The sequence below is a fragment of the Ranitomeya variabilis genome, chromosome 3 (genome assembly GCF_051348905.1).
Source record: "Ranitomeya variabilis isolate aRanVar5 chromosome 3, aRanVar5.hap1, whole genome shotgun sequence".
NCBI classification, from domain to species: domain Eukaryota; kingdom Metazoa; phylum Chordata; class Amphibia; order Anura; family Dendrobatidae; genus Ranitomeya; species Ranitomeya variabilis.
The window spans coordinates 663,910,098-663,982,186 of NC_135234.1; the positions used below are offsets into that span (position 1 = coordinate 663,910,098).

Consider the following 72,089-nt stretch of genomic DNA (forward strand, 5'->3'; position numbering starts at 1 on the left):
CAATTCTTTACACTTTGTACAGTAGAAAGTCTATGTTTTGCATATGTATTTCCTAGAAAATGACTAAATAATAATATTCGTTTGCTGTTTTTTTAACCAACAAAATACCCCGTAGGTATTATTTTGGGTATGCCTGAGTGAAAATAAAAAAAAAAAAAAAAAAACATCCAACAACCATCTTCCCTAAACATTTTTTTGTTTTTATCTTTGAAGACTAAATTGTGTCCACTCATCTGAACAGGACAGAGGATCCCTATAAGTCAACACAAGACATCAGCAGGGAATTTCTCCAGTCACGATATCCAATTCAAATTCGGCAAATCGTGCCAATTTTACAGGCAGATTCAATTCTCAACATTATTCTCTGCAAACTGAATGTCCCTTATTATGCTCTAGGGTCTCTAGGATAGGACACAAAGGAAAATAAACACTCATCTGATCACTAGTGCCACCGTCACTGGAGCTTGTCATCTGGTCCTCCGAATCTCTTGTCAGCATTTCCCGTCACACGGATTTTCGTTGATCTCTTCCCTCCAGGCCAAGACTTCAAAGACTAAGCTTCAGACGTGAGTGTGTGCTGTACCATTACTAGGGCGACTGCATGGACAGCAGAGAACTATTCACATCACAGGTGTTGGCTTGGAGTGAAGAGGACAAAGAGAATCCGAACGACAAAGTAAAGGGAAAAGAAGAGGTGTCGAAAACTGAACGATGGACTGCAGGGACGGCGGTTCAGGTGAGCAGTAATGTGAGCATTAGTCTTCTTTTTAAACAGTTTGCCTGGCCTTCTACGGATCAGCATAATGGCAGCCACCTGCCATGTCACTGAATTAGTATGGCGCTAGAGAGAAGATCACTTTGTGCAGTCTAGGTCAGTGCTCTCTGGCCATGGAGAAGATATCTAAGAATTTCCTCAGGTTCCTCAACAGTTTGATTCATCGGCCTGGCCTGATATCTTCTATGTGGGACACAGGTGACGTCTCGCCATCTTGGCTACTCATAAGCTGAGCCTGGAATCCCAATGGGGTAAAGTAACTTCACACATCTCCTGCCACAGCCAAAATGCACTGACCTGGACCATAGATCGGGCTTGCACAAAGCAATCCGCTCCTCTCTTTGTGGAGCGAATGAAAAAAAATAAAATAACATATGTGTGTATATATATATATATATATATATATATATATATATATATATATATATATATATATATATATATATATATATATATATATATATATATATATATATATATATATATATATATATTTTTAGAGGGAGAATTTTTTTCTGTTAAATTTAAGAATTCCCCTCAAATAAATTTGCTCATCGATCGTATATTTAGATTAGAAACACATTTTAAAAATACATTTTCTTTAGCTGGACAAGCCCTCTAAGGATAAGCAAAACATTCAGCACAAAGGTCAATAATACCATGTATAAAGGGAAGGTTACATTTTATACTGAAGCAAAACATGATGAAAATATCTACTTAAAATTTCCCAATGGCTCCGATACTTGTACCGGGCAATAATTACCTGTAGCTTTCGACAGTACAAGTATTTTCGCCATTTCTCCAGTTTTGCTATTTTACTTGGGACACACTGTGCGGCTCGTTGTGCTATACACTGCAGCACAACATGGACAACTTAACAAAATAAAGTTTAAAACTTTGAAAACTCTGTCTTTAATCACTAGAAAACAGTTTACAACCGACTAAAATATAGTACAGAAAAAAGGGGCACCAGTGCAATAAAAATAATGCCACTCAGAAAACAGTGATCGATCCTCTTCACCAGTATCCAGTGATCATGCAAACTCTGCATGCTCAAGAAAAAAAGCGCCAGTGCAGATTCCAGTACTTTACATTGTAAACATGTGTGCCAAGCTGGTGCCATTGTAGCTTCATCGCTTCTGTGGATGACGCCCAGGAGAAGATCGCATTTTGCTAAGGATGCTTCAGCTAGTTTATAAAGCATGGTGGTCAACCAGTATTGTAGAATTTGCACCACAATCGATATATTGGTAAGTCTCCAGGGAGCTCTGCGAGGTGTGCCCGACGTAAGAAAACTTCACCGATGTTCTGCAAGACGGAAAGAAAAAACATCAGTAATGCAATGCCTTACCGGTTCAAGGGAACCTGTCAAATCCATGCTGCCTGAATCATGCTGCGGTGTTTCAGAGTAAGTAAATTTGGAGAGGCCGGACTGTGTGTGGCGGCTGACTAGTCCGATGTCGCCTCTGAACAGCTTCTCATTGCCCCGCTCAAAGTGATTGACAGGTCTCTCACTGTGGTCAAACATAAGGAGAGATCTGTCCGTCAAAGGGATTGGGGCAGGAAGAAGCCATCTAGAGGCCGCAACGGACAAGTCAGCAGAGACACAGTCCCTGGCCAGCTTTTCAATATAGTATTTTCGGGCAGCATGAATCTGTAAGTGTATTTCATACTGGACTTGGAAGACCACGGTACTGATTATGTGCTAGATTTATAAAACAGGCATAAAAATATTCCTTATAAATGGAGAAAAAAAAAGGATTTGCTAGATAAGTTGTGGCACACACAAGCAGAAGGGCCTTACTGACCGGACAGTTTTTTTACATTTTTGCCTTTCAGCAGCCAGAATAATTTTTTTCAGTGATGTGGCCATTTGAGGGTTTGGTTAAAGTGAGATAAAACTGTATTATGTTAGTGCTGTTTTGGGCTACATATAAAATTAGTTTAATATATATATATATATATATATATATATACACATATACACACACAGACACACACACACACATATATACCTATATACACACACATGCACATATATATTGCAAAGCAAATATGGAAAAAAAGGCAACTTTTTGTTTTCCTTCACTTTTTAGATTTTTTTTTTTGTCTTTTTTTATTGCTGCGAGGATGTTTTTCATAGCAGGCACAGGGAAAATGGTACGAGCTGAAAGGAAGATGGATGGTGCGAAGTGATTTGAGACTGGGATGGAGGTTCACACTCTTTCCACGAGACAATGACTCAAAGCATACTGCTAAAGCAACACTCAAGTGGTTCAAGGGTAAACATGTAAATGTTTTGGAGTGGCCCAGTCAAATCCCAGACCTGTAGTCAGGCTTGAAGATTGGTGATCACCAGAGGGAACCAACTAACTTGAAAGAGCTGAAGCAGTTTTGCCTTGAGGAATGGGCAAAAATCCCAGTGGAAAGCTCATAGACACTTATCCAAAGAGACTTGCAGATGTAATTGCTGCAAAAAGGAGGCTCTACAAAGTACTGACATTGGGGGGGGTGTGAATAGTTATGCACACTGACGTTTTCAGTTCCTTTGTCCAATTTGTTGCAGTGCCCTTATCTGGGGCTCATGAGGGCTGCTGGTGTCAGGGAGCTAGCTTTCATTGATGGTATCATGAACTCACAGATGTACTGTTCTATATTAAAAGATGCCACCATCACTCCATGCCCTTGGCAGACGTGCACTTTTCCAACATGATAGTGATCCAAAACACACGTTGCATTTCTGAAAGAACAGGATGAAAGTGATTCAGTGGCCAAGTGTCTCCTGATCTGAACCCAACCGAACACCTATGGGGGATTCTGAAGAGACAAGTTGCCATCACGCTCCATCCAGCATCTAGGCTCTAAAAGAGCTTGTTCTTGAAGAATGGAAAAAGATAGATGTTGCAATTTGTCGTTAACCTGTTCATTCCATGCCTACAAGATTTGGTGCAGTCTTTAAAATTCATGGAGGTTATACAAAATACTAGATGCAGTAGTTCTTATGTGGGGTGCTCATAGCAATCCAACAATGACAACCATAGAGGTCTGCTGAAGACCTCTGGCTGTCATGCCAACCCATCGGTGACCCACGATCATGTGACGGTGTCACAGATGAGCGGGTTTTCCGGCGCGCTTCCGGAAAGCGCGAGTTAAATGCTGCTGGCAGACATTGACAGCGGCATTTAACTAGCTAACAGCCGTGGGTGGATCGCGATTCAAAATAGCTGACATGTGCTGGGAAAGATGTGGACTAAGCGCTGGAGCCCACATCAAAGGGAGGGATTCTGACGTGGGCATACTATTATGCCCAATGTCGGAAAGGGGTTAAGAACTATCTTCAGCTTAAGAAAGAACAAGGAGCCCTGGAAGTGATGATATAGCCCCTACTGAGCCCTGATCTCAACATTATCGAGTCTGTCTTGAGATGTCATGGAGACAGAAGGATTTGCACAAGCAACGTCCAGAGAAGATCTGTGGTTAGACCTCCAAGATGTTGGAACAACCTCTCTGCTGAGCTCCTTCAAAAACTGTGTACCTAGAAAAATTAATGCTGTTTTGAAGGCAAGGACTGGTCACACCAAATATTGATTTGATTTAGATTTCTCTTTTCTTCATTCACTTTGCGTTTTGTTAATTTATAAAAATTAACAAATATTTTTTACCGCATTCTTACTTTCTAGCATTTTCCCACGCTTGCCTAAAACTTTTGACAGTGCTGTATATATTATTCTTTGGTAGCTAATCTGATAAATACACATACATATAATTATTTTTCAATTTGTTTTCATATCATATGTTCCCCAAGAAATCATATTTACATGGCTTGGTCATTCTCAGGTGAAGATACTGTGTTTTTTATCACTCTGGTGTGACATCAGTGTATTAAGCTTGTTTATGAGGCTGAGTTTATTACCACGGTTCTGTGACAACACTGAGATAATCGCTTGTACGGTAATTATTCTTTCCTGTGACATCACATACCAGTGAGCTACGATATTATCACGTTTATTTAATCACTTTGTGCACTATCCATGACATCACTGTCACCTTGTTACTTTAATTTAATCATTACTTTCTTCCAGCTTTTGCGACATCATTGTCGTTATTATTCATTCGAGGAGAGAGGACTCTTTGTATTGTGACAATTCTTTATATTTTACACCCATATTATAATTTTACTGAGTTTATTATCTTTACATGGCTCCACAATAATTATTCTGATGCAGTGACATCACTGCGTGCAATTTCAAAGGTGTGGGGGTATATGAGGTGCAGAGGTTGAAGTTGAACCTATGATCGATGTCTGAAGTGGCCCAATGATTCCTCATAATATGTAACTAAATTCCCCAAATAAACTAGAAAGTCAAAAAAAGGAGCAAGACAAATAACTACTAAAATAGCCCCAAATATAGAAAACTAATTATACAACATATGTAGTCATAGACTCTTTGATAATTTACAAGAAACCTTCAATATTAAGAAATATAAAAGCATTACATAAATGATAAAGTACACATTAAGCAAAAAAGTAGCTCTACATACCGGACAAAGACGACAATGTTGTGCACTTTAACTGTGGTCAGGGTGCAGAAGTTACTGAAACAAGAAAAAGCCAATGAAGATTAACCTGGTAATATACATTTCCTACAAGCTTCACTGCTTCAAATATTTCCGTTAGCGTAAGAAATACTCACAGTGGTCACCAAAATAATTTCAAACGGAGGAAAGTAATTTTCTGTTTAAACTATACTGAATATTAACTATTGAGAATAAAACACTATTTTTCTGTTAAACCAGAATTTAAGAACAAACAAACAAAAAAAACCCCAATCAAATAACAATGACCTGGTCTAATAACCTTTACTTTCAGCTTTTTTTGGTCTATGATCAGTATGGTACACAAAAGTAAGGTAATAACAAAAGTCTTCCAGGACTTGAAGATAAAACTTCCAATGTAAAAAATGTTTAAAAATATCTCAAAATGCAATAAAATGTGATTGAAAGTGGAGTTTTTGAATAATTTCTGTAACACAGCATTGGGAGTTTTATCTTCGACAGCTGGAAAACTTTTGTTATTCCCTTATCGATGCTTCCTTCCCAACACATCTGCTGTCCAGCACAGTTGGAAGTTTATTTATATTAGATTATAGCCGATGTAATAGAAAAAGGTGAATGCAGACAACATTTGTTTTTAAAATGTGTATCTTGTTTGGATCTTTAAGTTTTTTTTAAAAGAAGTCATATACTTACTATAAATAAGACAGGATTCCCCCCAATTCCAACTTCACTGTAAAATTCACCTGAAATATAAGTTATTATTATTTACTCCATGAATTACATATAGACTATACACAGGAATACACAATGAAAATTACACCGCTACATAGTTTTTCAATATAAAATCATTAATTTTACACATATAAAAGTGGAAAGCTCCCTATAAAGAGTTAAGTAGTGTAAAGATTCTGGCTACAACCCTTAGAGTTACCCCACTGAATATATAGGCGGTGTGTTATAAGAGGTAAGCGTGGGTGCGAGTGAGCAGGGTCTCGGCGCCAATCACAGCACGCTGCAATTGTTCTCGCATGCCAATTCGGCATGAGGAAATAATCGCAGATGTGAGCTGCCCCATAGAGTAACACTGGGCCGAGTGCTATGCAATGTCTTATCGCATAGAACTTGGTCGTATTGTACGGTTGTGTGCCTACGGCCTAAGATGTTAAATTACAGCTGGCGGCGGGGTTGGACCAGGAGGTAAGCAAGCACCAAATCAGGCAGTGATAATCTCCTGCTGATATAACACTCATTGTATTTAAACAACAGCACAAAGCCTAATCAATGACACCCCTGAAATTAGTGTCTCAGCCCCTAACTTAGGGTACCGTTACACTAAACGATTTACCAACGATCACGACCAGCGATACGACCTGGCCGTGATCGTTGGTAAGTCGTTGTGTGGTCGCTGGAGAGCTGTCACACAGACAGCTCTCCAGCGTCCAACGATGCCGAAGTCCCCGGGTAACCAGGGTAAACATCGGGTTACTAAGCGCAGGGCCGCGCTTAGTAACCCGATGTTTACCCTGGTTACCATTGTAAATGTAAAAAAAAACAAAAAAAAACCACACTACATACTCACATTCCGGTGTCTGTCACGTCCCTCGCCGTCAGCTTCCCGCACTGACTATGTCAGTGCCGGCCGTAAAGCACAGCACAGCGGTGACGTCACCACTGTGCTCTGCTTTTACTTTACGGCCGGCACTCACAGTCAGTGCGGGAAGCTGACGGCGAGGGACGTGACAGACATCAGAAGGTGAGTATGTACTGTTTGGTTTTTTTTACATTTACAATGGTAACCAGGGTAAATATCGGGTTACTAAGCGCGGCCCTGCGCTTAGTAACCCGATGTTTACCCTGGTTACAAGCGAACACATCGCTGGATCGTCGTCACACACGCCGATCCAGCGATGACAGCCGGAGATCCAGCGACGAAAGAAAGTTTCAAACGATCTGCTACGATGTACGATTCTCAGCAGGGTCCCTGATAGCAGTAGCGTGTCAGACACAGTGATATCGTATGGATATCGCTGGAACGTCACGGATCGTACCGTCGTAGCGACCAAAGTGCCACTGTGAGACGGTACCCTTAGTTTCCCTTTAATTAATATCATGAAATGGAATATCTCAGCAGAACAAACCTGTTGACAGATTCCATTTAATGATCACTGTCATAGAAGTCACAGCTGGCTCATGCAGAATACCAAAATCAGGAGCCAAGAGGTAAAAATATCTTTACCAAAAGCATAAAATATAAATATTACACCCTATGGTGCAAAGTTGACATCTACGTCAAAAGTGGCTGTAATACTCTGCCATACAAAATAGCTAAACATCCAGTTGTAGGTCTCGGTACTTTTGGGCTATGTTCACATGTTGTGTTTTTGCTGCGGTTTTTTTAGCTGCATTTTTTATGCGAATTAAAAGCTGAGCTTTACAGTACCAGCAAAAGCAATGAGATTTCAGAAATCTCATGCACACACAATGGTTTTTTTCTGTCTGAACTGTAAAACTGCAGCATGCCACTTCTTCAGCATTTTTGCAGCTTTTTTTAACTCATAAAACGCAATGGATAAGTGTAAAAAAAAAGCAGGAAAAACTGTTGTCAGTTTTTTCTGTGATTTTAATTAAAAAAAATAAAAAAAAATATACAGGTACAGCAGGGTGTGAAACTGTTTGTTTGTTTTTGCAATTTTTTCAAGTTTAAAACAAAACGTCTTGGTCTCCTCACCAGAGAATGGAAATTAGATTTAGTACAGTTTAATTAAATTGTCAAAAATTTGCCCCAGCAATTCACTGACCAACCAATGTGTGAGACTAAATATCGCCTGACCAATGTGTGAAATTGAACAATACCTGACCAACGCAATAGCCCTGACCTGCGTGTAAAAGTAAACAATGTCCGCCCTACAAAATGCACTGTCAGTGTCTTAAGTAAACTATTCCAGACCAATTCACCGCCCTCCGCTGTTTTTTCAGACATAAACCTCTTTTTTCCACAAAATAATTTGATCAATTTGCCCTTTTTTAAAAAAACAAACAAACAAACAAAAACCCACGATTTATGATTTCACATAGGTCTTGCATTGTTGGCCTAACATTGTGAAATGCTCATGCTTGTCTGGCAGCAGGAAAAACTGAACTCTGGGATCCTGAAAAATGTGGCAAAATATGCAGCAAGAAAAACAGCAAAGTATGAACATAGCCTTCCATGGTAAAATGAACATTGTGAGGGGAGAATAGAAGAAAGCAGTGATGTACCAGTTTCTCGCTGAGCGGCTGGATGACAGACACGTTGGTCTGCTGCTGAGTGCCGATCACCGTGTTCATGTACTGCACTTGGCTTATGAGGCTGTCCACATTGATGGAATAGAAGTTGGAGTTGGTTATGTGCAGGGTGCTCTGTAACAGAGAGGGCACAAGAAGAGGTCAGTCAATAAAATGCCGCTGTGCAATCGTACAGACATCACCTACCCGCAGACTACAGCGCAGCTGTGCAATGGATGCCGCGACATAAACTAGCCTCTTCTTTAACCCCTAAGTGATTAAGCCAATTTTTTTTTTTTTACATCTGACATGTGTCACTTTATGTAGTGATAACTCTGGAATACTTCAACATATCCCATTGATTTTGAGACTGTTTTTTCATGACACATCCTACTTTATGATAATGGTAAATTTAGGTTGAAATGTTTTGCATTTACCGAACTGTAAGACACACTGGACCATAAGATGCACCAAGGAATTAGAGGGGGAAATTAGAAAAAAAAAAAAAAATTTGAAGCAAAAAATTTGGTCAATTTTGTACTAATATCCTCTATCCTGGCATGCACGGCCCCCTTATCCCCATCCTGGCATGCACGTCCCGCTCATCCCCATCCTGGCATGCACGGCCCGCACATCCCCATCCTGGCATGCACGGCCCCCTCATCCCCATCCTGGCATGCACGGCCCCCTCATCCCCATCCTGGCATGCACGGCCCCCTCATCCCCATCCTGGCATGCACGGCCCCCTCATCCCCATCCTGGCATGCACGGCCCCCTCATCCCCATCCTGGCATGCACGGCCCCCTCATCCCCATCCTGGCATGCACGGCCCCCTCATCCCCATCCTGGCATGCACGGCCCCCTCATCCCCATCCTGGCATGCACGGCCCCCTCATCCCCATCCTGGCATGCACGGCCCCCTCATCCCCATCCTGGCATGCACGGCCCCCTCATCCCCATCCTGGCATGCACGGCCCCCTCATCCCCATCCTGGCATGCACGGCCCCCTCATCCCCATCCTGGCATGCACGGCCCCCTCATCCCCATCCTGGTATGCACGGCCCCCCTCATCCCCATCCTGGTATGCACGGCCCCCTCATCCCCATCCTGGTATGCACGGCCCCCTCATCCCCATCCTGGCATGCACGGCCCCCTCATCCCCATCCTGGCATGCACGGCCCCCTCATCCCCATCCTGGTATGCACGGCCCCCTCATCCCCATCCTGGCATGCACGGCCCCCTCATCCCCATCCTGGCATGCACGGCCCCCTCATCCCCATCCTGGTATGCACGGCCCCCTCATCCCCATCCTGGTATGCACGGCCCCCTCATCCCCATCCTGGTATGCACGGCCCCCTCATCCCCATCCTGGCATGCACGGCGCCCTCATTCCTATCTTGGTATGCATGGACCCCCATCAGAAAAGCCTAAAAAAAAACAAACATTATAATTACCTTCCTGCGCTTCCTTGTGGCATGTTGTTCAGATGCCAGCAGCTTCTTTATGCTTGGAAGCAGAGCATGGCAATGATGTAAAGTGCTGCCTATAAGCAGAGGACCGATGCCAGAATACTCACTGCTCTCCACGCCGGGGCTATGTGCGTGGACAGTAGTGAATATTTATTGCTCTTTAATAGTGGGCACAGTGTTAGCCACAGCCGCCAGCTTCCTGCTGCCGCCAGGCATTCACGTGTGCCCGCTACTAAACTGAATGAATATTCATTGCATTCCACACCCATGGATGTGGCATGTAGTGAATATTCATTTCTCTTTAGCAGCGGGCACAGGCATTAGCTGCAGCCGCCGGCTCCTGTCTTCTATGACCCACTGCTCTGCCGCTCCCCCACAACAGCCAGAGCAGGTACATCCAGACTATAAAACGCACCCCCAATTTTCCTCTACATTTTTGTTGCAAAAAGTGCATCTTATAGTACGAAAAATACGGTGTTTATCAAAATATCAAATTTTTTTTTTTTAAATTGCAATTTTCAAATTTTCAATGATTATCCCTTTAAACCAGATTGTCATACTAGACAAAAACATTAATAAATAACTTCAGCACCATTTGTAAAATGTTCCTTTATTTTATTAGCATTTTAGGAGGAGGTTTAAAAATGTAATTTTTCCAAGTAATTTACAAAACCTTTTTTTTTTTTAGGGACCAGTTCAGTTTTTGAAGTGACTTTGGGAGGTCCTATATACTGGAAACCCCCCAAAGTGATACAATTTTAAAAATGAGCGCCCCTCAACATAATCAAAATTGCTTTCAGGTAGTTCATTAACCCTTCATGTGCTTTTCAGGACTTAATACAAAGTGGCATGACAGGAATGAAAAGGTTTTTACCACCTAAATTTTGATAACTTTTTAACAGGCCGCTATAGCTGGCAGACTTTAAGGCCATTTTTTGGCCGTTCACAGCCATGGCAAACATTAGGGCCACACCATCAATATCTCAGGGTGCCAATGAGTTTAAAGAGGGAGCCCCAACACTTTGTTAACCATCTGAATGCTGTAGTCACTATTACAGCAGTATTTAAGGGGTTAAACGACAATAGTCAGTGCCAACACTGATTGTGGCTGATGCAGAAAGTTGTCAGCTATAGTGTACAGCCGACAGCCACAGGATTGTCACCCATTGGGGATGCTAGTCTCTTATATAGCAGGTCAGTAAAAATTTGCACTGGTGGTCACTAAGGGGTTAATAGATTACTTTTCTGGCAGTGGTGAATATCAGTACAAGAATAAGGGCAGAGACAGACTGCCGTATTTCTCGTGCGAGAATCACATCACACTGCCCGGACTGGCCAGCACCTCTCCTGACCAGAGCAAGTCAGGGTGATGGATTACTATGCAGCTGTCAAGCTCAGGTCAGGAGAGCCGATGGTCAGTACGAGGTTTACCATGCGATTCTCACACGAGAAATGCGGCAGTCTGTCTCTGCCCTCAGCAGCATGCTCTGCCTTTCTTGCGGATTACATCTAATACATATGCATAGTGCTTTGCTGTTTTTTTTTTTAGTTGCTGCTCTACAAATTCACACAGATCTCCCATACAGTGTACTTACCGTCATAGCAATGTTCACAATGTCGTTTTCCTTATCAAACCACACTTGTACCATTCTGATGCCACCATCTTGGACAAGAACAGTGCGAGGAAACAGGAAAAACACCACCAAACCGCAGATTAGGAGGCACAGCAGAACGGAGAGGACGACATAAAGTTTCCTGTGAAAATTGGAACATAAGATACGTAAAGTATATTTAGGAAGTTGTGCAACTTTCATCACAGAGTTAAAAAGGATCTGACATCAGACTCCGCTGACCAATATAGTGGGGCATAACATGGGGTCCGGGAATGACAGCCGCTAGCTGCCCACCGGTGAGCATGGCAAGGCGAGCTATACACCGGACTCCACCTATGTATCCAGCGCATTCTCTGGTTAATCCAAGAAGCCACACAGGAAAATATTTATTTGTGATGACATGGCTGACTGGTACGCGGACCTGAGCCATCCAAACAGCAGCATAGTCCAAAGTAAGGTTCTCTTTAGAATATGTTTAAGAAACTTCTGGGTTTTCAATCCTCAAGATGTCAGATTATTTGTTTCAGAGAAGTTGCAGATTTTCCCCATTGAGTTTAATCGGGAAATCAAAATCCTCAACAAACTCTGTGAGATCTGCAGAAAAACGGACAACTCCTTAAAAAGCCCATCCACTGTTGTCAGCTCTCCTGGCAGAGTCCTCTGCTGGTCCCTCTGTAATCAGGGCCCCCGTGATGGGATCACATGTCACAGGAGGAGGCTGGGGTGTACACAGCGGGGTGCACAACATATCCTGGTGCAGGGCACACTGTCATAATGAGCAACGTGGAAGGGCAGCAGTAAAACTTAAAGGGGTATTACCTTTTGAGAGGTTTAAGGCGTATGTAAAGTACATGCCTTAAGAGGTTGACCGGTCTAAAACTACAAGTCTGCAGTCACTCTATGTGACTGCAGACTTCTGAATCTTCACAACGCACACTGCGAGTATCCTCCGCTACTGGGAGAAGTGGTCATGTGACCACAAGCTATACATATTCCCGACCACATTCTGGCCAGATGGGCGACGCCTCGCTCAATGCAAGAGTATTAAGCGAGGCCAGAAAGTCTAGTCGGAATGTGGCTGGGAGTATGCACATCGCATACATGTGGTCACATGACCACTTCTCCCAGTAGCGGAGAATACTCACAGCGTGCAGTCACAGAGACTGACTGCAGAATTGTAACTTTAGACTGAACAATATCTTTACATTTCTAAGAGATACAGGTCTGACCACCAGGACTCCCACATCTTGAGTATCGGGCGCTCTTTTCCTACAATCAGTGTTCTAGATGAGGACACCCTGCACACATGTAACTCTTTCCATTGAAGTCTATGTCTGTGGTAATAGCTGGCTGCACGCATAGGCTGGCACCACTAACTCACCTGTGCCTGTCTGCAGTGCTACTCCGGGGTAAAGGAAGCTTACTCTCAAGACGTACCTGTATTCACACGTGTGCATCACACCCTGACATGATTTAGCAGTGTGCAGTCACGTAGGTGACAACAGACTTTTCGCTACAGCCTGGACATCCCCTTTAATCAACTAGGACGAGGTGAATAATTTGGAAGCATCTCGTCTCCATACAAGCTGAACACTGGAGCTGCTGGGACATAACTGGGAGTTGTCTTGGCTAATATTATGCAGGGTGGAGGACATAATGGATGCAAGCAGCTGATGATCACCGGACACCTCACATACAGATGGAAGATCACCGACGCTTCCCAGTATCCAGCAGTTAGGTATGACACACCACACAGCCGCTTCTGACACAAAGGAACAAACCCTCAGCCCTAATTTATCTCATCAACCTGAATTTTTAACTTCGGATTTCTGGTGGAAACACGGTGTCCTCATTATTCCCACCTAGGACACAGCACAAGTGCACACATATACACTTACGTCCTCTGCGGCTGCAGCCTTTGGTCGCTGTATGGTATTAGTGCAACCAGCTCATTCACTTGCTCTAAAACAGATGAACAGAATTTATAGTTAAAAAAAAAAGTATGAAACAGAAAAGTGTAACAAAAAGAAATAGATCTTCTAACCCGCAAAATAAGGTATACTACATTTCTAATTGGAGGTTTTTGCTAATATTATTATTACTACTACATATTGGGATAGGATCCTGGAGATGGGAATATCCCTTTAAGTATGATTAGAGCTAATTCAAAAATCGATGGTTTACCATCAGGGGGATCACGCGTTCAAGTCCTCTAATGAAACACACAAAATAAAAATGTGCATGTATATATATATATATATATATATACACACATACATACATACATACATATATATGTATATAGTTACAGTTTTCAGAAAAAAATTTATAACAAAAGTAGGAAGAAAAATTACTTTGTGTAAAACTATTAAAATATAATGAATTCTTCATATTTGGAATCTGTAGAGTAACTTCACGTAGAGTAAACTGATTTTAAACTTTGTGACATAACTAAAAGCCCCATTTTAGAATAATGTGTAACAGAGGTGAGCGTCACCTGTTGGAATACAGCCTGTGCCCTGGCATGATGGGCAGGTAATGCTGTCCCGTCCTGTAAACTCAACGTAGGGAAACTGCGCGATATCTTCCTCTCTGTCCTTTCCATCCAGCAAATCGTCATCATCCTCAGCGTGCGAGCTGCTAGCCTGCTTCGAGGAGGTCACATGGCTGGTATACGTAGACATAATAGACCCCATAGTCTGTGTTCAGCATCTGCTAAAAAAAATACAGTGTTAATCGAAGCACTCGAAAATGACCGGAATGGTCTAATAATAGAAAGGACAAGCGAATATGTGGTATTAAGAGGTTAAATTGTAGCCTGAACACAAAGAATGAGATCAGGGCTATGTACAGTCAGCACATCCGAAACAATGAAACAACACATCGAGGGGCCGCAGCGAAAGGGACAAAAAATAACTGGTCTGCTCACACCACCCATCATCACGTAGGAGTGCAAAAGGAGATGTGGCCAAGGAACAGAAATGTAATTATACTAAAAAGTTATATTTTTACACCTTGGACAACTTTCTAACCCTTTACATGAAACAGAGCCATGGACAAAATACTGTGGAGCTCAGGAACCAGTATGACACTGGTCATACTGGTGTTATGACTGTAGTTATCAGGACCGGTTTATATTTATATGGTGCTGTATGTTGCTCATTGGTGTCCTTTACCATCATATATTTTTTAAAAATTGTTTGTCAATATACGTGTGATTGTGTTAATAAAGATTTGTTATAAGCTTTTTCTACCACAACACTCCTATGTTACTCCTTTGTTAGCGAATGGTGCATATCAGGCCAGAAAAGTGATGGTATTATGTCATATCATTCAAACCTGGTGACAGGTTCACTTTAAATAAAGAGATTAAGTCATAAGGGGCCAATAGGCTATTTCTTGTTTGAAAGAAGTAGAAGGTGACTATAATGTCTCTTGGAATATCAGGAGAGATGTAATGAGGCTTTGCGATCCTATAGGCCTTGGCGACTATCTTATTGTTGGGTATGTTTTCAATTAGTTGAGCTACTATTTTGATGATATACAGTACAGACCAAATGTTTGGACACACCTTCTCATTTAAAGATTTTTCTGTATTTTCATGACTATGAAAATTGTACATTCACACTGAAGGCATCAAAACTATGAATTAACACATGTGGAATTATATACTTAACAAAAAAGTGAAACAACTGAAAATATGTCTTATATTCTAGGTTCTTCAAAGTAGCCACCTTTTGCTTTGATGACTGCTTTGGACACTCTTGGCATTCTCTTGATGAGCGTCAAGAGGTAGTCACCGGGAATGGTTTTCACTTCACAGGTGTGCCCTGTCAGGTTTAATAAGTGGGATTTCTTGCCTTATAAATGGGGTTGGGACCATCAGTTGTGTTGTGCAGAAGTCTGGTGGATACACAGCTGATAGTCCTACTGAATAGACAGAATTTGTATTATGGCAAGAAAAAAGCAGCTAAGTAAAGAAAAACGAGTGGCCATCATTACTTTAAGAAATGAAGGTCAGTCAGTCTGAAAAATTGGGAAAACTTTGAAAGTGTCCCCAAGTGCAGTGGCAAAAACCATCAAGCGCTACAAAGAAACTGGCTCACATGAGGACCGCCCCAGGAAAGGAAGACCAAGAGTTACCTCTGCTTCTGAGGATAAGTTTATCCGAGTCACAAGCCTTAGTTGGGATGAAACAACATCCATGGGATAGAAGTAGAGCAAATGCTCAAACTCTTCCGTTACAGGTGGGTTGGTAGCGTGTATATTTTCAATTAAATAATAATTAATGACCCCAGATGACCATTAGATCCATTATAATTATTTTGGGATTGGATGCCTTTGGATTTTTCAGTGCATCTGACATGTCCAACGGGTATTCAGATTGAACTGAGTCAAAGCTATTGCTTCTATGTCAAGAAGATGTAGAGGATGTATTACTAGAATTTAGACCATCAATTTGTAAGGTTGCAGATTCCATACTTCTCTCTTGATTTAAATCCTATGTGTTAATGAGCTGCTGAAAACTCATCTCCTGATGGCTATTCTCAGGATCCTGATTAGATTCAGCTTGTGATTGACAAGTGGGAGCCTTTTCAAGTTCTCCTCATTATTGAAAGAATTGGAGTTATGATCCTTTGATTCTGATTGCTTCTCATCTGGACATATTTCGGGTGAAGCATAGATATGTGTTTCTTTATAAGGGATTAAGAGGAGCCTGTCACCAGGTTTGACCGATATGAGATAAGACAACCACCTTTCAGGCCTGATATACAGCATTCTATATTGCTGTATATCTGCCCCCAACCCGACCTGCAAGACAAGAAAAAGACCTTTTATTACATTCATCTAATGGGGCGGTCCGGTCCGAGTGGTGTTGCTGGTCTTGCGCATAATTTTTTCTTGCAATGCCATCCTCTTTCTTGCTTCATGTGGACGGCACGTCCCTATGTCATCCGCACAGTCTCCCCGTCATCGCGCTCCTGCGCAGGCATACTTATCTGCCCTGTTGAGTACTTTTCGCTGTCCTAGTCAGGTCAGAGAAGTATGCCTGGGGCTCACAATCTAAATTCCGTATCAGTATGTCTTTGGAATGTGGGAGGAAACCGGAGAACCAGGGGGAAATCCACGCAAACACGGGGAGAACATACAAACTCCTTGCAGATGTTGTCCTTGGTGGGACTCCAGCGCTGCAAGACTGCAGTGCTAACCACTGAGCCACCGTGATGCTGGGGAGACTGTGTGGATGAAGGGAAATGTCATCGACACAAAGCAAGAAAGAGGACGGCTTCACAAGAAGAAGGGAGGCACCGGACCAAAAAGAACGACACCCCTCGGACCGGACCGCCCCGCATAAGAAAAAGCTCTTTTTCTTATCTTTATTGTTGGGTTGGGGGTAGATATATAGCATTATAGAATGCTGTCTATCAGCCCTGAAAGGTGATGGCCGTATCTCTTATCAGCCAAACTTGGCGACAGGTTTGCTTTAAACTCCCTATCTCTCCAATAATTCTCAACTCCTCTAAGCCGTTGTTCTTCTCCCTACAGGGTGTTATTTGGCTGGAGGTTTTACATTGGAATAGTGGTCTGTGAGTGCCACCGACAGTTCCCAGACACTCTCTTGCTGTGAACAGTCACCATCTGTGGACTCCTATGTCTGACTGGAGACAGTCCTGTAATTTATCCATCAATCGCCTATTTGCCTCCTCTCCATTCCTGGCTGTTGTACTCTCCTGGTTGCTATATAGACGCTGTACTGTATTCTTGGCAGGTCCAGGCCCATTCATTTGTTTCTGTGATCCAGCTGTTGGTATGAAGACAGGCCTTGTGGCCTTCAGCTTCTCTCCAGACACCTTAGCATAAGCTTGTGTCTTCATTGATCCAGGGAATTTCCTTCCATATTGTTGGTCTCCCATAATTCTGGGAATCTGCAGCACATTAGGTGCTAAAATAATTCTAAAACAATGCTTGATGTTGCCTCTCTTGGCTCCTGGTCTTCAGCAAGCCACACCGCCAAAAATGAGCAAATCTTTTGATGAATTTATCGCAAAACAAACAGTCACTAAGTGAGGAAGTATTCGTGCCAAAAAACTGGAGAAAATGCAATGTTGAATCAGGGCCCATAGAATATCTAATCTACACTCACCGGCCACTTTATTAGGTACACCTGTCCAACTTCTTGTTAACACTTAATTTCTAATCAGCCAATCACATGGCGGCAACTCAGTGCATTTAGGCATGTAGACATGGTCAAGACAATCTCCTGCAGTTCAAACCGAGCATCAGTATGGGGAAGAAAGGTGATTTGAGTGCCTTTGAACGTGGCATGGTTGTTGGTGCCAGAAGGGCTGGTCTGAGTATTTCAGAAACTGCTGATCTACTGGGATTTTCACGCACACCCATCTCTAGGGTTTACAGAGAATGGTCCGAAAAAGAAAAAAAATCCAGTGAGCGGCAGTTCTGTGGGCGGAAATGCCTTGTTGATGCCAGAGGAGAATGGGCAGACTGGTTCGAGCTGATAGAAAGGCAACAGTGACTCAAATCGCCACCCGTTACAACCAAGGTAGGCCTAAGAGCATCTCTGAACGCACAGTGCGTCGAACTTTGAGGCAGATGGGCTACAGCAGCAGAAGACCACACCGGGTACCACTCCTTTCAGCTAAGAACAGGAAACTGTGGCTACAATTTGTACAAGCTCATCGAAATTGGACAGTAGAAGATTGGAAAAACGTTGCTTGGTCTGATGAGTCTCGATTTCTGCTGCGACATTCGGATGGTAGGGTCAGAATTTGGCGTAAACAACATGAAAGCATGGATCCATCCTGCCTTGTATGGAGCATCTTTGGGATGTGCAGCCGACAAATCTGCGGCAACTGTGTGATGCCATCATGTCAATATGGACCAAAATCTCTGAGGAATGCTTCCAGCACCTTGTTGAATCTATGCCACGAAGAATTGAGGCAGTTCTGAAGGCAAAAGGGGGTCCAACCCGTTACTAGCATGGTGTACCTAATAAAGTGGCCGGTGAGTGTATATCAATGGCAGAGAACATACGTCACCTCACCAGAGTTCAGACCTTCATACCAAGAATGTGGACTGCAATCACCTGAGCTGTACGTCACACAAAAGTCAGCAATCACCTCTGCGATGGCTAATGAATAACTTTCCTGGTACAATCAGTCAGCGCAAAGAACTGTATCTGTATATGGCAAGCCTCGCCAACAGACCCGTCTTTGGAAGATCACCCCCTTATCCAGAGCAGCTTTCTGACAATCTTTAAGAAAACTGTCCCATTAAGGATCACTTTTCGATACGACTTTATGTGGCCATCACAATGAGGTCTTAGTGCATTTATTAAAGGGGTTACTGGACTATAAAAAATAAAAAAGCAGCAAGTATTGTAAAACAAACACAAGCCATTCTGCCCACCGCCTCTTTCCCTTGCAGATCAAGTGGTCTTCAATTATAAGCGGACGACAAATTACCAGTGCACAGTCATTAGCAGCATCAGCAGTGGTCATGTAGCATGTCACGAGACCAGTGATTGACTGCAGCAGTCACGTATCTGACACTTATAAGCAGACAGGGAGGATGCCCGAGCATCATTGCTACATCACTTTAGGAAAGGATACAGGAAAGATATTTATCTTTGTACCGTGTTAGCCAGTAGATAAAAAAATGTTTAGAATTGAGAGTCCTCAGTGGTTGATACCTTTTAATGGCTAACTGAAAAGATGGTAACAAATTGCAAGAACAGTTGATATAAACAGGTGATATAAAATACAGTTCCAATATTTATGGACATAACTGTTTATCCCCCTCCCATGATGATAGTTTTGCTTCACGTCACTTGTCTTATCTATTGCATTATTATTTATCTGCTGTGTTGTGTATAAATATTTGATTCTTCCGATTTTGTGTTAGTCTATGCCTGATGAAGAGGCCGGAGTAGTCTCGAAAGCTTGCAATTTGTTACCATCTTTTCAGTTAGCCATTAAAAGGTATCAACCATTTAGGAAAGGAGTGATGGGTAGTGTTTATTTTGGTATTTCTTACCCAAGTCTTCCCCTGACTGCAGGCTCTCATGAAGCAGCAAGGCAACAAATCCCCTGCTGAGGTTATCATCTAACATGTCTGCAGGACTTTTCCAGCTGTTGTAATCTACAGCCCAAGTATGAGATATTTCGGGTAACCCCACCCCCCCTTACACCACCAGCATACTCACATTACAAACCCTGATGCTTGGAGTGATCTAGAATTACTTGTATGTGTAGGACACCCTGAAGATCACTGGGAAGCTTTGTTCTTGCATTCCACAAAGTAAATGGGGTTTACAATAACAGTGAGACAATAGGGAGATGTCCACACAAATTCACAGCAGAAAAATCAGCACAAGCCGTGTAGAAACCTCTGCAGCAGCAAATATGCCGCAGACTTCAACCATCGCATAGCGAGAGATGTCCGCAGTCAGTATCTGCAGTATAAATTGGCAAGATGGGGATAGCAAATCCAGATGGCCACTTAATAGAGTTATCTGGAACGGGTTGATTTTTTACTATGGTCCTAAGAACTGACAGGCAGGTAGTTACTAGCCCCTAAGTGTCCTACCTGGCGCGAGCGCAGTGATCATGGGCCGCTCCTACCGGCGCTTCTGCTGCTTCGCGCCAACAAGGCAGCTCTTCCTCTTGCCGGCTGATCTGTTGACAGAGATGGCGTCGTGTTGACTGACAAAAGACTCCTTGCAGTTAGGCAGCAAAGCAAGCGGAAGCCACAGAATCGCGGCAGGAATGGCCTGCAGCTACCTGCCTGTTAGTTCCTCGGATTCATTCACAGGCGCATATATGAGTGAGTGCTACCTGATGTTTTATCAGAATGGCACTCGGCCCACTGTTATACTATGGGGCAGTGCAGATCTGCGTTTCTTTCTTTTTCATGCAGAGTCGGCTCAGCAGATCGGATGAGGCTCACTCATTCAAGCCTGTGGGTGCTTGTGAAAGATCGGACTGCACTCTAATGTCATCTAAGTGCAGTCCGAATTACGCAGATAGTAGAAAAGATGGAGAAATTAAGTTCTCCGCACCTGTGACACTGATGTCGGATCAGAGTTTGAGCCCAGTGTTAGAATAATCGGCCCGCTTCTGGCGTGACAATGTACGCTCGTGGGATCCTGGCCTCAGGCCCATAGTATAGAACAGTCTCATCACATTACATCCACATTCATCATTTGCAGGTTTTTCAATCATTTTTGTTTTGTGGTAGCAGCTTGTTGTGCCATAGTGGCGCCTGCACTTCAAGAAATTTTATGCAAACTCAAAACTGATTTTTGCCCTTTTCCCGCTTTGTCACGGTTTAGCAGAAGTGAGGAGCGCTGCTAAATGTAAAGAAATCAGTGCCAAAAATATCTGCTGTTCAGAAAATAAAAAACAAAAAGACGAGTAAATGCAACTACAACGGGCAGTAAAAGAGGCCGACATGGAAAGAAGAATAAGGTGCAAGCGAGGCGGAAAACAAAAATCAGCCAAAACCGGAGCAAACACAGCACTGAGCTCGGCCGTCATCAGGGAAACGAGATCTTCCAACTAATCCAAGGCGCCGTGTAATAACCCCGATATTCCATGTGCAAACTTTGAATTAACCCTTGATAGAGACCTACTTAAAGGGGCTGTCCTCTACCAGAGATCCTTGTACTAATGGGATCATCAGGAGACTCCCCTCTCCGACTGGCGCTGCTACTCCACAGGGTCAGAGGGTGATTGGCTGCAGCGCTCATGTGACGCCCCATCAGCAGAAAAGTGGCGACATAGCGGTGTGGAGCAGCAGCGACAATATGAGGGACACTTTTTTTGGTTTTTTTATCTTTTCCACCTCCCTGGGCAATAAGGCTATGTTCACACTTTGCGGTTTTTGCTGCGGATCCGCAGCCGTTTTCCATGCAGGGTACAGTACAATGTTACCCTATGGAAAACAAAAACCGCTGTGCCCACTTTGTGTTTTTCCGCTTGAAAATCTGCGCGGATTTTCTGCGGAAAAAAAGAAGTAGCATGTCAATTCTTTCTGCGGATTCCACAGCGGTTTTCCACCTGCACCAATAGGAAAGTGCAGTTGGAAACCCGCAGTGGAATCCGCAGTAGAAACCGCACAAAAAACCGCAGTGAAAACCACCACGGTTTTGCACTGCGGTTTTTCCAAATCCGCAGCTGAAAAATCCGCAGCAAAAAAAGCAAAGTGTGAACAAGCCCTAAATAAGAGGCTGTGCCCTGAACCAACAAACGTAAACATTGCTCCCTCCACACACCAACTCTGGAGCAGTAACGTGGACTGGTTATGTGGACAAGTAATGTGGTCTAGTAATATGGACCGTTAATGTGGACTAGTAATGTGGACTAGTAACGTGGAATGGTAATGTGGACTAGTAATGCAGTCAGGGGAGAGGAAAATAACAGGACACAAGCTCAGGAGCCCTCTTCCCTAACTGGGCAGAGATCGTCCAGGTACATGCGCAGAATTAAAGGGGCGCTCCATAAGAACCGGCTCTGTCCAGGTCAGCGCTAGAGATACAGATCCCCTCGTCACGTGACAGGCGGATGGGGGCAGGGGGAGGCCTGGACGGAGCCGCCACTCACCTGCCGGCTGCACGGGCGCCGGGTGTCCCCCAGTTACGCGGGGTCAGGAAGGAAGCAGAAAGCCGGAACTGCGCTCACAACAGTAAGCCAAAGGACCTTCAATGATGTCATGACCATGTGATCAGTCACGTGTATGGGAGGCGTCAGATAGGTTGTGATTGTTTATGTGAAGAGTTACCACCTGCCCTGCCTGCCTGAGCTGTGTAATGCTGAGGGGGCAGGAAGGAACACGTGACAGGGGCGACCTGTGTGAGGGGCGAGGTCTGCAGCAGAGCAGTGTGTGTTATATACAGAGCAGTGTGTGTAATGTGCAGAGCAGTGTGTTATATACAGAGCAGTGTGTGTTATATACAGAGCAGTGTGTGTAATGTGCAGAGCATTGTGTTATATACAGAGCAGTGTGTGTTATATACAGAGCAGTGTGTAATGTGCAGAGCAGTGTGTTATATACAGAGCAGTGTGTGTTCTATAGAGATCAGTGTGTTATATAGAGAGCAGTGTGTGTTCTATACAGAGCAGTGTGTTATATACAGAGCAGTGTGTAATGTGCGGAGCAGTGTGTTATATACAGAGCAGTGTGTGTTCTATACAGAGCAGTGTGTGTTCTATAGAGAGCAGTGTGTGTTCTATAGAGAGCAGTGTGTGTTCTATAGAGAGCAGTGTGTGTTCTATACAGAGCAGTGTGTGTTATATACAGAGCAGTGTGTGTTATATACAGAGCAGTGTGTGTTATATACAGAGCAGTGTGTGTTATATAGAGTGCTGGGTGTTCTATACAGAGCAGTGTGTGTTCTATACAGAGCAGTGTGTGTTCTATACAGAGCAGTGTGTGTTCTATACAGAGCAGTGTGTGTTCTATACAGAGCAGTGTGTGTTCTATACAGAGCAGTGTGTGTTCTATACAGAGCAGTGTGTGTTCTATACAGAGCAGTGTGTGTTCTATACAGAGTGCTGTGTGTTCTATACAGAGCAGTGTGTGTTCTATACAGAGCAGTGTGTTATATACAGAGCAGTGTGTGTAATGTGCGGAGCATTGTGTTATATACAGAGCAGTGTGTGTTCTATACAGAGCAGTGTGTGTTCTATACAGAGCAGTGTGTGTTCTATACAGAGTGCTGTGTGTTCTATACAGAGCAGTGTGTGTTCTATACAGAGCAGTGTGTGTAATGTGCGGTGCATTGTGTTATATACAGAGCAGTGTTTGTTCTATACAGAGCAGTGTGTGTTCTATACAGAGCAGTGTGTGTTCTATACAGAGCAGTGTGTGTTCTATACAGAGCAGTGTGTGTTCTATACAGAGCAGTGTGTGTTCTATACAGAGTGCTGTGTGTTCTATACAGAGCAGTGTGTGTTCTATACAGAGCAGTGTGTTATATACAGAGCAGTGTGTGTAATGTGCGGAGCATTGTGTTATATACAGAGCAGTGTGTAATGTGCAGAGCAGTGTGTTATATACAGAGCAGTGTGTTATATACAGAGCAGTGTGTGTTCTATACAGAGCAGTGTGTGTTCTATACAGAGCAGTGTGTGTTCTATACAGAGCAGTGTGTGTTCTATACAGAGCAGTGTGTGTTCTATACAGAGCAGTGTGTGTTCTATACAGAGCAGTGTGTGTTCTATACAGAGCAGTGTGTGTTCTATACAGAGCAGTGTGTGTTCTATACAGAGCAGTGTGTGTTCTATACAGAGCAGTGTGTGTGTTATATACAGAGCAGTGTGTGTTATATACAGAGCAGTGTGTGTTATATACAGAGCAGTGTGTGTTATATACAGAGCAGTGTGTGTTATATAGAGTGCTGGGTGTTCTATACAGAGCAGTGTGTGTTATATACAGAGCAGTGTGTGTTATATACAGAGCAGTGTGTGTTATATAGAGTGCTGGGTGTTCTATACAGAGCAGTGTGTGTTCTATACAGAGCAGTGTGTGTTCTATACAGAGCAGTGTGTGTTCTATACAGAGCAGTGTGTGTTCTATACAGAGCAGTGTGTGTTCTATACAGAGCAGTGTGTGTTCTATACAGAGCAGTGTGTGTTCTATACAGAGCAGTGTGTGTTCTATACAGAGCAGTGTGTGTTCTATACAGAGCAGTGTGTGTTCTATACAGAGCAGTGTGTGTTCTATACAGAGCAGTGTGTGTTCTATACAGAGCAGTGTGTGTTCTATACAGAGCAGTGTGTGTTCTATACAGAGCAGTGTGTGTGTTATATACAGAGCAGTGTGTGTTATATACAGAGCAGTGTGTGTTATATACAGAGCAGTGTGTGTTATATACAGAGCAGTGTGTGTTATATAGAGTGCTGGGTGTTCTATACAGAGCAGTGTGTGTTATATACAGAGCAGTGTGTGTTATATACAGAGCAGTGTGTGTTATATAGAGTGCTGGGTGTTCTATACAGAGCAGTGTGTGTTCTATACAGAGCAGTGTGTGTTCTATACAGAGCAGTGTGTGTTCTATACAGAGCAGTGTGTGTTCTATACAGAGCAGTGTGTGTTCTATACAGAGCAGTGTGTGTTATATACAGAGCAGTGTGTGTTATATAGAGTGCTGGGTGTTCTATACAGAGCAGTGTGTGTTGTATACAGAGCAGTGTGTGTTGTATACAGAGCAGTGTGTGTTCTATACAGAGCAGTGTGTGTTCTATACAGAGCAGTGTGTGTTCTATACAGAGCAGTGTGTGTTCTATACAGAGCAGTGTGTGTTATATACAGAGCAGTGTGTGTTATATAGAGTGCTGGGTGTTCTATACAGAGCAGTGTGTGTTATATACAGAGCAGTGTGTGTTATATACAGAGCAGTGTGTGTTCTATAGAGAGCAGTGTGTTATATACAGAGCAGTGTGTGTTATATACAGAGCAGTGTGTGTTATATACAGAGCAGTGTGTGTTATATACAGAGCAGTGTGTAATGTGCAGAGCAGTGTGTTATATACAGAGCAGTGTGTGTTCTATAGAGATCAGTGTGTTATATAGAGAGCAGTGTGTGTTCTATACAGAGCAGTGTGTTATATACAGAGCAGTGTGTAATGTGCGGAGCATTGTGTTATATACAGAGCAGTGTGTAATGTGCAGAGCAGTGTGTTATATACAGAGCAGTGTGTGTTCTATACAGAGCAGTGTGTGTTCTATAGAGAGCAGTGTGTGTTCTATAGAGAGCAGTGTGTGTTCTATAGAGAGCAGTGTGTGTTCTATACAGAGCAGTGTGTGTTCTATACAGAGCAGTGTGTGTTATATACAGAGCAGTGTGTGTTATATACAGAGCAGTGTGTGTTATATACAGAGCAGTGTGTGTTATATAGAGTGCTGGGTGTTCTATACAGAGCAGTGTGTGTTATATACAGAGCAGTGTGTGTTATATACAGAGCAGTGTGTGTTATATACAGAGCAGTGTGTGTTCTATACAGAGCAGTGTGTGTTCTATACAGAGCAGTGTGTGTTCTATACAGAGCAGTGTGTGTTCTATACAGAGCAGTGTGTGTTCTATACAGAGCAGTGTGTGTTCTATACAGAGCAGTGTGTGTTCTATACAGAGTGCTGTGTGTTCTATACAGAGCAGTGTGTGTTCTATACAGAGCAGTGTGTTATATACAGAGCAGTGTGTGTAATGTGCGGAGCATTGTGTTATATACAGAGCAGTGTGTGTTCTATACAGAGCAGTGTGTGTTCTATACAGAGCAGTGTGTGTTCTATACAGAGTGCTGTGTGTTCTATACAGAGCAGTGTGTGTTCTATACAGAGCAGTGTGTTATATACAGAGCAGTGTGTGTAATGTGCGGTGCATTGTGTTATATACAGAGCAGTGTTTGTTCTATACAGAGCAGTGTGTGTTCTATACAGAGCAGTGTGTGTTCTATACAGAGCAGTGTGTGTTCTATACAGAGCAGTGTGTGTTCTATACAGAGCAGTGTGTGTTCTATACAGAGTGCTGTGTGTTCTATACAGAGCAGTGTGTGTTCTATACAGAGCAGTGTGTTATATACAGAGCAGTGTGTAATGTGCAGAGCAGTGTGTTATATACAGAGCAGTGTGTAATGTGCAGAGCAATGTGTTATATACAGAGCAGTGTGTAATGTGCAGAGCAGTGTGTTATATACAGAGCAGTGTGTTATATACAGAGCAGTGTGTTATATACAGAGCAGTGTGTTATATACAGAGCAGTGTGTTATATACAGAGCAGTGTGTTATATACAGAGCAGTGTGTTATATACAGAGCAGTGTGTTATATACAGAGCAGTGTGTTATATACAGAGCAGTGTGTGTAATGTGCGGAGCATTGTGTTATATACAGAGCAGTGTGTGTTGTATACAGAGCAGTGTGTGTTGTATACAGAGCAGTGTGTGTTGTATACAGAGCAGTGTGTGTTGTATACAGAGCAGTGTGTGTTCTATACAGAGCAGTGTGTGTTGTATACAGAGCAGTGTGTGTTCTATACAGAGCAGTGTGTGTTCTATACAGAGCAGTGTGTGTTCTATACAGAGCAGTGTGTTATATACAGAGCAGTGTGTGTAATGTGCGGAGCATTGTGTTATATACAGAGCAGTGTGTGTTCTATACAGAGCAGTGTGTTTTATATACAGAGCAGTGTGTGTTATATACAGAGCAGTGTGTGTTATATACAGAGCAGTGTGTGTTATATACAGAGCAGTGTGTGTTATATAGAAAGCTGGGTGTTCTATACAGAGCAGTGTGTTATATACAGAGCAGTGTGTGTTATATACAGAGCAGTGTGTGTTATATACAGAGCAGTGTGTGTTATATACAGAGCAGTGTGTGTAATGTGCGGAGCATTGTGTTATATACAGAGCAGTGTGTGTAATGTGCAGAGCAATGTGTTGTATACAGAGCAGTGTGTTATATACAGAGCAGTGTGTGTAATGTGCAGAGCAATGTGTTGTATACAGAGCAGTGTGTTATATACAGAGCAGTGTGTGTAATGTGCGGAGCATTGTGTTATATACAGAGCAGTGTGTTATATACAGAGCAGTGTGTTATATACAGAGCAGTGTGTGCAATGTGTTGTATACAGAGCAGTGTGTGTAATGTGCGGAGCATTGTGTTATATACAGAGCAGTGTGTGTTCTATACAGAGCAGTGTGTTTTATATACAGAGCAGTGTGTGTTATATACAGAGCAGTGTGTGTTATATACAGAGCAGTGTGTGTTATATACAGAGCAGTGTGTGTTATATAGAAAGCTGGGTGTTCTATACAGAGCAGTGTGTTATATACAGAGCAGTGTGTGTTATATACAGAGCAGTGTGTGTTATATACAGAGCAGTGTGTGTTATATACAGAGCAGTGTGTGTAATGTGCGGAGCATTGTGTTATATACAGAGCAGTGTGTGTAATGTGCAGAGCAATGTGTTGTATACAGAGCAGTGTGTTATATACAGAGCAGTGTGTGTAATGTGCAGAGCAATGTGTTGTATACAGAGCAGTGTGTTATATACAGAGCAGTGTGTGTAATGTGCGGAGCATTGTGTTATATACAGAGCAGTGTGTTATATACAGAGCAGTGTGTTATATACAGAGCAGTGTGTGCAATGTGTTGTATACAGAGCAGTGTGTGTAATGTGCGGAGCATTGTGTTATATACAGAGCAGTGTGTGTTCTATACAGAGCAGTGTGTTTTATATACAGAGCAGTGTGTGTTATATACAGAGCAGTGTGTGTTATATACAGAGCAGTGTGTGTTATATACAGAGCAGTGTGTGTTATATAGAAAGCTGGGTGTTATATACAGAGCAGTGTGTTATATACAGAGCAGTGTGTGTTATATACAGAGCAGTGTGTGTTATATACAGAGCAGTGTGTGTAATGTGCGGAGCATTGTGTTATATACAGAGCAGTGTGTGTAATGTGCAGAGCAATGTGTTGTATACAGAGCAGTGTGTTATATACAGAGCAGTGTGTGTAATGTGCAGAGCAATGTGTTGTATACAGAGCAGTGTGTTATATACAGAGCAGTGTGTGTAATGTGCGGAGCATTGTGTTATATACAGAGCAGTGTGTTATATACAGAGCAGTGTGTTATATACAGAGCAGTGTGTGTAATGTGCAGAGCAGTGTGTTCTATACAGAGCAGTGTGTGTTATATACAGAGCAGTGTGTGTAATGTGCGGAGCATTGTGTTGTATACAGAGCAGTGTGTTATATACAGAGCAGTGTGTTATATACAGAGCAGTGTGTGCAATGTGTTGTATACAGAGCAGTGTGTGTAATGTGCACACATCTTAGCCCCTGAGGAAGCGGCAGAAGCGCAGGGATACCTTGGGGACTTATTCCCATCTCAGCCCTGTGACAGGCACAGGATTCATTTGATTTATTGCCTTTCGTGGATTATCACGTCCATACCTACTTATCTTTTTGCTTGGTTACTTATTTAGCCTCTATCTTCTATGTGTTAATAGACAAACGCTGGTCTCCTCTTCTGATCTTCCCTCATTCATTTACCTTACAGGATTACTATTGCATATGTGCCTTTCTTATTTTAAGCCTTTAACCCTGAAGCCTGTTTTCACCTTCCTGAAAGCCCGATTTTTTTTTTTTTTTTTTTTGTCATTTCTGACCACTGTAACTTTATGAGGTAATAATTCTGGAATTTTTCAATGGATCCCGCTGATTCTGAGAATGCTCTTTCGTGACATATTGTACTTCATGATAGTGGTAAAATTTCTTTGATATGACTTGCGTTTATATGTGAAAAAAACGGAAATTTGACGAAATTTAGTAATTTTCACACTTTAAATTTGTGCCTTTAAATCAGAGAGTTATGTCGCACAAAAGTTAATAATATTTCCCACATGTCTACTTTATATCAGCACAATATTTGAAACATCATTTTTTTTGTTAGGAAGTTATAAGGCCGGGTACCCATGATCCGGAAGGAGCAGCGCATTGGCCCAGCACATGTTCGCTATGTCCAAAGCACTGCCGTCTATTAAATGCAGGTAAATCGCATGCTGCAGTCTGGAAAGACGCTCCACATGTCAGTCTCTGGACGCTGCGGGTTTACAAAATCATTTTTTAGGGACCACATCACATTTGAAGTGACTTTGAGGGACTTATATGGCAGAAAATACTCAAGTGACCCCATTTTAAAAACTGCACCCCTCAAGGTGCTGAAAACTACTTTCAAGAAGTTTATTAACCCTTCAGGTGCTTCACAAGAATTAATGGAATGTGGAAGAAAAAAAATAAACATTTAACTTTTCTTTTATAACCAATTTGTTCAATTTCACAAGGGTAACAGGAGAAAATGGACCCCAATATTAGTTGTGCACTATCTCCTGAGCACACTGATACCCTAAATGTGGGGGAAAACCACTGTTTGGGTGCATGGCAGGGAATGAGCGCCATTTGTCTTTTTGAATGAAAAGTTTCTCCTGACTTCACCAATACCTCATATGTGGTTGAAAACTACTTTTGAGGCACAGTGCAAAGCTCAGAAGGGAAGGAGCCATATTGAAGTTCAGATTTAGCTGGACTGGTTTGAGGGTGCCTTGTCACATTGGCAGAACCCAGAGGTGCCAGAACAGCAGAATCTCCCCATAAGTGACCCCAATTTACAAACTACACCTCTCAATGAATTAATTTAGGGGTGCAGTGATCATATTGACACCACTGGTGTGTCACAGAATTTTATACCATTGGGCAGTAAAGAAAAAATAATTACATTTTTACCACCAAGATTTTTTGTTAGCCCCATATTTTTTATATTTTCATACTTGGAAATGGGTAAAAATGGCACCAAAATTTGACCCACAATTTGTGCTGAATGTAGAAATATCTCATATATGGCAATACAGTATTGATAAGCCACACTGTAAGACTCGGAAGGGACGGAACGCTATTTGCTTTCTGGAGCGTAGACTTTCCTATAAGTTTGCGGACTCCATATACAGAGCCCCCAAGTGCTAGAAGAGCAGAATCCCCCCTTAAGTGACCCCATTTTGGAAATTATACCCCTTTTGAGAATTTATCCATAGGTGCATTGACGATTTTGACTCCATGGGTGTTTTTCAGAAATGAGCAGCCATGGATGTTGCTGAGTGAAATCAGCAAACTGCCGCTGTAGTGACCGGTAAGTTATAGTGCCTAGTAAGTTGTAGTGACCAGCTTACGCTTGTAGAGACACGCACCCGTAAATTAGGCAGGCTTTCATTCCTTCAGAAATGCCGAATATGTGGATGTTAAATGTGTCTTAGACACACTGGGGCTCAGAAGGGAGGGGGGCATTTGGATTTGAGAGCGGAGCATTTGCGGAATTTCTTATGTCAGGGCGAGGAGCCATTTTGCTTTTCCAGAACCGTTGTACTACCAGTAACGTGGAAGCCCTCTGTTTCCATTACCCCTATGTTTCTGTGATCAGATGAACGGGGACTTGATTTTTTTTGTGGACTGAGTTGAAATTTTTATTGGGAACATTTTACATAACATTTGTGACGTGACAGATGAAAGGGATCCATTCACTATTAATGAGGCAGCAGAGTTACTCTGGACTCTGTCTGGCCTCTGTTTAGTGGTGTCCTCCTTTTCAGAATGAAGAAAACTGTGGTCGACTGCACTTTTATGCATGCCTAAAAAGACGAACCACAGGTCCTATGGCATCCACAGTGCCTCCATCTGCCTCACTATAAGGGATCTTCTGCTGGTGAAGAATTGGTATTATTTATTTCTTACACTGTTCCTTGTGCGATATAACTGATTAGGCAACTTTATTCTTTGGGTCAGTGTGATTACAGCGATACCAGATTTATATTGTTTTTTTCTTTTTAGCTGCTGTCACCCACAAAATTACGCTTTTTATTGCAAAAAAATAGTTTTTGCATCTCCCATATAGAGCTGACACCCACACTCGGTCGCGGCAGTATATGTATGGCGGTTTGCGGGAACTCAGCTTCTGCAGCACCGTATATACAGTGGGGGAAATAAGTATTTGATCCCTTTGCTGATTTTGTGAGTTTGCCCACTGACAGACATGATCAGTCTAGAATTTTAAGGGTAGGTTAATTTTAACAGTGAGAGATAGAATATCAAAAATAAAATAAAATCCAGAAAATCACACTGTATAAATTATATAAAGTTATTTGCATTTTTCAGTGAGAAATAAGTATTTGATCCCTCTGGCAAACAAGACTTAATACTTGGTAGCAAAACCCTAGTTGGCAATCACAGCAGTCAGACAGGGATCAAATACTTATTTTCCCCACTGTGTATATACAGCTCTGGCAAACATTCAGAGACCACTGCAATATATATGTTCAGTTTGATTTTTTTCTTTATAGGTATATTTTTGAGTAAAATGTAAATTGTTCATTTATTCTATAAACTTCTGACAAGATGTCTCCCAATTTCCAAGCAATACATTTTGTATTACTTTTTTCTGAAAAGGAGAAATGGTCACATTTTTTTTACAAACACAGTGCTTTCAGAACTCAAATAATGCAAAGAAAACAAATTCATAATCAAGATTTTTAATCATAGCTTTCATGCGTCTTGGCATGCTTTCCACCAGTCTGTCACACTGCTTCTGGCATAAAAATTTAAGCAGTTCTCCTTTGATGGCTTGTGACTATCCATCATCCTCTTGATTACATTCCAGAGGTTTTCAATGGGGTTCAGGTCTGGAGATTGGGCTGCCCATGATAAGATTAAGGTTTTGACGTGGTGATCTTTTAATTTTTGCCAGAGCTATGTATATATATATATATAATCAGTAGCTTTGTCGCCATAATAGACACCCCAGACACATTTCTTGCACAGGGGTGAGAATTCCAAGAAAAGAATCACCAGAATTCATGGGGAATACAATTATTCAAAACAGACAAGTCAGAAGAACTAAAATACCGTATATACTCGAGTATAAGCTGAGATTTTCAGCCCACTTTTTTGGGCTGAAAGATCCCCTTTCGGCTTATACTCGAGTCATACCCAGGGGTCGGCAGGGGAGGGGGAGCGGGGGCTGTCTAATTATACTCACCTGCTCCTAGCGCGGTCCCTGCAGGTCGCTGGTCCCCGGCGCCCCTGCTTCTTCCTGTACATGGGGTGGAGCCGCATATTCATTACTGTAATGAGCGGTAACAGTGACCGCTCAGTACAGGAAGAAGCTGCTGGGGAAGCAGGGACTGCATAGCGCCAGGAGCAGGTGAGTATAACGGGGAGGGGGAGCGCTGCGCGATATTCACCTGCTCCTCGTTCCGGCGCCGCTCCGTCTTCAGCGTCTTCTGCAGTGACGCTCAGGTCAGAGGGCGCGATGATGTGGTCAATGCAGAAGACGCTGAAGATGGAGCGGAGCCGGAACGAGGAGCAGGTGAATATTGAAAGTGCCGGGGGCCTGGAGAGGTGAGTATGTGATTTTTTTTTTAATTTTTTTATTTTTTTTATCGTAGCAATAGCAAATGGGGCAAGTGTCTGTATGGAGCATCTTATGGGGCCATAACGTTTGTGCAGCATTATATGGGGCAAGTGTCTATATGGGACCATAACGTTTGTGCAGCATTATATGGGGCAACTGTCTATATGGGGCCATAACCTTTGTGCAGCATTATATGGGGCAAGTGTCTGTATGGGGCCATAACGTTTGTGCAGCACTGTATGGGGCTATAACGTTTGTGCAGCACTATATGGGGCAAGTGTCTGTATGGGGCCATAATCAACGTTTGTGCAGCACTATATGGGGCAAATATCTTTATGGAGCATCTTATGGGGCCATAACGTTTGTGCAGCTTTATATGGGGCAAATATCTTTATGGAGCATCTTATGGAGCCATTATTAACCTTTATGCAGGATTATATGGGGCATATTTTAATATGGAGCATCTTATGGGGCCATCATAAACTTTATGGAGCATTATATGGGGCTCCTGATTCAATATGGATATTCAAAAACACTTAACCTACTGATGTCTCAATTAATTTTACTTTTATTAGTATCTATTTTTACTTTTGACATTTATCGGTAGCTGCTCCATTTCCCACCCTAGGCTTATACTCGAGTCATTAAGTTTTCCCAGTTTTTTGTGGCAAAATTAGGGGGGTCGGCTTATACTCGAGTATATAGGTATGCTTTATAATTAATTTCTGAATTGTTCCCAGAGGTTTGTGTGGTCAGTGGTAGCAGTTTGGCATGATTGGATTCCTGTCCATAGATATGATTGAGAATGATATCGTAACAAGATGCCAATATCAGCAGGTTCGGCCGACAATCTAATGTGTATGGAGGTGACGGTCAACTGATCTTCAGGTGAGATGTCGATCGAGCATGTCTGTTTTTGGACTGCTGATCATTTGTTTTTTCCTGGAGATAAATCACCAGCAGAGATATCCAGTATATGTGGCTTTTTCATTGAGATCACATCAGCGCTCAACCGAACAAGCACTTTTGTGTATGGTAAAGATGGCTGTTGGCCAACTGATCAGTCGAAGCATCATTCGGCCGACAGCTATCTGTTGCGTATGGGAGGCTTAACTCTCACCAAAAACGAAGAAGCAGCAATGTACTTTATTTGTTCAAGTTGATTCTGTGTGTTGAGTTATTTGCTGGATATGCAGGACTACATAAAATACATAAAATACACTATGGCACACACCAGCGGCCTTCTGCAAGGAGCACAGTGATCGCGGCCATATTTGTGAGGGCACAATAAGTGAGAAAATGTATTCCCTAGCGCTTATACTGTGAGACAACATACAATACAATATGGCAACGATGTTAGCTGCACAATTAATTATAAATATACATATACAAACTACAATATGCATAAAACATACATATATGTTACAATAATAGTATATAAAGGTGACAAATAGCACTGGGTAATACAACTTCTCACTCTTTGTGTCCTCATAAATATGGCCGTGTTCATTGGGCTCCTTGCAAATGGCCGCTGGTATATGCGCATGCGCGCTGGACGTTCTTCTCACCGGTCCCCTCTGGTGGCTATCTACAGATGCGGGGCGCACATTCAATGACGTCCTATGGCGGGATTCCGCCCTATGTGCGCCCTGCAATGATGGCCCTCGGTGGTGACTTGTGCGGTGCGCCAGTGCGCATGCGCCGATTACCGGCCACACTTCCGGTGTGTGGTGTATATAGACACATGAGACAGAGGAATAACTGAACCCTGTTGATAAAGCAATACCGCGAAACGCGCGTCCGGGGCCGCCGGGTGAAGTGTAGGCTACTCCCCTTTACATTGAATATGGGTAAGTGCGCAACTATACTGGTTTAATGGCGGGCTTTGGATCCTTTGTTCCATATAGGGATGATGTATAACTTGCCATGACTTACCATAGGGTCCTAGATACCGCCACTTTTTTACTTCTGCACTGAATACTCATCCTAGGGATGTACTGTGTGGCTTACACATAACCCGGCATACCGTTATGTCTCTTCCTTGATACCTCTGTGTTGGTATACATTGCTTACCGTATGTATACATAAAATTGTTTTGGATATATTGTTATTGTGCAGTTTACTTAATAAAAGTTTGCTACTGGTTTTTAAGTATGGTGGTTTGGACTTCTATACTCCTCTTTCTTTTGGTTATATGCGATCGGAGTTGTCCACTTTACTGGACACGCCTGGGGTGTCCAGGGAGGGATATATACCCTCAGCTACAGGATATATTTGATTATACATATACAAATCATAGGTAGGTTGGGGCATGGATATACCTATTTCACCCTCTCCACCCCTAACTTAACCCTATTAGCGGAGGTTGGCACCCTCTTGAACGCAATATGGCGCCCTCGCTCCTCGGCGGCTCACCCTCCTATTCCTAGAATTCCCTAATTATAGGTAGAGTTTCTGGATTATACCCCTACAAAACACATACAATACAAGGAACCATACAATGTTTAAACAGTATTTAACCAACCAAGGAATTCTAAACAAAACCGCCACCACATAAACTCTGTCTAGTACATAATGCCATAATAATCTGTAGCTCTTGGAAAAATGGGACAGCTATAATAATCCTAATAGATCCCTACACTGTGTTCCAAATTATTATGCAAATTGGATTTAAGTGTCATAAAGATTTAATTGTTTTGTTTTTCAAATAAACTCGTGGATGGTATTGTGTCTCAGGGCTCAATGGATCACTGAAATCAATCTTAAACACGTGATAATTGGTTTTCCAGGTGATTCTAATTAAAGTAAAACTACTTAAAAATTATGTTCCACATTATTAAGCAGGTCACAGTTTTCAAGTAACATGGGAAAGAAAAAGGATCTCTCTGCTGCTGAAAAGCATCAAACAGTGCAATGCCTTGGTGAAGGGATGAAAACATTAGAAATTTTCCAAAAACATAAGCGTGATCATCCTACTGTTAAGAGATTTGTGGCTGTATCTGAGCACAAATGTGTTTGTGCTGATAAAGGCATAATGAGGAAGATTTCTGCCAGGCAAGTTCATCGGATTAAGAGAGCAGCTGTTAAAAAGCTATTACAAAGCAGCAAACAGATATTTGAAGCTGCTGGTGCCTCTGGAGTCCCTCGAACCTCAAGGTGTATGCTCCTTCAAAAGCTTGCTGTGGTGCATAAACCTACTATTCGGCCACCCTTAAACAGTGTTCACAAGCAGAAATGGTTGTATTGGGCCCACACATACATGAAGACTAATTTCCAAACAGTCTTGTTTACTGATAAGTGTTGAGCAACCCTGGATGGTCCAGATGGATGGAGTAGTGGATGGTTGGTGGATGGCCACCATGTCCCAACAAGGCTGCAACGTCAGCGAGGAGGTGGAGGAGTCATGTTTTGGGCCAGAATCATGGGAAAAAGCTGGTAAGGCCCTTTAAGGTTCCTGAAGGTGTGAAAATGACCTCTGCAAAGTATATAGAGTTTCTGACTGACAACTTTCTTCCATGGTATAAAAAGCAGAAACGTGCCTTCAGGAGCAAAATCATCTTCATGCATGACAATGCCCCATCTCATGCTGCAAAGAATACCTGAGTCATTGGCTGTTATGGGCATAAAAGGAGATAAACTCATGGTGTAGCCACCATCTTCCCCTGACCACAACCCTATAGAGAACCTTTAGAGGATCATCAAGCAAAAGATCTATGAGGGTGGGAGGCAGTTCACATCCAAACAGCAGCTCTGGTAGGCTATTCCAACTTCATGCAAAGAAATACAAGCAGAAACTCTCCAAAAACTCACAAGTTCAATGGATGCAAGAATTGTGAAGGGGACATCAAAGAAGGGTCCTATGTTAACATGTAACTTGGCCTGTTAGGATGTTTTGGCATTAAATAGCTTTTTTGTTCAGTGAATGTGACCTCCTAATGCTGCAAATTCCACAAATGAGCATCTTCAGTTCTTTAAAACATATCAAATGTTTAGAAATTCTACTGTGCATAATAATTTGGAACAGTGCATTTTGAGTTCTTATTCATTTTGGAGATTATACTGTTATCATTGGGAGGTTTCTTCAATAAAATTCGATGTATAATCTAACGGGTGATGACTTTTATTAGACTGACTGTCATTTGCACCGACCATTTAGGAAAATCTTATAAAAATGTAATTTGCATAATAATTTGGAACATAGTGTAGAGTGATCCCTACCTACCAGCGGAGGTTGGCATCCTCTTGGACGCAATGTGGCGCCCCCGCTCCTCGGTGGCTGTCCCTGGTGTCTCTAACAATTCTTTAATGGATAAATAACAGGGAGCTATATGATATCACCATTCCGTATATAAGTTAATGGCCTTGAGTCACCAGCCACCCCTCACTGTCCTATGTAAGGGATTTACAGATTATCACTTGAATAAATTAAACAAAGAGATACAGTGCGCGATGCTCAAAGGACCTGATTATCCCAGTGGGGTTTTCAATCCAGAGTCCCAACAACGGGATATCATTTTTAGTGATTATTTTTCCTTTTATTTTCTGTAAAAAATGCCTATGTATTTGCAACCCCATTAGTACCCATTCGATAGGGGATATTTTTACAGTACACTCTCAGCATGCCTTTCCAAGCACATTTAAGGTACTACATATTGCAACACGCCATTATGCTATTCACATTTCATATATCGCACATTTCGTTGCTATAGTACAATTGAGTGCAGCCATTCATCTACACTGTGTTCCAAATTATTATGCAAATTGGATTTAAGTGTCATAAAGATTTAATTGTTTTGTTTTTCAAATAAACTCATGGATGGTATTGTGTCTCAGGGCTCAATGGATCACTGAAATCAATCTTAAACACATGTGATAATTAGTTTTCCAGGTTATTCTAATTAAAGGAAAACTACTTAAAAATGATGTTCCACATTATTAAGCAGGTCACAGTTTTCAAGTAACGTGGGATAGAAAAAGCATCTCTGTGCTGCTGAAAAGCATCAAATAGTGCAATGCCTTGGTGAAGGGATGAAAACATTAGAAATTTCCTGAAAACTTAAGCGTGATCATCGTACTGTTAAGAGATTTGTGGCTGTATCTGAGCACAGATGTGTTTGTGCTGATAAAGGCATAATGAGGAAGATTTCTGCCAGGCAAGTTAATCGGATTAACAGAGCAGCTGCTAAAAAGCCATTACAAAGCAGCAAACAGATATTTGAAGCTGCTGGTGCCTCTGGAGTCCCTCGAACCTCAAGGTGTAGGCTCCTTCAAAGGCTTGCTGTGGTGCATAAACCTACTATTCGGCCACCCTTAAACAGTGTTCAGCAGAAATGGTTGTATTGGGCCCACACATACATGAAGACTAATTTCCAAACAGTCTTATTTACTGACAAGTGTTTAGCAACCCTGGATGGTCCAAATGGATGGAGTAGTGGATGGTTGGTGGATGGCCACCATGTCCAAACAAGGCTGCAACGTCAGCAAGGAGGTGGAGGAGTCATGTTTTGGGCTGGAATCATGGAGAAACAGCTGGTAGGGCCCTTTACGGTTCCTGAAGGTGTGAAAATGACCTCTGCAAAGTATATAGAGTTTCTGACTGACAACTTTCCTCCATGGTATAAAAAGCAGAAACGTGCCTTCAGGAGCAAAATCATCTTCATGCATGACAATGCACCATCTCATGCTGCAAAGAATACCTCTGAGTCATTGGCTGATATGGGCATAAAAGGAGATAAACTCATGGTGTGACCACCATCTTCCCCTGACCTCAACCCTATAGAGAACCTTTGGAGTATCAAACAAAAGATCTATGAGGGTGGGAGACAGTTCACATCAAAACAGCAGCTCTGGGAGGCTATTCTGAATTCATGCAAAGAAATACAAGCAGAAACGCTCCAAAAACTCACAAGTTCAATGGATGCTAGAATTGTGAAGGTGATATCAAAGAAGGGCTCCTATGTTAACATGTAACTTGGCCTGTTAGGATGTTTTGGAGTTAAATAGCTTTTTTGTTCAGTGAATGTGACCTCCTAATGCTGCAAATTCCACAAATGAGCATTTTCAGTTCTTTAAAACATATCAAATGTTTAGAAATTCTACTGTGCCTAATAATTTGGAACAGTGCATTTTGAGTTTTTATTCATTTTGGAGATTATACTGTTATCATTGGGAAGTTTCTTCAATAAAATTCAATGTATACTAACGGGTGATGACTTTTATTAGACTGACTGTCATTTGCACCGACCATTTAGGAAAATCCGAGAAAAATGTCATTTGCATAATAATTTGGAACATAGTGTATTTGCTATGTAAGTTGTTTTTGGTTATGCACCAGTTCAGACTAGTTCACTATTCAGTCAGTTTACCATTACTTGCTATGCTGTTAGGTACTGAGATGAGATCCTCAGACCCCTTGTGAGACTATATGCTGGTTTGTTATTTTACTTTCATTACAGGATATTGAGGGCTTCGCATTAATTAGGTGTGGTTGTAAGTATCGTTTAATTAAAAATAATAAAGTAGTCTGTGTCTTTATTTCAATTAAAGGATTTTTTGCTGGGTGTCTGTGTTTTCTTAACAATTTGACTATGGGGTTAGCAATAGGGGCATCTTATTGACACTTCTCCATTACTAACCTCAGGACTTGATGTCACAAAAGTGACATTAACCCCCACAACTATTACCCCACTTGCCACTGCTACAGGGCAAGTGGGAAGAGCGAGGCTAAGTGCCTGAATTTGCGCAACTTAGAGATGCGCCTTTTCTGGGGTGGCTGAGTGCTGATGTTTTTAGCCTGGGGGGGAATATCCATGGCCCCTTCCTAGGCTATTTATATTAGCCCACAGGTGTCTGCATAGCCTTTGCTGTTTATTCCAGGGGGACCACATGTCATTTTTTTGGGGGGCTCCCCTATTTTAATAGCCAGTAAAGGCTAAGTATACAGCTGTGAGCTGATATTAATAGCTTGGGAAGCAACATGGGTATTACCCCCTTCCCAGGCTAAAAACATCTGCCCCCAGTCATATTCTTTCCCTCTGCCGGTTGCGAAAATTGCCCTTTTTTTCCATAAAAAATCTTTTATTGATTAAATACATGTCCAGTAATTTGCACATACACTGTACTAATTGTATTTGTCACTGACATCTGTATAACTATCTATTCTATTTGTATTTACTGTATGTAAATCCATCTCTTCAATACTGTCGGCTCCTGCAGTGATTTTACAGAAGCCGGCAGATGAATTACTGGCTTTTCTTCTATCTTTCTGTGCAATATAAATACATAAATATACAGTATGTGTGTGTTAGCGACGTGTGTGTGTGTGTATATACATGTATCTATGTGTATATTTCTATTCTATCTATTCTTTCCTAACCTGTCAGTGTGATTTTACTGTACACGGCACATGAATTACCGGCTTTTCAATGGACACCAGTGCGTGGCAGCACTAGCACCATTAGTGCTGTGCTTTTTTTTTCTCTCATCCATTGACTTGCATTGGTGAGTCTCATCCGAAATACGCTGCAAATCGCAGCATGTTGCAAGTTTTTTCTCAGTCCGATTTGAGCTGAGAACAAAATTGCAGATGAGATGTAACTCATTGAATAACATTGGTCAGAGTGCAATCCAATTTTTTTTTTATTTTTTTAAATCGGATTGCACTCGTTCATTTTTCTCGCATATGGGTACATACCCTTAGTAATAAAAATGTAGTGAAAAGTCCTCTGTAAATGATATTCATTGCTCAAAATGTCCAAAAACAAAGTAGAACAGAATGCAGAATAAAAATGGGGAGAGGGGAAATATATTTTCTTCTGTTTGTATTATATTCCAAAGAAAAGACATGCAAAAAACCTATCAACTAATCTAAGTATGAGGCCGGCGTCACACTCGGCGTAAGACAATACGGTCCGTATTTTACGGCCGTAATATGGCCGTAATACGGAGAAATGTTCCCAAAATAGTGATCCGTAGGCAGGGTGTGTCAGCGTATTTTGCGCATGGCATCCTCCGTATGTAATCCGTATGGCATCCGTACTGCGATATTTTCTCGCAGGCTTGCAAAACCGACATCTAATGGATTTATGTGCTCAAATGTTCGGGAAAACATATATACGGTGTGTGTATATATATATATATATATATATATATATATATATATATATTATATATATATATATATAATGTCATTGAGACACATATATATATATATATATATATATATATAGTCTGTATTTATATTTACTACAGCGCGATATCTGTGAAAAGCCGGTAATTCAATTGCCGGCTTTTCATTTCTCCTTCCCAAAATCGACAGGATATGAGACATGGTTTACATACAGTAAACCATCTCATATCCCCATTTTTTTTGCATATTCCACACTACTAATGTTAGTAGTGTGTGTATGCAAAATTTGGGCGCTGTAGCTGCTAAAATAAAGGGTTAAATGGCGGAAAAAATTGGCATGGGCTCCCGCGCAATTTTCTCCGCCAGAGTGGTAAAGCCAGTGACTGACGGCAGATATTAATAGCCAGGAGAGGGTCCATGGTTATTGGCCCCCCCGTGGCTAAAAACATCTGCCCCCAGCCACCCCAGAAAAGGCACATCTGGAAGATGCGCCTGTTCTGGCACTTGGCCACTCTCTTCCCATTCCCGTGTAGCGGTGGGATATGGGGTAATGAAGGGTTAATGCCACCTTGCTATTGTAAGGTGACATTAAGCCAGATTAATAATGGAGAGGCGTCAATTATGACACCTATCCATTATTAATCCAGTTGTTTGAAAGGGTTAAAAATCACACACACACATGATTTAAAAGTATTTTAATGAAATAAACACAGCGGTTGTTTTAATATTTTATTGCTCTCTCAATCCATTTGCAGACCCTCGCTTGGCAAAATAATAAACCCACAATATACATACCTTCTGATGATCCGTCACGTCCCACGAGGTAATCCATCTGAAGGGGTTAAAATAATTTACAAGCAGGAGCCCTGCAAATGCAGCTGTGCTCATGCTTGTAATTCCCCGGCGAATGAAGGAAATGTAGGTCATTGACCTACATTTCCTTCAGTCGCGGTGATGCGCCCCCTGGTGGATGTCCTCATATGACCTGGAGCGTGGGAAAAAGTTCCCAGGCTGCAGTTCATGAGAACATCCACCAGGGGGCGCATCACCGCGACTGAAGGAAATGTAGGTCAATGACCTACATTTCCTTCATTCGCCGGGGAATTACAAGCATGAGCACAGCTGCATTTGCAGGGCTCCTGCTTGTAAATTATTTTAACCCCTTCAGATGGATTACCTCGTGGGACGTGATGGATCATCAGAAGGTATGTATATTGTGGGTTTATTATTTTGCCAAGCGAGGGTCTGCAAATGGATTGAGAGAGCAATAAAATATTAAAACAACCGCTGTTTATTTCATTAAAATACTTTTAAATCATGTGTGTGTGTGATTTTTAACCCTTTCAAACAATTGGATTAATAATGGATAGGTGTCATAATTGACGCCTCTCCATTATTAATCTGGCTTAATGTCACCTTACAATAGCAAGGTGGCATTAACCCTTCATTACCCCATATCCCACCGCTACACGGGAATGGGAAGAGAGTGGCCAAGTGCCAGAATAGGCGCATCTTCCAGATGTGCCTTTTCTGGGGTGGCTGGGGGCAGATGTTTTTAGCCACGGGGGGGCCAATAACCATGGACCCTCTCCTGGCTATTAATATCTGCCGTCAGTCACTGGCTTTACCACTCTGGCGGAGAAAATTGCGCGGGAGCCCACGCCAATTTTTTCCGCCATTTAACCCTTTATTTTAGCAGCTACAGCGCTGAAATTTTGCACATACACACTACTAACATTAGTAGTGTGAAATATGCAAAAAAAAAAGGGGATATGACATGGTTTACTGTATGTAAACCATGTCTCATATCCTGTCGGGTTTAGGCAGGAGAAATGATAAGCCGGCAATTGAATTACCGACTTTTCACTAACACCGCTGCGTATTTCTCGCAAGTCACACTGCTGGTCCGTGTGGAATCCGTATTTTTCTCGCCCCCATAGACTTTCATTGGCGATTTTTTTTTTTTGCGCAATACGCTGACAAACGCAGCATGCTGCGATTTTGTACGGCCGTAGAAAGCCGTATAATACTGAACCGTAATATACAGCTGATAGGAGCAGCCCCATTGAGAATAATTGTGCCGTTTATTTTGCGAGTTTTACGGACGTATTTTCTGCGCTCTTACGTCCGTAAAACTCGCTAGTGTGACGCCGGCCTGAGTATGTATTCCAAAATAAAAAAGAAGGAAACTAAAAGTAGCTTTAATTTTGTAATATGTACCACAAGGGGGAGCCAGAGTTAAGCCTTTTTTTTTTCTGATAGATAAACTATGTGCCGGAAATACAGACAAGATGTTCTAAATTCGAACAATTTTGTCCATGTAGATACCTCTCACTTCTCTTTCTCTAATAACAGTTGCTTTTATAAGCAAACATCTGGCAGTTTTTTTTTTTTTCATTAGATCTTTTAGCATAGTTAGGGACTGAATCAGAAGGGCACATTTAGCTTAATGGCTTATGCAGTGTACCCACTGCCCATAATACAGACATCTTAATGGAGGTCAATTAGAAGATACACAGAACAATTGGAAATACTGCAGTAGTATGGCTTTTATTAGAATGCTTAGCCTAGGTAAAGACTAGTGATGAGCGAGCACTAAAATACTCGGGTGCTTGTTGCTCGGGTCGAGCAAATTGGAATACTCTGGTACTCGACCCGAGCAACGAGCCCAATGTAAGTCTATGGGAGACCCGAGTATTTTTACTGCAATCCCCCATAAGTGTCCTTTTAAGGTCTAAAAACGTCTGACAATGATGGAAACACTGCTCAAATGACACAGGAACATCATGGGGATCGCCCATGGAAGCATTTCTGACTCCTAGGTCACAGCTGTAAGCAATGTTGTCAGAGTTTTGCGCCATTTTTACAGGTGCACCAAAAAACATACAAAACCAAAATGGATTTTGCTGGTGAAATATGTTAAGGTACATCCTCTCCAGGGTAATGACTTGTATATAAGGCAAAATAACCCTGGACCAAAATGTTCCTCCACCACTTGAGCTATGTTCACACGCAGCGTTTTTGATGCGTTTTTCAACTGTAACATTGCTTTCAACCAATACAAATGCATTCACTGAGAAATGTCAATGTAACATTTAACAACCCTAGCTGGCCATGTGGTGTATGACACTTAAGGAAACACATCTTATTTAATTTATGAAGGAGGGACTCTTAAAGTGACAAAGCCTATTTTTAGAGGGCCATCAGGCGGCATTAATATTAATAAAGGGCCATTATTACACAGTAGGTCTCCTATGCTGTTATTGTCTATGCAGTGAGTGGCTGGCCTGCCAAGAATTACAACGCACCCCAATACCCCTTTCACGAGAGGTACAGGAGGGCTTCCTGAAAAATTGTTGCATTGAATGCAAGGCTTGCCCTGCTACCAAGTCATATGCACCCCAATAAGCCTTTGAACCCAGGTACTGGATGGCCACAGGAAAACCCACTTCGCATTATTCATTTTGTAATCCCATACTGTTTTCTTATGTATTGACTGCAAGCCCTGCCGTGCTACCAAGTCATATGCACCCCAATAAGCCTTTGATTTGGATGGCCACAGGAAAACCCACTTCACATTCTTCAGTTGGTCCTGCCATACTGTTTCCTTATGCATTGGATGCAAGGGCCGCCTTGACCCAAATTTGCACGCGTCACAATCCCCCCTTCGAAGAAACATGGAGGAGGGCCTCATAAAAAAACTGTCCAATAACAAAGGAGCAGGTCTCCTAGACTCGTAATGCACATACTCTAAGTGCATGGGCTGACAAACATTTCCCCATTTTTTTAAAATATTTTATGGGCATCATAGACACCCTTGCCCAAAAATTGACTGGCTGTAGCAGCACGGAACACGTTAACCGTGGTGATTTAGTGACGGAGAATGATGAGAAGTGGAGGAAGGTGTTGTGATTTTGCTTTTTGCTCCCTCTAGTGGTCATTAGTGTTTTGACTCTGGAGCGTCTGTCTTTTCCTATATCCTCACCTGGGCCGTTAGTTCAGGGGCGTTGCTATATAAGCTCCCTGGACCTTCAGTTCAATGCCTGGCATCGTTGAAATCAGAGCTAATCTGTTGTGCTCTTGTCCTCTGATCCTGGTTCCTGTTTTTCAAGCTAAGTCTGCTTCTTTGCTTTTTGCTTTTGTTTTGTTTGGTATTTTTGTCCAGCTTGTTCCTATCTGTATCCTGACCTTTGCTGGAAGCTCTAGGGGGCTGGTGTTCTCCCCCCGGACCGTTAGACGGTTCGGGGGTTCTTGAATCTCCAGCGTGGATTTTTATAGGGTTTTTGTTGACCAGATAAGTTATCTTGCTATATTCTGCTATTAGTAAGCTGGCCTCTCTTTGCTGAACCTGGTTCATTTCTGTGTTTGTCATTTCCTCTTACCTCACCGTTAATATTTGTGGGGGGCTTGTATCTTGCTTTGGGGTCCCTTTCTCTGGAGGCAAGAGAGGTCTTGTTTTCTTCTCCTAGGGGTAGTTAGATTCTCCGGCTGGCGCGAGTCATCTAGCGTTCACCGTAGGCATGATTCCCGGCTACTTCTAGTGTTGGCGTTAGGAGTAGCTATTTGGTCAACCCAGTTACCACAGCCCTATGAGCTGGATTTTTGTATCTTGCAGACTTACACGTTCCTCTGAGACCCTGTCCACTGGGGTCATAACAGGAAGGCCTCATTAAAAACTATGCCCAATTTAAAGGAGCAGGTCTCCTAGACTTGTAATGCCCATACACTAAATGCATGGGCTGACAAACATTTCCCCCATGGGTGGTACATTTTTTAAAAATATTTTATGGGGATCATAGACACCCTTGCCAAAATAATTGACTGGCTGTAGCAGAAAGGAACACGTTAACCGTGGTGATCTAGTGAGAGAATGATGAGACGTGGAGGAAGGCCTCATTAAAAACTCTGCCAATTTTAACCCCTTTCTGACCTCGGACGGGATAGTACGTCCGAGGTCAGAAGCCCCGCTTTGATGCGGGCTCCAGCGGTGAGCCCGCATCAAAGCCGGGACATGTCAGCTGTTTTGAACAGCTGACATGTGCCCGTAATAGGCGCGGGCAGAATCGCGATCTGCCCGCGCCTATTAACTAGTTGAATGCCGCTGTGGAATGCAGACAGCGGCAGTTAACCGGAGCTTCCGGCCGGGCGGCCGGAAATGAGCGCATCGCCGACCCCCGTCACATGATCGGAGGTCGGCGATGCTTCTATATTGTAACCATAGAGGTCCTTGAGACCTCTATGGTTACTGATCACCGGTAGCTGTGAGCGCCACTCTGTGGTCGGCGCTCACAGCACTCCTGCATTTCTGCTACATAGCAGCGAACATCAGATCGCTGCTATGTAGCAGAGGCGATCGCATTGTGCCAGCTTCTAGCCTCCTATGGAGGCTATTGAAGCATGGCAAAAGTAAAAAAAAAAACATGAAAAAAAAAAGTTTAAATCACCCCCCTTTCGCCCCATTCAAAATAAATCAATAAAAAAAAATCAAATCTACACATATTTGGTATCGCCACGTTCAGAATCGCCCGATCTATCAATAAAAAAAAGCTGAAAAAAATCTTAACCTGATTGCTAAACAGCATAGCGAGAAAAAAATTCGAAATGCCAGAATTACGTTTTTTTGGGTGCCGCGACATTGCATTAAAATGCAATAACGGGCAATCAAAAGAATGTATCTGCACCAAAATGGTATCATTAAAAACGCCAGCTAGGCACGCAAAAAATAAGCCCTCAACCGACCCCAGATCATGAAAAATGGAAACGCTACGAATATCGGAAAATGGCGCAATTTTAATTTATTTTTTTTTTTTAGCAAAGTTTGGAATTTTTTTCACCACTTAGATAAAAAAGAACCTAGTCATGTTAGATGTCTATGAACTCGTAATGACCTGGAGAATCATAATGGCAGGTCAGTTTTAGCATTTAGTGAACCTAGCAAAAAAGCCAAACAAAAAACAAGTGTGGGATTGCACTTTTTTTGCAATTTCACCGCACTTGGAATTTTTTTCCCTTTTTCTAGTACACGACATGCTAAAACCAATGATGTCATTCAAAAGTACCACTCGTCCCGCAAAAAATAAGCCCTCACATGGCCATATGGACGGAGAAATAAAAAAGTTATGGCTCTGGGAAGGAGGGGAGCGAAAAACGAACACGGAAAAACGGAAAATCCCAAGGTCATGAAGGGGTTAAAGGAGCGGGTCTCCTAGACATGTAATGCACAAACACTGCGTGTATGGGCTGACAAACATTTCCCCCTGGGGGAGTAACTTTTTTTTTTTGTTTCAAATTAGTAACGGGCATCATAAAAACACCCTTGCAAAAAAAATTGTGTGACTTTTGCATTACGGAATACGTTCACCCTGGAGTTCTAGTGGTTGTGGATGATGAGGATGAGGATAAAGAGGAGGATAACACCAAACAGACCAAATCAGGAAGCGTATACCCATGTGTGGTTGTGAAGAGGTGCATGAGAATACACCTCCACAAAAAAAAGCAATGTATTTGAGGTTATGTTTCGCTCTTTTCATTCGATGATGTACAGAAGTCTTGTCCAATCCAGCCCTTGTTCATTTTTATAAGAGTCAGCCTGTCAGCATTTTCAGTTGACAGGCGGACGCGCTTATCTATTATAATTCCACCAGCGGCACTAAAAACCCGCTCTGACAGAATTCTAGCAGTAGGGCCAGGACCTCCAAGGCGTAGAGAGCCAGTTCATGCCACATGTCCAGCTTCGATACCCAATAATTAAAAGGCACAGAGGAATCATGGAGGACGTTTGTACAATCAACAAGGTACTCCCTCAGCATCTTCCCAAACATTGCACTTCTTGTGACGGCACCCCTTGCCTCTGTGCCGGCACGATGGGAGGGCCTGAGAAAACTGTCCCAGAACTTTGCCAGTGTTCCCTTGCCTGTGTTGGATTGTACTTCTATCTCTCTCGCTTGGACTCCTTGGTTGTACAACAAACTCTGACGTTTGCTGCAGCGTTCTCAGATGGGAATTTTTTTTATTAATTCCACCACAAGGGCCCTCTGTTATTGCAACATTTTAGTACACTTGTCTGCCTCTGGAAGAAAATAGTGAAAGCTCTCCATGTAGCATGGGTCTAGAAGTGTCACCAACCAGTAAGGAGTGTCACCAAAAATGTTAATAATGCGAGGGTTACGGGAAATGCAGCTCAACATAAAGTCAGCCATGCGTGCCACACTGCTAACAGGCAAGACTTCCGTATCCTCACCAACAGGACGACTGACCATGCTGTCCTCCTCATCCTCTTTCTCCTCCTCCCTGTCCTCAGGCCATCCCCGCTGAACATACGGTATGACAGCTGTGCTTGTAGTACCATCTTTAGTGCATGAAAGTAGCTCCTGTTCTTCCTCCTTCTCTTCCTTATTGTCTACCAATCCATGTTGGGACGACATGAGACTGGGCTGAGTGTAATCACCCTGTAAGGTTCCTTGCTCCATGTCCTCGTGCTCCGGCTGCAATGCATCCTCTTTAATTGTGAGCAAAGAGGTTTTCAGAATGCAGAGAAGCGGGATGGTGACACTAATTATGGCGTCATCGCCGCTCACCATCTTGGTGCAGTCCTCAAAGTTTTTGAGGATGGTACATATGTCTGACATCCATGTCCACACCTGAGGTCTTATGTGTGGAGTCTGAACTGAATAACGACGGCCTTATTGATGCTGGTAGTCAACAACTGCCCTCTTCTGCTCACAAATCCTTTCCAACATATGCAGTGTAGAGTTCCAATGCATGGGGACATCACACACCAGTCATTGAGCCGGAAGATGCAAATGCTGCTGAAGCACGGCAAGGGCGGCTGAAGCTGTAGCTGACTTTCTAAAATGTACAGACATGTGGTTTACTTTCACTAGCAGATCCAGCAGATCCGGGTAGCTTTTGAGAAAATGTTGAATGATGAGGTTAAGCACATGGGCCAGGCAAGGTAAGTGTGTGAGCTCACCTTGCTTCAGATCCACCTCCAGATTCCGGCCATTGACCACACACGACCATGCCTGACTGTAGGTTCAGTAGTGTCATCCAAAAATCTGACTAGTCAGACTTGTCTGTTCACATCTCTTTAGCATTGTGTGGTTTGTCATCTTTGCAGATTAGCTTCAGCACAGCCTGTTGCCACTTGACTGACGCAGTGCTTCCAGTTTCTGACTGATGTGAACATTTCACAGAGATGGAGGCTGGAGAGGAGAAGGAGGTGCAGGAGCTGCAGACTGTGGGGGCAACCCTGATTGACGTAGGGCCTGCAATCCTTGGTGGCAGGAGGATGTGTTCCATCCCAAGGTCCAACTGGGTCCCGGCTTCTACTATGTTAACCCAGTGTGCCGTCAGTGAGATGTACCGTCCCTGCTCACAAGCACTTGTCCACGTGTCCGTGGTTAGGTGGACTTTCCAAGTAACAGCATTGTTGAGGGCACGGGTAATGTGGGACATGTGCTGGTGTAATGCCGGTACGGCACACTGGGAGAAATAGTGGCAACTGGGGACTGAGTACCTTGGGATGGCCGCCACCATCAGGTTGCGGAAAGCTTTCATTTCAATGAGCCTAAAAGGCAACATTTCGAGGAGCACAAGCAGACGAGAAATGTTAGAACTTAGTACTGTGGCCTGTGGGGCGTTGGCTGCGTATTTCCCCTTGCGTTCCAATAACTGGGGTATAGACAACTGAAGGCTGCGCTGGGTCAAGGACATGGACGAGCTTGATGATGGTGCTGGTTGACTGTGGGCAACAACAGGTGCAGAGCACGAGGCATCTTCACATGCACCGTGGACTGGTGATTGGCTTCTACGCAAAACAGTGGAAGAAGCAGTGGTGTCACTGTTGTGATCCTAATGGCAGAGGATCTCAGGGTCTTAAGCAAAGTCTGCAAACATAAAAACTAGTTCTTAGGGAGGTGGTAACTGAGCTGACCACATACCTGAACCTAGCCCACAAATAATAGCAGCCGGGGAACGTGCCTACGTTGGTTCTAGACGTCTCGCGCCAGCCGGAGATCTAACTAACCCTTTCAGAGAAAACACAGACCTCACTTGCCTCCAGAGAAAGATACCCCAAAGTAGATACAGGCCCCCAACAAATAATAACGGTGAGGTAAGAGGAAAGGACAAACGTAAGTATGAACTAGATTCAGCAAAGAGAGGCCCACTAAATAATAGCAGAAATATAGAAAGCGGACTTATGTGGTCAGCGAAAAACCCTACCAAAATATCCACGCTGAATATCCAAGAACCCCCGTACCGACTAACGGTATGGGGGAGAATATCAGCCCCCTAAGAGCTTCCAGCAAAATCAGGAATCACATTATGAACAAGCTGGACAAAAAACAGAATAATACAAATAAACAAAAAAAAACAAGAAAGCAGGACTTAGCTTATGTTGCAAAAATCAGGACCAGTAGACAAGAGCAACCAGACAAGGACTGATTACATGGATGCCAGGCAATGGACTAAGACTCCAGGAAGTTTAAATAGAAACACCCAGAATCTTAACGAACCAGGTGACTACCAACCTGGGGAAAGAGTATCCAAGAGCCATACCGCGAGTGACCACAAGAGGGAGCCCAAAAGTATAGTTCATAACAGTACCCCCCCTTTAAGGAGGGGTCACTGAACCCTCACTACGACCACCAGGGCGATCAGGATGGGCAGCGTGAAAGGCACGAACCAAATCGGCCGCATGAACATCAGAGGCGACCACCCAGGAATTATCCTCCTGACCATAGCCCTTCCATTTGACCAGATACTGAAGCCTCCGTCTAGAGAGACGAGAATCTAAGATCTTCTCCACCACATACTCCAACTCTCCCTCAACCAAGACCGGAGCAGGAGGGTCAACAGCAGGAACCACAGGCACAATGTACCACCGCAACAAAGACCTATGGAATACATTGTGAATGGCAAACGACACAGGAAGATCCAAACGAAAAGACACCGGATTAAGGACCTCCAAAATTCTATAAGGACCAATAAAGCGAGGCTTAAACTTGGGAGAGGAAACCTTCAGAGGAACAAACCGAGAAGATAACCAAACCAAATCCCCAACACGAAGTCGGGGACCCACACCGCGGCGGCGGTTGGCAAAACGCTGAGCCTTCTCCTGTGACAACTTCAAGTTGTCCACCACATGATTCCAAGTCCGCTGCAACCTATCAACCACAGAATCCACCCCAGGACAGTCAGAAGGCTCAACATGACCCGAGGAGAAACGAGGATGAAAACCAGAGTTGCAGAAAAATGGCGAAACCAAAGTAGCGGAACTAGCCCGATTATTGAGGGCAAACTCAGCCAATGGCAAGAAGGTCACCCAATCATCCTGATCCGCAGAAACAAAACATCTCAAATAAGCCTCCAGCGTCTGATTAGTTCGCTCCGTTTGGCCATTAGTCTGAGGATGAAAGGCAGACGAGAACGACAGATCAATGCCCATCTTAGCACAAAAAGATCGCCAGAATCTGGACACAAACTGGGATCCTCTGTCAGACACGATATTCTCAGGAATGCCGTGCAAACGAACCACATTCTGAAAAAACAAAGGAACCAGATCGGAAGAGGAAGGCAACTTAGGCAATGGCACCAAATGGACCATCTTGGAAAAACGATCACACACCACCCAGATGACAGACATTCCCTGAGACACCGGAAGATCTGAAATGAAATCCATGGAAATGTGTGTCCAAGGCCTCTTCGGGACGGGCAAGGGCAAAAGCAACCCGCTGGCACGAGAACAGCAAGGCTTAGCCCGAGCACAAGTCCCACAGGACTGCACAAAAGCACGCACATCCCGTGACAAGGAAGGCCACCAAAAGGACCTAGCCACCAAATCTCTGGTACCAAAAATCCCAGGATGCCCTGCCAACACCGAGGAATGAACCTCGGAAATAACTCTGCTGGTCCATTTATCAGGAACAAACAGTCTATCAGGTGGACAAGAGTCAGGTCTACCAGCCTGAAATCTCTGCAACACACGTCGCAAATCAGGAGAAATGGCCGACAAAATCACTCCCTCTTTAAGAATACCAGCCGGCGCTGAGACTCCAGGAGAATCAGGCACAAAGCTCCTAGAGAGAGCATCAGCCTTCACATTTTTCGAACCAGGCAGGTATGAGACCACAAAGTCAAAACGGGAGAAAAACAATGACCAACGAGCCTGTCTAGGATTCAGGCGTTCAGCAGACTCGAGATACATCAGGTTCTTGTGATCAGTCAAGACCACCACACGATGCTTAGCTCCCTCGAGCCAATGACGCCACTCCTCAAATGCCCACTTCATGGCCAACAACTCCCGATTACTAACATCATAGTTCCGCTCAGCCGGCGAAAACTTCCTGGAAAAGAAAGCACATGGTTTCATCATAGAGCAACCAGAGCCTCTCTGCGACAAAACGGCTCCTGCACCAATCTCAGAAGCATCCACTTCAACCTGAAAGGGAAGTGAGACATCAGGCTGGCACAAAACAGGCGCCGAAGAAAACCGGCGCTTCAGCTCCCGGAAGGCCTCAATGGCCGCAGGAGCCCAATTAGCGACATCAGAACCTTTCTTGGTCATATCCGTCAGAGGTTTAACAACGCTAGAAAAGTTAGCAATAAAACGACGGTAGAAATTAGCAAAACCCAAAAACTTCTGAAGACTCTTAACAGACGTGGGTTGAGTCCAATCATGAATAGCTCGGACCTTGACTGGGTCCATCTCCACAGCAGAAGGGGAAAAGATAAAACCCAAAAAGGAAACCTTCTGCACTCCAAAGAGACACTTTGAGCCCTTCACAAACACAGCATTATCACGCAAAACCTGAAACACCATCCTGACCTGCTTTACATGAGAATCCCAATCATCAGAAAAAACTAAAATGTCATCCAGATAAACAATCACAAATTTATCTAGATACTTCCGGAAGATGTCATGCATAAAGGATTGAAACACTGAAGGAGCATTAGAGAGCCCAAAAGGCATCACCAAGTACTCAAAATGACCTTCGGGCGTATTAAATGCAGTTTTCCATTCATCTCCCTGCCTAATGCGCACAAGGTTGTACGCACCACGAAGATCTATCTTGGTGAACCAACAGGCACCCTTAATCCAAGCAAACAAGTCCGACAATAGTGGCAGAGGGTACTGAAATTTAACCGTGATTTTATTCAGAAGCCGATAGTCTATACAAGGTCTCAAAGATCCGTCTTTCTTGGCCACAAAAAAGAATCCCGCACCAAGAGGGGAAGAGGATGGACGAATATGTCCTTTCTCCAAAGACTCCTTTATATAAGAACGCATCGCGGCATGCTCAGGTACCGACAGATTAAATAATCGTCCCTTAGGAAACTTGCTACCAGGAATCAAATCTATAGCGCAGTCACAGTCCCTATGAGGAGGAAGAGCACTGGACCTGGACTCACTGAACACATCCTGATAGTCAAGCAAAAACTCAGGAACTTCTGAAGGAGTGGAGGAAGCAATAGACACCGACGGGGAATCGCAATGAATTCCCTGACAACCCCAACTTGACACAGACATAGCCCTCCAATCCAGAACAGGATTATGAGCCTGTAACCATGGCAGACCCAAAACGACCAAATCATGCATTTTATGCAGAACAAGAAAACGAATCACCTCCCGATGTTCAGGAGTCATGCATATGGTCACTTGTGTCCAATACTGCGGTTTATTCTCTGCCAATGGCGTAGCATCAATTCCTCTAAGAGGAATAGGATTTTCTAAAGACTCCAGGACAAAACCACAGCGCCTGGCAAACGACAAGTCCATAAGACTCAGGGCAGCGCCTGAATCCACAAACGCCATAACAGGGTAGGAAGACAATGAGCAAATTAAAGTCACAGACAAAATAAATTTAGGCTGCAAGTTACCAACGGTGACAGGACTAACAAACTTTGTTAGGCGTTTAGAGCATGCTGATATAACATGTGTAGAATCACCACAGTAAAAACACAACCCATTCTGACGTCTATGATTTTGCCGTTCAGTTCTAGTCTGAATTCTATCACATTGCATTAAATCAGGCGTCTGTTCAGACAACACCGCCAAAGGATTAGCGGATTTGCGCTCCCGCAAACGCCGATCAATCTGAATGGCCAGCGTCATAGAATCATTCAGACTTGTAGGAATGGGAAAGCCCACCATCACATTCTTAATGGTTTCAGAAAGGCCATCTCTGAAATTTGCGGCCAGAGCACACTCATTCCACTGAGTAAGCACGGACCATTTCCGAAATTTTTGGCAATACACTTCGGCTTCATCCTGGCCCTGAGAAATAGCCAGCAAAGCCTTCTCTGCCTGAATTTCAAGATTGGGCTCATCATAAAGCAATCCGAGCGCCAGAAAAAACGCATCAATATTCGCCAATGCCGGATCTCCTGGCGCCAATGAGAAAGCCCAATCCTGAGGGTCGCCCCGCAAGAAGGAGATAACAATTTTAACTTGCTGAGCTGAGTCTCCAGACGAACGAGGTCTCAAAGATAGAAACAATTTACAATTATTCCTAAAATTCCTAAATTTAAATCGATCTCCAGAGAACAGCTCAGGAATAGGAATCTTAGGCTCTGACATAGGACTGCCAATAACAAAATCCTGAATGCTCTGCACACGAGCAGCAAGCTGATCCACACTAGTAATCAGAGTTTGCACATTCATGTCTGCAGCAGAGTTTCAAGCCATTCAGAGGTAAAGGGGAAGGAAGAAAAAAAAAACAAAAAAACTCAACTCTTTTTTTCTTTTTAATCCCACTTCTGCAATGCATTAACTATTCAGTGGCCTGGCATACTGTTGTGATCCTAATGGCAGAGGATCTCAGGGTCTTCAGCAAAGTCTGTAAACATAAAAACTAGCTCTTAGGGAGGTGGTAACTGAGCTGACCACATACCTGATCCTAGCCCACAAATAATAGCAGCCGGGGAACGTGCCTACGTTGGTTCTAGACGTCTCGCGCCAGCCGGAGATCTAACTAACCCTTTCAGAGAAAATACAGACCTCACTTGCCTCCAGAGAAAGATACCCCAAAGTAGAAACAGGCCCCCAACAAATAATAACGGTGAGGTAAGAGGAAAGGACAAACGTAAGTATGAACTAGATTCAGCAAAGAGAGGCCCACTAAATAATAGCAGAAATATAGAAAGCGGACTTATGTGGTCAGCGAAAAACCCTACTAAAATATCCACGCTGAATATCCAAGAACCCCCGTACCGACTAACGGTATGGGGGGAGAATATCAGCCCCCTAAGAGCTTCCAGCAAAATCAGGAATCACATTATGAACAAGCTGGACAAAAAACAGAATAATACAAATAAACAAAAAAAACAAGAAAGCAGGACTTAGCTTAAGTTGCAAAAATCAGGACCAGTAGACAAGAGCAACCAGACAAGGACTGATTACATGGATGCCAGGCAATGGACTAAGACTCCAGGAAGTTTAAATAGAAACACCCAGAATCTTAACGAACCAGGTGACTACCAACCTGGGGAAAGAGTATCCAAGAGCCATACCGCGAGTGACCACAAGAGGGAGCCCAAAAGTATAGTTCATAACATGTCACCTGCAGACAGTGTTCCTGGAGCCTCGGGTTCGGCCCACAAAGTCGGGTGCTGTGCTGCCATATGCCTGATCTTGCTGGTGGTGGTCATGCTTGTAGTTTTGCTACCCCTGCTGATGCAGGCATGGCAGGTGTTGCAAATGGCCTGTTTGGGGTTATTGGCAGAGTCTTTAAAAAATAACCAGACTCGAGAAGATCTAACAGTTGGAATGGCAACTTCCATCATGTTGGTGTTACGGGGAACGGATACACGCCTTTTGTCTTCGGCCACCATACTGCTTCTTCCTGCCTCTTGGGGTGATATTCCTCCTTCCCCATGTGTGCTGCTGTCCTCACTCTGCATGTCCTCCTGCAAGGTTGGGTCAGTTACTATGTCATCCACCACCTCATCTTCCACATCCGCACCCTGCTCCTCCTGACTTTCTCGCAATTGTTTCTCATCATTGTCCACCTCTTGTGACACTTTCCTACCATCGCCTTCATGTGACCGTGGCTGCTCAAATCTTTGGGCATCGCTACATGTGATCTCATCTGGCCCCACTTCAAGTTGCCCGGCCGAGAGTCCGGAATCTTTGAAGGGAAAACTGAACAGCTCTTCGGAGTGTCCAAGTGTGGGATCAGTTGTCTCAGGGCACTTGGCATTGTGGGAGGAAGGAGGATCAGGGTGAGTAATATGAGGTCCACACTCAGGTTACTTAGACTTGACAGTGTGGAAGACATGGTGGTGGTGGGTAAGTGACTGGAAGCATTATCCGCTATCCAACCAACAACCGTTTCACACTGCTCTGGCTTTAATAGTGGTGTGCTGCGGTCCCCTAGAAACTGGGACAGGAAGGTTGAGCGAGAAGATGTGGGTCTTTGTTGTTGTCCACTTTCACCTTGGCCACGACCTCGTCCTCTGCATGCACCATCAGCATCAAGTCCACTTCCCCATCCCTTGCCCATTTTAAATGGACTTCTGAAATATTTTAAAAGTTCAATACAAATGTATTAATTTGGGGAAAACATATGTGATCAGTATGCCTGAAAAGCAAGTATTTGGAGACCACAGATAGACTGGGCGTCTGAATGAGATAACAAACTGTTTCAATATGTGGCCTGGTTTTTTAAAAAAAATTTTAACCACAAAATACTGTAAAGAACAAGGGTAGCAGACAGACAAAAAAGTGGAATGGATGCCTGAAAAGCAAGAATTTGGACACTACAGATAGACCAGGCATCAGACGGAGATAACAGACTGATCAAAATGTGGCCTTGATTTTTTTTGGCCCACCAAAATTGTCAATAAGTAGGCTATGACACACAAAAAAATTGGAGTACTAAAATTGAAAAATATTTAGCGCAATGATATGCGATGCGTGTGGCGTACAAATCCCAGTGCTAAATATAAGATTTTTTTGGGCAGCAAAATGGGGTCCAAAAATGTTGTAAGACACTCCATAAAATAATATAGTACCAAAAAAAAGGCCAGAATTTTCTGCTCACTCACATCTGATGCCTGGGACAAAACAAAATTTTTTAAATTGTTAGATTTTCACGCTCTTGTATTGAAATGACCTGGCTGTAGTCTGCAGTGTGACCAAGCAAATAAATGTAGAAAAAAGGGGGCTATGGATTGCTTTCTAATAAAATTAGCAGGTATAAAGTGCAAAAAAAAAACCTAGCCACGGATACCTGAAGCTACGTATATATAAAATACGCAGCAGCAGACAGTAATGGAGCTTTTTGAGGTATGCAGTGAGATCTGATCTATATAGTCACATACAGTGCCTGCATGCTTTGTACTGATGTGGATATGGATCGCCCCCCAAGGGCTGTGGGGTACTCGGTGCTGGGTCTTGCGGTTCACAGGGGGATGCCACGGTGCCTGACCCGGTCCATGGCCCTTGGACGTCCATGTAAAAGGGAAAGGTCTTCAAGGGGAATGTTCGTGACGCCACCTGTGGTATTCGATCAGGGTGACCGACGCTGCTTTAAGGGGTCCGCTGGGGTGATGTTATGGCAGCTAGATGGTATACCTTCCCACAGGTGAAGCATGTCCCCAGGGCTTCCCGGTGTGTAGATGGTGGTATGGTGAGAGGCACAGAGAAGAACGAGGACACAAGGTTGCAGTCTCTTTACCTTTACTGAAGACTTCAGCATCCACAGTCCAGGGCATCAGATCACAGGGCAGGCAGAGTCCAGCCGGTTTGGAGGCAAGTCCAGAGTTCCCTTATCCAGATGGAAATCAGTAGCCTTCCTTTGCGCTGCGGTGGTGTAGTCACTTTCTGCCTATGGCTTCACATAAGGGTCTCACAGATGCGATGTTTCGCTCTCTCTGTCCCCCATATAGGATAGGACAAAACCCATATGACTGGTGACTTGAGCCTGTTTATAGGGTCTCTTAGATAACCTGGCTCTGTAGGTGTCACTAGGGTTGAGCGAAACGGGTCGATCATTTTCAAAAGTCGCCGACTTTTGGCTAAGTCGGCGTCTCATGAAACCCGATCCGACCCCTGTGCTTGTCGGCCATGCGGTACGCGACTTTCGCGCCAAAGTCGCGTTTCAATGACGCGAAAAGCGCCATTTCTCAGCCAATGAAGGTGAACGCAGAGTGTGGGCAGCGTGATGACATAGATCCTGGTCCCCACCATCTTAGAGAAGGGCATTGCAGTGATTGGCTTGCTGTCTGCGGCGTCACAGGGGCTATAAAGGGGCGTTCCCGCCGACCGCCATCTTACTGCTGCTGATCTGAGCTTAGGGACAGGTTGCTGCCGCTTCGTCAGAAGCAGGGAGAGCGTTAGGCAGGGTCCACTAACCACCAAACCGCTTGTGCTGCAGCGATTTCCACTGTCCAACACCACCTTCGGTGTGCAGGGACTGTGGAAGCTATTTTTTTTTTTTTTTTCCCCTCAGCGCTGTAGCTCATTGGGCTGCCCTAGAAGGCTCCGTGATAGCTGTATTGCTGTGTGTACGCCACTGTGGAAACCAACTGCTTTTTTCAAAGCACATATCCTCTTGTTCCTTCCTTTCTGCACAGCTATCTTTTTTGTTTGTCCACACTTTTTATTTAATTTGTGCATCAGTCCACTCCTATTGCTGCCTGCCATACCTGGCTTACATTACTGCAGGGAGATAGTAATTGTAGGACAGTTTTTTTTTTTTTTTTTTTTTTTTTTTTTTGTGGGAGATTAAGATTGGCATTTCTGCTACAGTGCCATCCCTGTGTGTGCCATCTCTCACTGAGTGGGCCATAGAAAGCCTATTTATTTTTTCCGTGATTTGTGTTCTAAAATCTACCTCAACACAAAAACACTACATCAATCAGTGGGAGAAAAATATTGGCCTCAGTCAGGGCTTGTGTGCCACTGCTGTGTGTGCTATCTCTCATTCAGTGGGCTATAGCAAGCCTATTTTTTTTTTTTTTTTTTAATATTATTTGGTTTCTAAAGTCTCCCTGAAAAAAAAAAAAAACCTAAAAAAACAGTGGGAGAGTAATATTGCCCTTTCAGCTTGTGTGCCAGTCTTGACTCCTGGGTGTGCCACCTCTCTCCCTCTCATTCAGTGGGCCATAGAAAGCCTATTTATTTTTTTTTTTAAATATTATTGGGTTTCTAAAGTCTCCCTTAAAAAACAAAAAATACATAAAAAAACAGTGGGAGAGTAATATTGCCCTTTCAGCTTGTGTGCCAGTCTTGACTCCTGGGTGTGCCACCTCTCTCCCTCTCATTCAGTGGGCCATAGAAAGCCTATTTTTTTTTTTTTTTAAATATTATTGGGTTTCTAAAGTCTCCCTTAAAAAACAAAAAATACATAAAAAAACAGTGGGAGAGTAATATTGCCCTTTCAGCTTGTGTGCCAGTCTTGACTCCTGGGTGTGCCACCTCTCTCCCTTTCATTCAGTGGGCCATAGAAAGCCTATTTATTTTTTCCGTGATTTGTGTTCTAAATTCTACCTCAACACAAAAACACTACATCAATCAGTGGGAGAAAAATATTGGCCTCAGTCAGGGCTTGTGTGCCACTGCTGTGTGTGCTATCTCTCATTCAGTGGGCTATAGCAAGCCTATTTTTTTTTTTTTTTTTTTAATATTATTTGGTTTCTAAAGTCTCCCGGAAAAAACAAAAAAAACCTAAAAAAACAGTGGGAGAGTAATATTGCCCTTTCAGCTTGTGTGCCAGTCTTGACTCCTGGGTGTGCCACCTCTCTCCCTCTCATTCAGTGGGCCATAGAAAGCCTATTTATTTATTTTTGTAAATATTATTGGGTTTCTAAAGTCTCCCTTAAAAAACAAAAAATACATAAAAAAACAGTGGGAGAGTAATATTGCCCTTTCAGCTTGTGTGCCAGTCTTGACTCCTGGGTGTGCCACCTCTCTCTCTCATTCAGTGGGCCATAGAAAGGCTATTTTTTTTGGGTTTTTTTTAATATTATTTGGTTTCTAAAGTCTCCCTGAAAAAAAAAAAAAAAACATACAAAAAACAGTGGGAGAGTAATATTGCCCTTTCAGCTTGTGTGCCAGTCTTGACTCCTGGGTGTGCCACCTCTCTCCCTTTCATTCAGTGGGCCATAGAAAGCCTATTTTTTTTTTTTTTAAATATTATTGGGTTTCTAAAGTCTCCCTTAAAAAACAAAAAATACATAAAAAAACAGTGGGAGAGTAATATTGCCCTTTCAGCTTGTGTGCCAGTCTTGACTCCTGGGTGTGCCACCTCTCTCTCTCATTCAGTGGGCCATAGAAAGGCTATTTTTTTTTTGTTTTTTTTAATATTATTTGGTTTCTAAAGTCTCCCTGAAAAAAAAAAAAAAAACATACAAAAAACAGTGGGAGAGTAATATTGCCCTTTCAGCTTGTGTGCCAGTCTTGACTCCTGGGTGTGCCACCTCTCTCCCTTTCATTCAGTGGGCCATAGAAAGCCTATTTTTTTTTTTTTTTTAATATTATTGGGTTTCTAAAGTCTCCCTTAACAAACAAAAAATACATAAAAAAACAGTGGGAGAGTAATATTGCCCTTTCAGCTTGTGTGCCAGTCTTGACTCCTGGGTGTGCCACCTCTCTCCCTTTCATTCAGTGGGCCATAGAAAGCCTATTTATTTTTTCCGTGATTTGTGTTCTAAATTCTACCTCAACACAAAAACACTACATCAATCAGTGGGAGAAAAATATTGGCCTCAGTCAGGGCTTGTGTGCCACTGCTGTGTGTGCTATCTCTCATTCAGTGGGCTATAGCAAGCCTATTTTTTTTTTTTTTTTTTTTTAATATTATTTGGTTTCTAAAGTCTCCCGGAAAAAACAAAAAAAACCTAAAAAAACAGTGGAAGAGTAATATTGCCCTTTCAGCTTGTGTGCCAGTCTTGACTCCTGGGTGTGCCACCTCTCTCCCTCTCATTCAGTGGGCCATAGAAAGCCTATTTATTTATTTTTTTAAATATTATTGGGTTTCTAAAGTCTCCCTTAAAAAAACAAAAAATACATAAAAAAACAGTGGGAGAGTAATATTGCCCTTTCAGCTTGTGTGCCAGTCTTGACTCCTGGGTGTGCCACCTCTCTCTCTCATTCAGTGGGCCATAGAAAGGCTATTTTTTTTTTTGTTTTTTTAATATTATTTGGTTTCTAAAGTCTCCCTGAAAAAAAAAAAAAAAAACATAAAAAAACAGTGGGAGAGTAATATTGCCCTTTCAGCTTGTGTGCCAGTCTTGACTCCTGGGTGTGCCACCTCTCTCCCTTTCATTCAGTGGGCCATAGAAAGCCTATTTATTTTTTCCGTGATTTGTGTTCTAAATTCTACCTCAACACAAAAACACTACATCAATCAGTGGGAGAAAAATATTGGCCTCAGTCAGGGCTTGTGTGCCACTGCTGTGTGTGCTATCTCTCATTCAGTGGGCTATAGCAAGCCTATTTTTTTTTTTTTTAATATTATTTGGTTTCTAAAGTCTCCCTGAAAAAAAAAAAAAAACCTAAAAAAACAGTGGGAGAGTAATATTGCCCTTTCAGCTTGTGTGCCAGTCTTGACTCCTGGGTGTGCCACCTCTCTCCCTCTCATTCAGTGGGCCATAGAAAGCCTATTTATTTTTTTTTTAAATATTATTGGGTTTCTAAAGTCTCCCTTAAAAAACAAAAAATACATAAAAAAACAGTGGGAGAGTAATATTGCCCTTTCAGCTTGTGTGCCAGTCTTGACTCCTGGGTGTGCCACCTCTCTCTCTCATTCAGTGGGCCATAGAAAGGCTATTTTTTTTTGGGTTTTTTTAATATTATTTGGTTTCTAAAGTCTCCCTGAAAAAAAAAAAAAAAACATACAAAAAACAGTGGGAGAGTAATATTGCCCTTTCAGCTTGTGTGCCAGTCTTGACTCCTGGGTGTGCCACCTCTCTCCCTTTCATTCAGTGGGCCATAGAAAGCCTATTTATTTTTTTTTTTAAATATTATTGGGTTTCTAAAGTCTCCCTTAAAAAACAAAAAATACATAAAAAAACAGTGGGAGAGTAATATTGCCCTTTCAGCTTGTGTGCCAGTCTTGACTCCTGGGTGTGCCACCTCTCTCTCTCATTCAGTGGGCCATAGAAAGGCTATTTTTTTTTTTTGTTTTTTTAATATTATTTGGTTTCTAAAGTCTCCCTGAAAAAAAAAAAAAAACATACAAAAAACAGTGGGAGAGTAATATTGCCCTTTCAGCTTGTGTGCCAGTCTTGACTCCTGGGTGTGCCACCTCTCTCCCTTTCATTCAGTGGGCCATAGAAAGCCTATTTATTTTTTTTTTTAAATATTATTGGGTTTCTAAAGTCTCCCTTAAAAAACAAAAAATACATAAAAAAACAGTGGGAGAGTAATATTGCCCTTTCAGCTTGTGTGCCAGTCTTGACTCCTGGGTGTGCCACCTCTCTCTCTCATTCAGTGGGCCATAGAAAGGCTATTTTTTTTTTTGTTTTTTTAATATTATTTGGTTTCTAAAGTCTCCCTGAAAAAAAAAAAAAAAAACATACAAAAAACAGTGGGAGAGTAATATTGCCCTTTCACCTTGTGTGCCAGTCTTGACTCCTGGGTGTGCCACCTCTCTCCCTTTCATTCAGTGGGCCATAGAAAGCCTATTTATTTATTTTTTTTAAAATATTATTGGGTTTCTAAAGTCTCCCTTAAAAAACAAAAAATACATAAAAAAACAGTGGGAGAGTAATATTGCCCTTTCAGCTTGTGTGCCAGTCTTGACTCCTGGGTGTGCCACCTCTCTCTCTCATTCAGTGGGCCATAGAAAGGCTATTTATTTTTTCCGTGATTTGTGTTCTAAATTCTACCTCAACACAAAAACACTACATCAGTGGGAGAAAAATATTGGCCTCAGTCAGGGCTTGTGTGCCACTGCTGTGTGTGCTATCTCTCATTCAGTGGGCTATAGCAAGCCTATTTTTTTTTTTTTTTTTTAATATTATTTGGTTTCTAAAGTCTCCCTGAAAAAAAAAAAAAAACATACAAAAAACAGTGGGAGAGTAATATTGCCCTTTCAGCTTGTGTGCCAGTCTTGACTCCTGGGTGTGCCACCTCTCTCATTCAGTGGGCCATAGAAAGCTTTTTTTTTTTTTTTCCTTGATTTGTGTTCTAAAATCTACCTCAACACAAAAACACTACATCAATCAGTGGGAGAAAAATATTGGCCTCAGTCAGGGCTTGTGTGCCACTGCTGTGTGTGCTATCTCTCATTCAGTGGGCTATGGAAAGCCTATTTATTTATTTATTTTTTTTCTTATTATTTGGTTTCTAAAGTCTCCCTGAAAAAAAAAAATACATAAATTAGGTGGGAGATTAATATTGACATTAGTGCTTGAGTGACAGTCCTGCGTGTGTGTCATCTCTGTGATTTTGTGCCACAGAAAACAGAGTGTGTAACATTGTGCCTGATTTTCCTTGTGGTCTCACCAACCTGTTAAGGGATATTGAAATCATACTGAAGTTATAGCTCACCGTGTAAGTTGTTTGACAGCAACAAATAAAGTTACTTTGGTTAAGATTTTAAAACAATGAGGAAGTCTGGTGCAAGAGGTCGTCGTGGGCGTTCATTGTCAGCTGGTAATGATGGTAGTGGTAGTGGAGCATCAGGTGGTCGTGGGGATAAAAATATTCCACCTAAGTCTGGAGCTGTGGAGCCAGTTTCGTCGTCAGGCTACACAAGGCCTCGAACGCTCTCTTTTCTGGGAGTAGGAAAACCGCTTTTAAAGGCGGAGCAGCAACAGCAAGTTTTGGCTTACATTGCAGACTCAGCCTCTAGCTCTTTTGCCTCCTCTTCCGAAACTGGTAAATGTAAAAGCAGCGCGTCGCTTGTGGATGTTCACGGTCAGGGACAAGTCGCTTCCTTGTCCTCCTCAGCAAAAACTACAACAAGAGAGAAGGATGCAGCAGGCGACACAACGGGTCACTCCATGGAGCTCTTTAGACATACCGTCCCTGGCTTAGAAAGTGAAACATTTAACAGGCCATGCCCATTACAAGTATATTCTGACATGGAGTGCACTGATGCACAGCCACAGCCAGAGTACTATGCTGCTCCTTTGACTCAGACCACCACATTGCCCTCTCAGGGTACAGATCCACAATCAGACCCTGATGAGACTATGTTGCCCCGCCACGAACGCTATACCACCGACCGACACAGTGACACAGACGAAGTTGCACACGAGCTCGAAGAGGAGGTAATAGATGACCCAGTTATTGACCCCGATTGGCAGCCATTGGGGGAACAGGGTGCAGGCGGCAGTAGTTCAGAAGCGGAGGTGGAGGAGGGGCCGCAGCAGGCATCAACATCGCAACAGGTTCCATCTGCCGGGCCCGTATCTGGCCCAAAACGCGTGTCAAAGCCAAAACCTGTTGGAGCACAGCGTTGCCATCCGGTTAAAGCTCAGTCTGCAATCCCTGAAAAGGGATCCGAGTCTAGGAAGAGTGCAGTCTGGCATTTTTTTAAACAACATCCAACTGATCAGCGCAAAGTCATCTGTCAAAAATGTTCAACTAGCTTAAGCAGAGGTCAGAATCTGAAAAGTCTAAATACTAGTTGCATGCATAGACACTTAACCACCATGCATTTTCAAGCCTGGACTAACTACCAAACGTCCCTCAAGGTTGTAGCACCCTCGGCCAATGAAGCTAGTCAGCAACGCAACATCCCTTCCGTCACTGTAAGGCCACCATTTTCCACACCACCGGCAGTATCTGTGCAGGTTTCTTTGCCAGCCAAAAGCAGTCAGGGTCAGGGAATCACCAGTTTTGTAGGAGGAAATATTGCATCTAGGGCACCGGCGGAAACAATACCGTCTCCAACCGTCTCTCAGTCTGCCATGTACACCGGCACACCCGAAAGTTCCACGATCTCCAGCTCTCCAGTCCAGCTCACCCTACATGAGACTCTGGTTAGAAAAAGGAAGTACTTATCCTCGCATCCGCGTACACAGTGTTTTAACGCCCACATAGCTAGACTAATCTCGTTAGAGATGATGCCCTACCGGTTAGTTGAAAGCGAAGCTTTCAAAGCCCTGATGGAGTACGCTGAACCACGATACGAGCTACCCAGTCGACACTTTTTTTCCAGAAAAGCCATCCCAGCCCTGCACCAGCATGTTAAACAGCGCATCGTCCATGCACTCAGGCAATCTGTGAGTACAAAGGTGCACCTGACTACAGATGCATGGACCAGTAGGCATGGCCAGGGACGTTATGTGTCCATCACGGCACACTGGGTGAATGTGGTGGATGCAGGGTCCACAGGCGACATCAATTTAGGGACAGTTGTGCCTAGCCCACGGTCTAGGAAACAGTTGGCTGTAGGCGTTCGCACCCCCTCCTCCTCCTCCTCCTCCTCGTCCTCCTGCAGAAGCTACAGCTCTTCCACAGAACGCAGTCTGCCAACCACTCCATCGGCAGATGACACTGTTGCACACCAGTTGTCCCATTATGGGCCAGCTACTGCCAAGCGTCAGCAGGCTGTATTGGCTATGAAGTGCTTGGGCGACAACAGACACACCGCGGAAGTTCTGTCCGAGTTCTTGCAACAAGAAACACAGTCGTGGCTGGGCACAGTAGATCTTGAGGCAGGCAAGGTAGTGAGTGATAACGGAAGGAATTTCATGGCTGCCATCTCCCTTTCCCAACTGAAACACATTCCTTGCCTGGCTCACACCTTAAACCTGGTGGTGCAGTGCTTATTGAAAACTTATCCTGGGTTCTCCGACCTGCTCCTCAAAGTGCGTGCACTTTGCTCACATATCCGACGTTCGCCTGTACACGCCAGCCGTATGCAGACCTATCAGCGGTCTTTGAACCTTCCCCAGCATCGCCTAATCATAGACGTTGCAACAAGGTGGAACTCAACACTGCACATGCTTCAGAGACTGTGCGAACAGAGGCGTGCTGTTATTTATTTGTGGGAGGATACACGGGCAGGCAGTAGGATGGCAGACATGGAGTTGTCAGGTGTGCAGTGGTCTAAGATACAAGACATGTGTCAAGTCCTTCAGTGTTTTGAGGAATGCACACGGCTGGTTAGTGCAGACAACGCCGTAATAAGCATGAGCATCCCCCTAATGCGTCTGCTGATGCAAAGTTTGACGCACATAAAGGAGCAGGCGTCTGCACCAGAGGAAGAGGAAAGCCTTGATGACAGTCAGCCATTGTCTGGTCAGGGCAGTGTACAGGACGAGGTAGCGGGCGAAGAGGAGGTGGAGGACGAGGAGGATGATGGGGATGAGTATATTTTTAATGCCGAACCTTTCCCGGGGGCACAGGAAATTGGTTGCGTGTCACGGCCGGGTTCTGGTTTTTTGAGGGACACAAGTGACGTAGATTTGCCTGCAACTGCCCCTCAACCAATCACAACCGGAGATTTGACAACTGGAACTTTGGCCCACATGGCGGATTATGCCTTACGTATCCTAAAAAGGGACACACGCATTACGAAAATGATGAACGATGACGATTACTGGTTGGCCTGCCTCCTTGATCCACGCTATAAAGGCAAATTGCAAAATATTATGCCACATGAGAACTTGGAACTAATATTAGCAACCAAACAATCAACTCTTGTTGACCGTTTGCTTCAGGCATTCCCAGCACACAGCGCACGTGATCGTTCTCACACGAGCTCCAGGGGGCAGCAGACTAGGAGTGTTAGGGGTGCACACATCAGAAGTGGCGTTGGACAGAGGGGTTTTCTGACCAGGTTGTGGAGTGATTTTGCTATGACCGCAGACAGGACAGGTACTGCTGCATCAATTGAAAGTGACAGGAGACAACATTTGTCCAGTATGGTTACTAACTATTTTTCATCCCTTATCGATGTTCTCCCTCAACCGTCATTCCCATTTGATTACTGGGCCTCCAAATTAGACACCTGGCCAGAATTGGCAGAATATGCATTGCAGGAGCTTGCTTGCCCGGCAGCAAGTGTCCTATCAGAAAGAGTATTCAGTGCTGCAGGTTCAATATTAACCGAAAAAAGGACTCGTCTGGCTACCCAAAATGTTGACGATCTAACATTCATTAAAATGAACCACAACTGGATTTCGAAATCTTTTGCCCCACCTTGCCCGGCCGACACCTAGCTTTCCTATGAAAGGCTCTTGCCTGTGAATTACTTTTCTAATGTCTAATTTGCTGCAGCTGATTGTACAGCATACGACATGTTTACACCTCCCTAAATGGCCAAACTCCCCACACGGGGCCGTGGTATCGCGACTTGGCGCAAGCACCCGTGAGACTGCTGTTTGTCTGAAGAGGTGGGTGTGCTCGCTTTTGGTTGACGGCATTGCTACTGGGTCCCTCATAGTACAATGTAGTGTCTCTGGTGGTGGTGGTGCACACCCAACGTCAGACACACCGTTGTAACATGAGGGGCCCTGGGGCGGTCCCGCCGGCCTCTAGAGAGTTCCCCCCTACCCCAGCTCAAAATGTGCTCTACCACATGCAAAATTATGTCGCACAGCTCCACCAATCTTTAGTCTATTCGCTGACATCATTCAATGTCTGGCACTGACAATACAAATTTGTAGACATCTACGATGCAACTTAAAGTAGTCTGTGTCTGTGTCCTATATTGGCACCATTAAATAGTTACTGCCAAATTACTATGTCAGAAACTCAGCAGATGAGCCCACCCCTGTACCTAAGTATGCCACCTTTTTTTTTGTTTTGGTTGTTTTGCGAGACATTAACATCTATTTATATTTTGGGAGTACTGGGACAGACACTCCTTGCACTACTCCTCCACTCACCACCAAGCTGCCCGTGTATCCATGTAACCGCTGTAAAACTGCCATGAGCCTATTGTTTGTTATTTTAGGCCTTTGAAGCCTGTCTGCGGTCCCTCCTTCCACTAGTCCTCCACTGACCAGACCACTGCTGCCCGTGTACCCCTGGAACCAATTATAAAGTGCCTACAGCCAGCCCATTTTTTTATGTTAGGCCTTTGAAGCCTGTCTGCAGTCCCTCCTTCCACTAGTCCTCCACTGGCCAGACCACTGCTGCCCGTGTACCCCTGGAACCAATTATAAAGTGCCTACAGCCAGCCCATTTTTTTATGTTAGGCCTTTGAAGCCTGTCTGCAGTCCCTCCTTCCACTAGTCCTCCACTGGCCAGACCACTGCTGCCCGTGTACCCCTGGAACCAATTATAAAGTGCCTACAGCCAGCCCATTTTTTTATGTTAGGCCTTTGAAGCCTGTCTGCGGTCCCTCCTTCCACTAGTCCTCCACTGACCAGACCACTGCTGCCCGTGTACCCCTGGAACCAATTATAAAGTGCCTACAGCCAGCCCATTTTTTTATGTTAGGCCTTTGAAGCCTGTCTGCGGTCCCTCCTTCCACTAGTCCTCCACTGGCCAGACCACTGCTGCCCGTGTACCCCTGGAACCAATTATAAAGTGCCTACAGCCAGCCCATTTTCTTATGTTAGGCCTTTGAAGCCTGTCTGCGGTCCCTACTTTAAATACTCCTCCACTGACCACCAAGCTGCCTGCCCGTGTATCCATGTAACCGCTGTAAAACTGCCATGAGCCTATTGTTTGTTATGTTAGGCCTTTGAAGCCTGTCTGCGGTCCCTACTTTAAATACTCCTCCACTGACCACCAAGCTGCCTGCCCGTGTATCCATGTAACCGCTGTAAAACTGCCATGAGCCTATTGTTTGTTATTTTAGGCCTTTGAAGCCTGTCTGCGGTCCCTCCTTCCACTAGTCCTCCACTGACCAGACCACTGCTGCCCGTGTACCCCTGGAACCAATTATAAAGTGCCTACAGCCAGCCCATTTTTTTATGTTAGGCCTTTGAAGCCTGTCTGCGGTCCCTCCTTCCACTAGTCCTCCACTGGCCAGACCACTGCTGCCCGTGTACCCCTGGAACCAATTATAAAGTGCCTACAGCCAGCCCATTTTCTTATGTTAGGCCTTTGAAGCCTGTCTGCGGTCCCTACTTTAAATACTCCTCCACTGACCACCAAGCTGCCTGCCCGTGTATCCATGTAACCGCTGTAAAACTGCCATGAGCCTATTGTTTGTTATTTTAGGCCTTTGAAGCCTGTCTGCGGTCCCTCCTTCCACTAGTCCTCCACTGACCAGACCACTGCTGCCCGTGTACCCCTGGAACCAATTATAAAGTGCCTACAGCCAGCCCATTTTCTTATGTTAGGCCTTTGAAGCCTGTCTGCGGTCCCTCCTTCCACTAGTCCTCCACTGGCCAGACCACTGCTGCCCGTGTACCCCTGGAACCAATTATAAAGTGCCTACAGCCAGCCCATTTTCTTATGTTAGGCCTTTGAAGCCTGTCTGCGGTCCCTACTTTAAATACTCCTCCACTGACCACCAAGCTGCCTGCCCGTGTATCCATGTAACCGCTGTAAAACTGCCATGAGCCTATTGTTTGTTATGTTAGGCCTTTGATAGCCTGTCTGCGGTCCCTACTTTAAATACTCCTCCACTCACCACCAAGCTGCCTGCCCGTCTATCCATGTAACCGCTGTAAAACTGCAATGAGCCTATTGTTTGTTATTTTAGGCCTTTGATAGCCTGTCTGCGGCCCCTACTTGCAATACTCCTCCACTGACCACAATGCTGCCTGGAGTGCCTGCCTGTGTATCCATGTAACCGATGTAAAACTGCCATGACTGCCTACTGTTTGTTATTTTAGGCCTTTGATAGCCTGTCTGCAGCCCCTACTTGCAATACTCCTCCACTGACCACACCAATGCTGCCCGTGTACCCCTGGAACCTATTTAAAAGTTCATAGAGCCTAGTTATATATTTTATTTACTATTAATAAGGCCATGATGGACTACGCTGTACCACGCTACAAGCTAACCAGTCGACACTTCTTTTGCGAGAAAAGCCATCCCAACCCTCCACCAGCATGTAGAAGACCGCATTGTCCATGCACTCTGGCAATCTGTGAGTACAAAGGTGCACCTGACAACAGACGCATGGACCTGTAGGCATGGCCACGGAAGATTACGTGTCCATTACGGCGCAATGGGTTAATGTGGTGGATGCATGGTCCACAGGGGACAGCCTACTAAGTCTGTCTGCAGTCCCTAATTCAAATTGTCCTCCACTGTCTAAATCGGAGCTTCCACCTTCTGGCTTTCGGCCTATAGTATCAGAAATTAAACTGCATTTGGCCTTCAACTTTGGTTAGGGCCTACTAACGGCTTCTGCCCCTGCCTGGTGTTGTCCTCAACTAAATAAAGCTGAGCTTCAACCTTCTGCTCCAAATTACCATTTTAAAAAATGCAATAGGCTTTTCCGGCCTACTAAAGGTGTCTGTCTGTGTGCCCCTGCCTGGTGTTGTCCTCAACTAAATAAAGCTGAGCTTCAACCTTCCGGCTCTCATTAAGTGGTTTTAAAAAAAAAAAAGGGTGGTTAGGGCCTACTAACGGCTTCTGCCCCTCCCTGGTGTTGCCCTCAACTAAATAAAGCTGAGCTTCAACCTTCTGCTCCAAATTACCATTTTAAAAAATGCAATAGGCTTTTCCGGCCTACTAAAGGTGTCTGTCTGTGTGCCCCTGCCTGGTGTTGTCCTCAACTAAATAAAGCTGAGCTTCAACCTTCTGCTCCAAATTACCATTTTAAAAAATGCAATAGGCTTTTCCGGCCTACTAAAGGTGTCTGTCTGTGTGCCCCTGCCTGGTGTTGTCCTCAACTAAATAAAGCTGAGCTTCAACCTTCTGCTCCAAATTACCATTTTAAAAAATGCAATAGGCTTTTCCGGCCTACTAAAGGTGTCTGTCTGTGTGCCCCTGCCTGGTGTTGTCCTCAACTAAATAAAGCTGAGCTTCAACCTTCTGCTCCAAATTACCATTTTAAAAAATGCAATAGGCTTTTCCGGCCTACTAAAGGTGTCTGTCTGTGTGCCCCTGCCTGGTGTTGTCCTCAACTAAATAAAGCTGAGCTTCAACCTTCTGCTCCAAATTACCATTTTAAAAAATGCAATAGGCTTTTCCGGCCTACTAAAGGTGTCTGTCTGTGTGCCCCTGCCTGGTGTTGTCCTCAACTAAATAAAGCTGAACTTCAACCTTCCGGCTCTCATTAAGTGGTTTTAAAAAAAAAAAAGGGTGGTTAGGGCCTACTAACGGCTTCTGCCCCTCCCTGGTGTTGCCCTCAACTAAATAAAGCTGAGCTTCAACCTTCTGCTCCAAATTACCATTTTAAAAAATGCAATAGGCTTTTCCGGCCTACTAAAGGTGTCTGTCTGTGTGCCCCTGCCTGGTGTTGTCCTCAACTAAATAAAGCTGAGCTTCAACCTTCCGGCTCTCATTAAGTGGTTTTAAAAAAAAAAAATGGTGGTTAGGGCCTACTAACGGCTTCTGCCCCTCCCTGGTGTTGCCCTCAACTAAATAAAGCTGAGCTTCAACCTTCTGCTCCAAATTACCATTTTAAAAAATGCAATAGGCTTTTCCGGCCTACTAAAGGTGTCTGCCCCTCCCTGGTGTTGTCCTCAACTGAACAAAGCTGAGCTTCCACATTCTGGCTTTCGCCCTATACTATCAGATATTAAACTGCATTTGGCCTACTAGTGTGGTTAGGCCCTTGAAACAGTGTCTGCTGCTCTTGGGTTTGCTACTCCACTGAACAAAGCAATGCCGCCTGTTTAGTCCTGTTACCAATTTTGAACTGCATGTAGCCTACTTTATTCTTTGGCCCTATATCTGTTTCCTCCTCATCCTGCCCATTGCCCAGCCACTGCTAAATGAGTCTGCTGGTACATTGACCTAGACCACTACATTCCCCTTGTACTCTACACAGCCAGAATCTGACCCTGCTGAAAGTAAGGTTCCCCTTCCCGCATGTTATACCACCTTACACAGGGACAAAGAGGAAGGTGCAGATGAAAGTGCAGGTTCCTTCATCAGGTGGGGGGGCATACTCGTTGGCGACGTCACTGGCACAGGGCCCCTCAGAGTACGCAAAAGTGTCGCTGCTGGTGGGAGGCGCCCCCGCCATGCAAACACACCGCCGTACTTTGAGGGGCCCTGTGCCAGTGGCAATGCGAACGAGTGGGCCCCCCCCTGCTTGCTCAGGATCACAGCACTTGCAACTTTTAAATACTTACCTTTCCCTGCAACACCGCCGTGACGTAGTCCGCATTTCCTGGGCCCACGAAAAACTTGAGCCAGCCCTACTCCCCCCACAACTTTCCCCCAATTCCCTATGCCCAACTATTATTATACAGTTAATTAAGATTGGCAAGCTTCAGAAACAAGAATGGATGTTTTTGGCATTAAAATGGGCACTGTAGG

General features: G+C 43.6%; 1 protein-coding gene across 2 annotated transcripts; it reads right to left on the reverse strand.

Moving 5' to 3' along the window:
• Nucleotides 1–1,668: 1,668 nt before the first annotated feature.
• Nucleotides 1,669–22,511, reverse strand: TMEM106C (transmembrane protein 106C). Of its 2 annotated transcripts, none has more exons than XM_077297885.1 (8): nt 22,301–22,511; nt 14,176–14,390; nt 13,577–13,640; nt 11,661–11,820; nt 8,591–8,731; nt 6,026–6,075; nt 5,318–5,371; nt 1,669–2,083 (listed from the first exon to the last, which is right to left on the reverse strand). In XM_077297885.1, exons 2-8 carry the CDS (start codon nt 14,372–14,374, stop codon nt 1,969–1,971), a joined length of 783 nt encoding a protein of 260 aa, XP_077154000.1. In that variant the 5' UTR covers nt 14,375–14,390; nt 22,301–22,511; the 3' UTR covers nt 1,669–1,968. The 2 variants fall into 2 exon arrangements, with proteins under 2 accessions (XP_077154000.1, XP_077153999.1); XM_077297884.1 differs by having other exon boundaries at nt 14,176–14,393; nt 22,301–22,423.
• Nucleotides 22,512–72,089: the final 49,578 nt, after the last annotated feature.

What these genes read in the sequence shown, in the direction of transcription:
- TMEM106C (XM_077297885.1), bottom strand. Translation starts at nt 14,374, where the DNA reads ATGGGGTCTATTATGTCTACGTATACCAGCCATGTGACCTCCTCGAAG. An exon ending in CACAGGCTGTATTCCAACAG is followed by an intron (nt 13,641 to 14,175) that starts GTGACGCTCACC and finishes CATCTGTTTTAG; the next exon opens with AGCAAGTGAATGAGCTGGTT. An exon ending in GGAATCCTGTCTTATTTATA is followed by an intron (nt 5,372 to 6,025) that starts GTAAGTATATGA and finishes TTCTTGTTTCAG; the next exon opens with TAACTTCTGCACCCTGACCA.